This window comes from Cenococcum geophilum (assembly GCF_001692895.1).
Source record: "Cenococcum geophilum 1.58 unplaced genomic scaffold K441scaffold_49, whole genome shotgun sequence".
In the NCBI taxonomy this organism is placed as follows: Eukaryota; Fungi; Ascomycota; class Dothideomycetes; order Gloniales; family Gloniaceae; genus Cenococcum; species Cenococcum geophilum.
Window position 1 is genome coordinate 788,583 of NW_027137607.1, and position 69,096 is coordinate 857,678.

Here is a 69,096-nt window from a genome sequence, read left to right on the forward strand (position 1 = left end):
AATAGTAGTATTTAGTCATTCCCTTAATAGGGAGATCTTTACGTTAGTAGGATTTGCTTACTCTCTAAAGAAGTAAAGAAGGGCAGCGTTAGCTATCAATTTTAACACAGGCCTGCTTGGCCTAGGCTAGATTTACTTACTTCTTATAGCAGTAAAGGAGGGCAGTGTTAGCTATTAATTTTAATATAGACCTACTCGGCCTAGGCTAGATTCACTTACTCTCTATAATAGTAAAGGAGGGTAGTATTAGCTATTAATTTTAACACGGACCTGCTCGGCCTAGGCTAGATTTACTTACTAACTATAGCAGTAAAGGAGGGCGGCGTCAGCTATTAATTTCAACACGGACCTGCTTAGCCTAGGCTGGATTTACTTACTCCCTATAGTAGTAAAGGAGGGTAGCGTTAGCTATTAATTTTAATACGGACCTACTTGGCCTAGGCTAGATTCACTTACAAACTATAGCAGTAAAGGAGGGCAGCGTTAGCTATTAATTTTAACACGGACCTGCTTAGCCTAGGCTAGATTCACTTACAAACTATAACAGTAAAGGAGGGTAGCGTCAGCTATTAATTTTAACACGGACTTGCTCGGCCTAGGCTAAATTCACTTACAAACTATAGCAGTAAAGGAGGGTAGTATTAGCTATTAATTTTAACACGGACCTGCCTAGCCTAGGCTAGATTCACTTACTCTCTATACCAGTAAAGGAGGGTAGCGTTAGCCATTAATTTTAATACAGACCTGCTTGGCCTAGGCTAGATTCACTTATAAACTATAATAGTAAAGGAGGGCAGCGTTAGCTATTAATTTTAATATAAACCTGCTCGGCCTAGGCTAGATTCACTTACAAACTATAGTAGTAAAGGAGGGTAGTATTAGCCATTAATTTTAACACAGACCTGCTCGGCCTAGGCTAGATTTACTTATAAACTATAGTAGTGAAGAAGGGCAGCATTAGCTATTAATTTCAATAAAGACCTACTCGGCCTAGGCTAAATTTACTTATAAGCCTATACCAGTATTCTACCTTAACATAGTTATAAAGTAACAGCTATATCACCTCCACGTTCCCTCCCTCTATAGCCTACGTTAGCGGCGTCTAACTATTATTATCCTTAGAGTCTAGCTAAGAGCTATTCTTAAGAAGCAGCTTAATAGCTCTTTTATTTCCTTTCTCTGCAGCCCTTAATAGTAGTATCTAGTCATTCCCTTAATAGGGAGATCTTTACGTTGGTGGGATTTGCTTACTCTCTAGAGAAGTAAAAAAGGGCAGTATTAGCCATCAATTTCAATATAGGCCTGCTCGGCCTAGGCTAGATTTACTTACAAACTATAGCAGTAAAGGAGAGCAGCGTTAGCTATTAATTTTAACACGGACCTACTCAGCCTAGGCTAAATTTACTTACAAACTATAGCAGTGAAGGAGGGCAGCGTTAGCTATTAATTTTAACACAGACCTGCTTAGCCTAGGCTAGATTTACTTACTCTCTATAGTAGTAAAGGAGGGCGGCGTTAGCTATTAATTTTAATACGGACCTACTCGGCCTAGGCTAGATTTACTTACTCTCTATAGTAGTAAAGGAGGGTAGTGTTAGCTATTAATTTTAACACGGACCTACTCGGCCTAGACTAGATTCACTTATTCTCTATAGTAGTAAAGGAGGGTAGCGTTAGCTATTAATTTTAATACGGACCTGCTCGGCCTAGGCTAGATTCACTTACAAGCTTATACTAGTATTCCACCTTAATATAGTTATAAAGTAACAGCTATATTACCTCCACGTTCCCTCCCTCTATAGCCCATATTAGCGGCGTCTAACCTTTATTATCCTTAGAGTCTGGCTAAGAGCTATTCTTAAGAAGCAGCTTAACAGCTCTCTTATTTCCTTTCTCTATAGCCCTTAATAGTAGTGTCTAGTTATTCCCTTAATAGGGAGATCTTTACGTTAATAGGATTTGCTTACTCTCTAGAGAAGTAAAGAAAGGTAGCGTTAGCTATTAATTTCAATATAGGCCTGCTCAGCCTAAGCTAGATTTACTTACTCTCTATAGCAGTGAAGGAGGGCAGCGTTAGCTATTAATTTTAACACGGACCTGCTCGGCCTAGGCTAGATTTACTTACTCTCTATAACAGTAAAGGAGGGCAGCGTCAGCTATTAATTTCAACACGGACCTACTTAGCTTAGGCTAGATTCACTTACTTCCTATAGCAGTAAAGGAGGGCAGCGTTAGCTATTAATTTCAATACAGACCTGCTCGGCCTAGGCTGGATTTACTTACTTCCTATAGTAGTGAAGGAGGGCAGTGTTAGCTATCATTTTAACACGGACCTGCTCGGCCTAGCTGGATTTACTTACTCTCTATAGCAGTAAAGAGGGCAGCGTTAGCTATTAATTTTAACATAAACCTGCTTGGCCTAGGCTAGATTTACTTATAAACTATAGCAGTAAAGGAGGGCAGCGTTAGCTATTAATTTTAATACGGACCTGCTCGGCCTAGGCTAGATTCACTTACTCTCTATAGCAGTAAAGGAGGGCAGCATTAGCTATTAATTTTAACACGGACCTACTTAGCCTAGGCTAGATTCACTTATAAACTATAGTAGTAAAGGAGGGCAGCGTTAGCTATCAATTTTAACACGGACCTACTCGGCCTAGGCTAGATTTACTTACTAACTATAGTAGTGAAGGAGGGCAGTGTTAGCTATTAATTTCAACACGGACCTGCTTGGCCTAGGCTAGATTTACTTACTCTCTATAGCAGTGAAGGAGGGCAGCGTTAGCTATTAATTTCAATATAAACCTACTCGGCTTAGGCTAGATTTACTTACAAACTATAGTAGTAAAGGAGAGCAGCGTTAGCTATTAATTTTAATATAGACCTACTCAGCCTAGGCTAGATTTACTTACTTCCTATAGCAGTAAAGGAAAGCAGTATTAGTTATTAATTTCAACATAGACCTACTCGGCCTAGGCTGGATTTACTTACTTCCTATAGTAGTAAAGGAGGGCAGCGTTAGCTATTAACTTTAACACGGACCTGCTCGGCCTAGGCTAGATTTACTTACTAACTATAGCAGTAAAGGAGGGCAGTATTAGCTATTAATTTTAACACAGACCTGCTTAGCCTAGGCTAGATTCACTTACTTTCTATAACAGTGAAGGAGGGCAGCGTTAGCTATTAATTTTAACACGGACCTACTTGGCCTAGGCTAGATTTACTTACTCCCTATAGCAGTAAAGGAGGGTAGTATTAGCTATCAATTTTAATACAGACCTACTCGGCCTAGGCTAGATTTACTTACTCCCTATAGTAGTAAAGGAGGGCAGTATTAGCTATTAATTTTAATACAGACCTACTTAGCCTAGGCTGGATTTACTTACAAACTATAGCAGTAAAGAAGGGCAGCGTTAGCTATTAATTTTAATATAGGCCTACTTAGCCTAGGCTGGATTTACTTACTCTCTATAGTAGTAAAGGAGGGCAGTATTAGCTATTAATTTTAATACGGACCTGCTTAGCCTAGGCTAGATTTACTTACTCTCTATAGCAGTAAAGGAGGGCAGCGTTAGCTATTAATTTTAACACAGACCTATTTGGCCTAGGCTAGATTTACCTATAACACTATACTAGTATTCTACTTTAACATAGTTATAAAGTAACAGCTATATTACCTTTGTATTCTCTCTCTCTATTGCCCAAATTAGCGGCGTCTATCTATTTACATCTTTGGAATTTAGTTCTATAGCCTCTAATTATATCCTTAATAGTACTAAATTAATTCCAAAATATGCCGCGATATATAACTTGGAGAAGGACATATTAAATAATCTTAAAGACCTATATCCGCAGATATGCCTGTAAAGGCTCCATTAACTTTAATAACGTTTCTGCGGGTCTATAGAAAGATAGGTCTATACTAATTCAACTATAAACTCTTCTCCCTTGCCAGAATTTTAAAGGTAGTGGCCCTATCTACTAGCTATATAGTCTAACAAAAGATACCGTGATATTATTTATACTTTGCTAGCTAAAGAGTCTTATCCAGTTTATGGTAGTAAGTTAACTATAAGGGGCTAAAACATAATGTATCTAAGGTAGGTACAAGTAATATAGGCCTGTCCTTATTCGAGCGTCTACTCAAAGATTCGGCAGCGCTCCTTAAAATACTTATATAGAAGTAAATAGACTAGACGGACGGTTAAAGTCTCTATATTAATTATTACTAGGCCTAGGCAACAGTCAAAAAAGGTGCCCCGGTTATTAAGGTTTTCTTTATCTAGATTGTCCTCTTCTTCCTCTACGGCGAGCGTATAAAAAAGCTCGTCTACTATAAGAGGTCGTTTAGCCAAATGTATCTACGTTATAATGTTAGTTACACAAATCTTAGATTATTTTAAATCCTCAATTCTCTTCATCGTTTTATAAAACGTCCCCTTAAGACTTGATAGCAGTGAATTTAATTCCTTTCGGCGTTCCTTTTTCGTGCGATTCCTAAGGATAATACCGATATAAAGTATAGGTAGAAGAAATCTGCAACTAAGTTAATATTTAAACACCCTTAGCGTATAAAGCATCAACGAACATTCTATAAAACGTCTCTAGAAGTTTCTTAATGATTTTCTTTTTTAAATCCTCGTTCATACCCATAGGATTATCTCTTCAATTATCTTCGATTCTCTATTTAGTAAAGGCTCGAATATCGGATTTATAAGCCTTAATAGGGATTATAAATGACTTTGGCATACGGCTATTAATAATAGACTAAATGGGCGGACGCCTAGTACAGATTAAGCGAATAGAGGCTACTTTTAAATAAGCTTCAGTAAAGCACTTTAAAAGCCCCCCTTAATCCTAGTACTTGTTAAGCGCATCAATATAAATATACGTGTCGGTAAAAGCATTATAAGCCTTATAAAGCATCTTAGTTACTTGCTCTATTGAAGCTGTTTTATATTAACACTCACGTCAAATCTTTTTAATCCGTTTAGGGATAGGTAAAGGCTAGAGAAGTTGTTTTATAATTACGCCAATAAGATTTTTAGTAGTTTGCTAGCTCTGATCCTTAAAGTCTAGATATACATAGGCGACTCCTATTTTTAGCGGATCCGTATAGTACTTTCCCGACTTAAAGTGCTTAATAAGAACGGATCTATGCACGTTAATTAAAGCTCCTTTTAGAAATTATCTTATATACGTTGCTACTGTTTTTTTAGCGCCCGGATCTCTAAGTGCGTAAAGCGCAAAGCCTCTTAACGGGTTTAAACGCCATGTTAAGAACTTATCTAGCAGTACTGTGCTAGTATAAGGTACCTTATAAGCCTTATAAATGTCTTTATACCTTTTCCAAGGCTCTAAAGGGGAAAGCCACTTAAAAAGGGCTTTTTTGTCCTAGACTAGCGCATCTTTAGGGTTTAGTAAATTAAACTAAAGGGTTAAATACCTTCTTGGTAGTGTTTTAACGCATCTAGCCTTTCTCTAATTAAGTTAATTTTATTTCCCACTACTAAAATATATCTTAGCATACAGAAGGGTAAGAAAAGTTTGGTTAAAGATGTAAACTAACTTTTCCCCAGTTATACGCGAATAATTGGGGTATTTTCTACCTCTATGGAGGAGAGTTTAAGAAGTAGTTCCTTTACATACGCTAAAGCTGTGAGGGAAGCGTAATATTGCCATTTATTATTCTTGCGCCCATTAGTATAGTTAGAGATCCCCCGGATTATAAGGCAAGAAAAGTTGTTTATTAACCTAAATGCCTCCATTTTAACACAGTATGCCCCTAATTGCTTATAAAGTTTGTCTTTCTGTTCCTTATTCTTTATAATATAATTACCAGACGCAATAATGCCGTAGTAAATTTCTGGATCCGGGAAACGTGAATTTGGTATTGCTTCGTATTTAGGACATAGTCCATCCTCTTAAGGCTTAGGATCTATCTTGTATATAGGGTCGTTCTCACGGCCTTAGTAAACCCAATCTTTTAGTTTTTAGAAAGTCTGCTTAGGAAAGTGTCTTATAAAGGTATAGATCCTACTTTTATTAAAAAACTAAAGTCTTTTTAAGGCTCCGATAACCCAAATAAGTCCTTTAGCTAGTTAATCTAAGGAACCCTTAATTTTAAATCCGTCCGTTTCCTATTTACCAAAGTTGCTTTGCACTACGCCGCCTAACTAGCCTTTAGGCTTACTAACGACAATATTACTAAGTTAAATCTAATAATTGTCACTTGGAATGCCGCTGCTGATTCCAACCATTAGCATATATCGCACTTTTTGGAAGCTTTCTATAAGATTTCTAGTAACGATATAAGCGGGGAGTCCACCGGCTTTATTAATACACGCTATAACAATATTATATTCTCTAATTATTCTAAGAATATAAGTATTGGTGTCTCCGGGGGCGATTGGCAGGGCTTTATACTTTATATTAAGCATTATAGTAACTATAGTAGATTTAACAGCGAGTGCAGAGATTTATCCAATGGTATAATTATTGCGGGTAAGTAAGGCTGGCTGCGGAGCAGTTGCCACTACTATATTTAGTACTTTGCGCTATACTACATAAACACAATTAACACTCGAACGGGCTAATTTTAATAGTATTTTTGGATCTAAATATAAAGTAAAACGAATATATAGGATAAGACGGCCCCAAAAATAGAAGAAAAAAAAAATAAGGAAGTTGTGTGCTTTGTAAGGGAAGAATGGAACACTTTGCGGTACAGGATAGCAGAGTTTGGGGCGATCCACTGTACAATTTTTAGTTCGTGTTTTACTTAGTCTTAAGACGGGATGTTGGCCCAAGTAGGTCTAACCTTAAGGGGGCATGATTTCGACTATTTTAGCTCTGGCCCTTAAGGCGGCGCTACAAGCCTCTACTTCGACCGGTCAAGAAAGCAACGATATATTAGCAATAGGCGCGCTTATAGCGTTCGATCTAGATTAAAGGGTTTAACCTTTAGAGCAAAATCACAGCTAATTGGACTATATAGAAAAGCCTATATATGCATTATCTATGCTTATATTACTATAAGCCTACAGGATCAGCCTAATAGCTAAGGGGTTGTTTAGTTATACCTCCGTTACAAATATAGAGGCTCTATATTATAACGGAACCGGAGCTCAAATATGAATATAAGGGTGTCGTTTGGTAAATCTAGCGACTTTTAAATATAGAGCTCCTCCATATCAGTAAGCGCGTCAAATTTGCAAGCTATACTGTATACAGTAGTTAAAATGGAGTTCTTGGCACCGTTTTAATATGTAGCTTCGAGCTCCTATTCCATATTCCATTTTAATATAAAGCTCTCACATACGCGCTAAAGTGACGACTCTACACACCTTAATCGCGATATTACTATCGCATTTATAAGCCTTATATAATATTATTATTTTAACCTTTATAATTGTAATAAACTTATTTTTAGGGCGTCGCAGGCGTCGTAGGCGTTACTGTAACTCTCCTTTAGCTTCTATAGGAGGTAGGCAAAGGTATAAAAAGCGTTAATCATAGAAAGAGCGTTAGCCAAAGAGGAGACTCTATTACTAGACTAAAGTAAGGAGTCGTAATAAAGGCCTAGTGGCAAAGAGGGGCTCATTTAAATCGCTTATTAACGTTACGCATTATGCGAAGTCAAATCTGGAGCCTTATTATGGAGCCTCTAACTAAACAATTAACTTAATTACATATTCAAATAAGCCACAATAGTAGCCGCCACTAATTACAAAACGGGCGATATTAAAAGGCGCACGGATTAAACAGATATAAAATGGAGGCGATTTGTAACCGAATATTCCCTAAAATCAGGGCTCTGCCTAATCACGACATTTTGTCGGTTAGTGCGATTTCAGCCTACCGGAATTCCTACGTCTGTGAGCTTTGCAAGCTGCCCCTTCTATTTATCCAAATCAGTAATGTTCTAAATTCAATACAGCTATACGCTAGGGCAAGGCTTTGTTGTAGCAGCGAAACGCACCTTGGATCCTCATTGGAGTAAGCTACAGGCTCGGTACTATAAGATGGGGTTTACCAAAACCTAGTATTAGCGAGCTGAACACGTGTCATTCTAGATTAACGCTTTACCTACTAGGTGTATAGAGTGGGGCGCAAAGGCCTACAGCATCTCTTCAATTCCGGTGGTTAGCGTAGCCACTTCTACACAGCCTTTTTATAGGGGAAATCTTGGTATTTTTGCTGTTTAGGGGGAAGTTGGCAAAACACGCTAACTACGGGATGCGCCAGGGTGCTGTACAAGGGGGTACCACGAACGGGTCAGACGGCCCTCCCTGCTAGTATGCTAGTAAAATAAGCGAGCCCTCGCACAATGGTTGGGCTGTATTATTTTGCTAGCATACTAGCAGGGAGGGCCGTCTGACCCGCTCGTGGTCCCTTGTAGGTTCGCAGAGCGGGGTAAAGTTTTGTTAGAGCTGCATTCGAGGGAAGCCGGTTTCGCTAGCGACTGTATACAATAGAACCTTATGGGGGGGCAGGGGCATGGGCAGAGAGATGGCTCCAAGGACGCGCTCGAATACTGCAGCGGGGAAGAAAGGGACCTCTTTTAAAGGCGACCCGAATCCTTTCTCTTTCTCTCTGCTATCACAGCCTTCTTCGCACTCTCGTTCTCCAACCCCAACACGATTCCCCATATCACCGCGATCTCCTGAATCACCGTTCCCGCCATACCCGGCTGCATCTCCGCCAATACCTTCGCCATCAGCCCCAGCCTCCAGCTTTAAACATCTCTCCCCAATGAAACTCGCCGCTGCCGGCTTCTACCATCTGATCTCAGGCGACTACGAAGACAACGTAGAATGCGCTTTCTGTGGCGTGCAGATTTACAACTGGGACGACATAGACCACCCCATCGAAGACGCCACAGGCCTTAACGAGGCAAAAACTTCGTGTATGTAATGGTTTACAATCACAATACTGTAGATAAAGGATAGATCCCAGTAGTTGTAGCCTGCATATCCCACGGGAGAGGTTAGGGTAAATGAAATACAACAACAACAACAACGACGACTGTATACAATAAGATGTACTCGGTACTCGCCCTATAGTACCACAGACTGTGAGTCACTGATCTCAGTTCGGCATGCGCGGCGTATTTCTGGCACTAGCAGGGAGGGCGGCCGACCCGCTCTGGCCATACCCTTGTGAAGCGAGAGAGTTCTGTACATGTTTGTGGGGGAGTTCGTTGCCTAGGCGCATTAAGGTCGAGGTGAAAATGGAGCCATGTCAAGCCACATGCCCAACCTTGCAGCTGACCCGTGCGATAATCGTCGGATATCGGTGAAATACTTTCCCCGAATGCCTGCCCTGAACAATTCTGGGCTGGCTCCGCAGAAATTCCGGCTTGGCACTGTCGCCATGCGGCTGGCACGCGGTCCGCGTCCCAACCTCATTATTCACAAACTCTTTCCCATCTTCGCTTAAATACTCCTGAATTCACACTTTAATCATCCTGCAGCCTCTCTATATTACCGTGTTTATATGGGAATCTGCTCCTCATAGAGTGGCCTTTTGCGTCGGCCACCTGTGCGCAGTGTTTGCCACGCTCTGTCGTCATGGTCGATCGGTCCAAGTCAGAGATAATCAAGGCAAAACCCATCGGTAAAGGACTGAAAGCCTTTCGCGGTTCTTTCAACTCGTTGTGTAGGGATTCGAGCATTCCTTGCTGCGTAGACTCGTTGAATCAAGTGGGCAATGAAGGTAAAAACTTTTGTTTTATTGAAGAGCGTATCTAACTGACACAGGTCTCCAAAACCTCGGGCTTAGTCTTGTATCCGCGTTGCAAACCCTCCCAGCGGCTCGTCTGTTACATTCCACGAGTGGCAGCAAAAACCTTTTTAGCGATCTATTGAGATTCCCCACAACAATAGGCTCCGATGATTTCGACATCGAACGGATCATACCCCTCCTAAAGGCAGTCCTTAACAATGAGGCCGACGAACTTGTCTGGGATAAGGTGTATGGACTTGTTACAGAGTCCACGCCTCTCTCCACCGTCACCAAACCATCGACGCCTCCCCAGTCCGGCCCTCTACTCACCACCTCCTTTCAGCAGACACCTTGGACGTTCAATACAGGCAGTTTCGCAGACACGTCCGACCTACGGAAAGATGTTGACCCTATACTGAAAAGTGAAGTGGAGGACAATCTCAGAATAGACCACCCGGACGTTTTTAGCACGTTCTTTGGGCAAATTTCACAGCTTCATGATATAGCGATGGCTGTGTTCCAGAGCTGCAAAGATGCAGAGCCACCGCTGTTCAAAGAGGATGTCGGCTGGCTGGAATGGCCAGAGGGGTGCGAAGAAGCAAGGGTGTTGCAATTCCTTCGCCGCCACATCGACCAATTTCTGCGGTTTGCAGACGAACACGGCTTCCGCCCCTCGAAGCGTCGTCGCTGTATTACCACCCCAAACAAGCCTATTCCTGGATCGGTCAGCAAGCGAAAGGTGGACGTAGGCCTGGTTTATAACCCTAACAATGAGCTGGAAGACGGTGACCGGCAAAGCTGTGACTGGTCCCACATCCTTGTCCCGGGTGAACTAAAGAGCAACCCGCGAGAGGACAATCACAGCAGCACTTGGCTTGATCTAGTGAGATATGCCCGAGAGGTGTTCGGCGCACAAGACACCCGCCGGTTCGTTCTGGGCTTTACCCTCTGTGGGTCGATCATGCGGTTATGGGAGTTTGACCGACTCGGAGGGGTGGGATCTCAGCCGTTCGAGGTTAATAAGGATGGTCAGATGTTTGTTTCAGCGGTCTTGGGATACCTGTGGATGAACGAGGAAGAATTAGGTTTCGATCCTACTATAGTGGAGGACGGCGCAAGGTACATACATATTCACCAGAACGGCCGGACAAGGCAGCTCCGCTTGGAAGATCTTATGAAGCGACAGCGTTCCGTCGCTGGTCGGGCAACCACTTGCTGGAGAGGTTCCCTGGGAGATAAATTGGACGGCGGACTCGTGATTAAGGATTCATGGGAATTTGAAGAACGACCTGAAGAAGGCCTTCTGCTCAAGGAAGCGACAGAAGCCGGTGTCAAGAACGTGGCGCGATACTACCACCATGAGACTGTACGTATTGGGGGTGAGATCGACGATGTCCGCCACAATGTGCGGAAGGGACTAAGCGATGCCGACGGGAGGAATCCGTTTCAGCAACGACGGCCCATGCTCCCTGAGTCCGTCACTAGCTCAACCATGCCTAGTAGTTCACGCTCAGGCAGGGGTAGGAGCATAAGCACAAGCGGAACCATTACGCGAAAGAGATCGTCCAGCCGTATACAGACATCGATGCCACCTCCGAAACGGTCATGTTCGGACTCACCGGTCAAACAAGATACTCGACGACGCAATCGTGTCCATCGTCGGCTAATCATGCGGGATATTGGGAAGAGTATTTACGAGGCGAGTTCTCTACAAGCCGTGCTGACGGGATTGCTTGGAGGCTTAAAAGGTGAGTAACAAGCGAGGCATTCTGGGATATGGCTAATTTATTAGGACATGAGTCGCTGGTGGGTGCGAAGATCCTCCACCGCGATATATCTATCGGAAATATCATGCTAGAGATGGCAGAGGACGATGGTTTCTTGATTGACCTCGATCTGGCCATTAGATTAGACCGGCAAACGGCTTCCGGAGCACCAAGCAAGACCGGCACCAAAGTATTCATGGCGATTGGTACACTTTATGGCGACGAAGATCACAGTTTTATGCACGATTTGGAGTCGTTTTTCTGGGTGCTGTTCTGGATTTGCGTTCATTGGAATGGACCTGGCCTACAGAAGAGCAAAACAGAATATGAATCTTGGAATTACGAGCCAACACAAAAACTTGCAGAAATTAAAAAGGGTAAGATAGACGAGGATGATAAGTTTACTAAGGAAGTTAATCGGAATTTTACGGCCTACTGCAAAGCTTTAATCCCTTGTATACAGGAACTGCGAAAGGTCGTCTTTCCGGGGGGAAGGCGGTGGCTGAGAGAGCACCGACAGCTGTATACCCAGATGAAGTCTGTCTTGAAGCGGGCAAAGAAGGACTTGGTTACTTTAGGGTAGCTAGATGTATAATGTCAAGCTTGCGGCTCCCCCTACTTTTCCCAGATGCTGTCGGTGCGGAAGTCTTCCGATGAACGCGGGTTGTTTCAATACATTTATGGCAACAGATGCCTTACAGCCATAGGAATAGCTGCGCAACAACTAGACGAGGGGTTTGTTTACCTAGCCATCACTTGTTCTTCTCAAGCATAAGGCGCGAAAGAGGTTAGCCCAGCCTGTATCCATTATGGTGATAGCGTAAGCACTTAACAGTTTGCGCGACGCCACCGCTCCACCGCAAGCAATTTTGTTGAAAACGTCTCCCTCAAGAGTATATTTTGAGAAAATTGCGTGAATTTAGATATCGTAAAGCAAAACATGCATATACTCTTGTGCTGGTTCTAAGCTTCATGTGTCCATTTTAGGTCCCAGGGGTCGCTATTTTTTGTCGAGGTTTGCCGCCAGAGCTGGCCAATCAAGCCAACAACGCCCTGTTAGGGCACGAAAACGGGGCTCAGGAGGTTTTCGGTTGCGGATGCCGAGATACTGTTGGGTATGAGCCACCAATAGGGACATAGGGAGCATCCCTTCTTGGTACGGGATGCCGGCATTTGGCAGATTCCTCGGGCTCAGGAGAGCAGGCGTTTAATTCCGGTGATTACGGGAGGTGGGTTCGTCTGGGATTTTAAATGTGCGACCTAGAGTGATGGTTATTAATAGAGCTGTTGCCCTGCAAGGCTGGATCTGCCTTTTAATCGTATTCCGTTACTTAAAATATTCGGGCAATTAATAAGCCGAGACCCATGCTCCACAAGGTAACTTTATTCTACCACCTTCCGCTTGCGCGCGCAAGCGCAGTGTCCGCCTTTAAACTACAATCCCCTCACTTGCAACAAACCGACTCAAGGCATGCCGATAGATACTATCAGTACCGAGATAGAAAATGTATACCTTTTTTACTTCCCCTTCACGTTCAATTTTCATAATTAATGTAGCTATTATAGGAACTTACGATCCTTTAACATAATGTCTACTTTAAGCTTTGCTGGGTTCAACAGATTACAGCTTTAATCACTTTTATCCACTCCAAACAGGTGCTGCATGGGGATATTTCTTGCAATAACGTCTTCCTCAATAAAGAGCTTAATGCGAAGCTTGGCGACTTTGCTAGGTCATCAATTGATAGTCAAGCCCCTCTCATCTGTTATAAGATTAGTCATGAGCACCCTAAGATCAAAGGAATCACCATAATTCGTAACCATCTTGTTAGACATCTTAGCATTAGAATAGGCACTTTAGCACCGATTCCTACTTCCTTATCATAATATTAAATCATTTGGCAATAACGTTCCGGACCCCCTACGGAGAGTAATTTCTCGGCTGCAGAGCCGGGAGTCAATCCGCCACACGTGGCCAGGATTTGACCGCCGCTCAGCTCAGTCAGCATTCACCAAAACCTTCCATCTGCACTTTATTCGCACTCCCTCCATCTCACCATCTCGACGTATATATATATATATGTATATATATTCTATTATAGCCATATACTATCTAGGGTATAGGCCGTTACAGAGCGCTAACTAAATACTTCTTACTATTAACATGCATGCTCTAGTTTAGAAGCTAACTATAAGAACTATATATCTATTACCTAACACCCTACTTAACTAAGGAAAAAATAAAGGAAAGTAATATATTACTATTAGAAGAAAGTCGGAGTTTAGAGGCGAGCCTAAGTAAGTAATTTTCGACGCCTTATATCCGCAGGGCTATTCCAGCGTTGTGCGCTTCTTGATCGGCGACGCACCAGTAGAGGCACGTATAGAGGAGGCTCGCGGTATATTCGGTTAGATAATTAGAGGGGGAATTCTTAAGAGTCTTTGCTTATTAATGTCGGCTTCTATACTCTCTATATCTTATACACTTAGGTATAAACATCCGGTCTCCTTTGCAAATTTAATTATAGCTTTAATTACGCTAATGTCTAGCTTCTAGCGCTTAATTAGGCCGTCAATATTCCTACCTCTTTCTTATCTGCGTAAGTAGCCTCCTAGTATATATAATAGATCCCCAAATCGATCTCTATACTACTCTCTTAGTTTAAACCTCTACTGTGTCCACCTCCTATAAGAAAAGAGGAAGTGCTGTATTAATTTTATAAGCCCGCAGTCGTATAACACCGTCTCTAATACATTAATTTTATAGAGATATTCCTTTAGAAATGACTTACCGGTCCATAGCTGCGTAAGGATGGTAGCTTTAGAGCTAATTAGCTACTAGTATAATCCTACAGCCTTTCTAAGGTAGAGTACTGCATTAATCTTCCTTATAAACTTGCCCGTATTAGATCTTCCCAATAAAAGCGGTCCTATTATTATCTTAGCTCTTTTTAAGGCTTGCGTTACAAGGTACCATAGGAGGCCATCTCTCTATAGTGGCTCCTCGCCCTCTAGTCTCGTCGCTGCTTTAGCAAGCTTATCGGCCTTCTTATTTCCTATAAATCCCAAGTGGCCTAGAATCCAGTATAGCGTGACGTTGTTTAGCCAGAGCTTCTTTAAGATCTCTATAACTATTTCCTAGCAGGCTCTAACCCTCCAGCTCTATACTAATAGTAACGCTAATTACGAATTAGAGAATATTCTTATACTAGAAGCAGGTATTAGAAAACCTACTTAGTCAATAGCCGTGCACGTAGGGTCCCACGGCCAGTTAGCTGCCTCGCTAATTGCTAGAAGCTATTAGGTGGACGTCGGCCTACTCAGAGCCTACTACCGTTTTTAAAAGCGTTGCTTTAGATAGTATAGTATACACGCTAACTCCTGCCCTACTATTGCGCACTAATGTATTAACGTATATATCGACCTGCCCTGGCTTATAGTCTTTAATAATAGCTCGAGCATGCTCTTCGTCCTTGCATATTACTACGTTGGGCTTAGCCACCTACGGCGGGTATATATACGGTTTGACCTCTAGCACCCCTTTTACCTAAACATCCTCACACATCTCTACTATCCTCTAGAGCGGCGACCGGTGCCGTCTATAGAGCCTCTGCCTTCGAATCATCCAATAAGGATGTGATTTGCCTAGTTTATAGATTGATACCCAGAACGTAATGGCCTAGTTATATAGCCTTTGCTTAAGAGGGAGCAAGCCTACTTCTACCTCCGCTATTAGCAGAGCGACAGTGCGGAACCCCCTAATAATAGCTTATACCGTAATCCTCTACGCCTACTAGAGGAGCTACTTTAACTCTTATATCGCAAGCGGGTACTATATCAGCGACACGTAGTCTACTACTAGTAGGACCAAGCTCTTAGCTAGCTACTTAACGCTCTTAAACTACAGTCCCTTTAATCTACGCAACGCTAGCGCTACCTTAGTGGCCTTGCCTACCTTATCCACTAGGTATGCCTTAAACCGTAGCTCCTTATTGAGAATCACCCTAAGGATTTTGACTTCCTGTATTGGGGGGATTCCTTTTCCTTTAAATTGGAGCGGCGTGGTGGCATCCCTACCTGCTTCTTTATATCTAGTAAGGTAGATAAATGACATTTTCTTCGCTTTAAATTGGGCTCCACTAGTCCTCTCCCATTTCTCAAGCATCGGTATAATCTTGTCCTAAATAATCTACGTGTTTTCCTCCGCCGTAGGGCCTATAACCCATGCCGAGTAGTTATCGACGAAGGCCATAGAGCTGCCATTTCTGGGTACGCTTTATATAAGATCCGCGTTAAAGAACAGAAAGAGTATTAGGGCTAGTGCTAATCCCTATCGCTATCTCGACAAGGGTATAGCTAGAGCGGGTCGGCCGCCTTCCCTGCTAGCGTAGTAAAGGGGCAAGAATCTTTGCCACGTGTATTGTCACGTTTTATAAAAATCTCTAAAGGCTAGCTATAAGACTAGGACGGAACTAATAGAACCTACTAGAAAAGGCCTTATTATAATATAAATTTATACTATCCCCTAGACCCCTCTATAAAATAGAGATTATAGAAAAATATATATATATTATTACTGTTACTAAAGTAGGTTTTCTAAATAAACTTTAAAAAAGGCAATATGGCTAGATAAACACCTAAAGTATATTATATCCCTATAAACAGCTATATAGGTTAGTTGATATTTAGGAGGGAGCTAAAGTAAATATTATTCTTTAAGAAATACCCAATATTCTATTACAAATATAGTAGGGTATTCTTTTCTCTAATAGGAAGGAGTATTAGAAAGAGAGATAGAAAGAGGGATTTGTCCTCTATTTATCTCTAGATATTGGCCGTCTGGTAAAAAGGCGACCGCGTAGACGGTGCTTAAATAGCCTTTAAGCGTGCCGCGGCAAGACCCCGTCGCCGCCTCCTATAGCCGGATGGTGTTGTTCTATAACGCTAACGCTACCAGCTAGCCGTTTGGCGAGAAGGCGACCGCGTAGACGGAGCTTAAATGGCCTTTAAGCGTGCTATGGCAAGACCCCGTCGCCGCCTTCCATAGCCGGACGGTCTAGTTTCTACGACGCTGACGCTACCAGCTAGCCGTCCGGCGAGAAGGCGACCGCGTAGACGGAGCTCGAATAGCCTTTGAGCGTGCTGCGGCAAGACCCCGTCGCTGCCTCCCCACAACCAGACGGTGGTCGTTATTTGACGCTGACGCTACTAGCTGGCCGTCCGGCGAGAAGGCGACCGCGTGGATGGTGCTTAAATGGCCTTTGAGCGTGCTGCGGCAAGACCCGTCACCGCCTCCCATAGCCAGACGGTGTCGTCCCACGACGCTAACGCTACTAGCTGGCCGTCCGGCGAGAAGGCGACCGCGTTAACGGAGCCTAAATGGCCTTTGAGCGTGCTGCGGCAAGACCCTATTCGCCGCCTCCCCATAACCAGACAGTGTTATTATACGACGCTGACGCTACTAGCTAGCCGTCCGGCGAGAAGGCGACCGCGTAGACGGAGGTCGAATGACCTTTAAGCGTACTGCGGTAGACCCGTCGCCGCCTCCTACAGCCAGACGGTGTTATTATTTGACGCTAACGCTACCAGCTGGCCGTCCGGCGAAAAGGCGACCGCGCTAACATAGCTCGAATAGCCTTCAAGCGTACTACAGTAAGACCCCGTCGCCGCCTCCCACAGCCAGATAGTCCTGTCATTTGACGCTAACGCTACTAGCTAGGCCGTCCGGCGAGAAGGCGACCGCGTAGACGGTGCTTAAATGGCCTTTAAGCGTACTGCGGCAAGACCCCGTCACCGCCTCCTATAGCCGGACGGTGTTGTTATTTAACGCTGACACTACTAGCTAGCCGTCCGGCGAGAAGGCGACCGCGCTAACGTAGCTTAAATGGCCTTCAAGCGTGCTGCAGCAAGACCCCATCGCCGCCTCCTATAACTAGACGGTTCTGTTATCCGACGCTAACGCTACTAGCTAGCCGTCCGGCGAGAAGGCGATCGCGCTGACGTAGCTCGAATGGCCTTTAAGCGTGCTGCGGTAAGACCCTATCGCCGCCTCCTATAACCGGACGGTCCTATTATTTAACGCTAACGCTACCAGCTAGCCGTTTAGCAAGAAGGCGACCGCGTTAACGGAGCCCAAATGGCCTTCGAGCATGCTGCGGCAAGACCCCGTCGCCGCCTCCCACAGCCAGACGGTATTGTTATTTGACGCTAATACTACCAGCTAGCCGTCCGGCGAGAAGGTGACTGCGTAGACGGAGGTTAAATGACCTTTAAGCGTGCTGCGGCAAGACTCCGTCGCCGCCTCCCATAGCCGGACGGTCCTATTATCTGACGCTAACGCTACTAACCGGCCGTCCGGCAAGAAGGCGACCGCGCTAATAGATCCCGAATGGCCTTCGAGCGTGCTGCGGCAAGACCCCGTCGCCGCCTCCTATAGCTAGGCGGTGTCGTCCCACGACGCTAACGCTACCAGCCGGCCGTCCGGCGAGAAGGCGACTGCGCTAACAGATCTTAAATGGCCTTTAAGTGTGCTGCGGCAAGCGTTCTAATCCCTTTCCACTTTTAATAGCCTATTAATCCAACCTGGAATATAGTTATTAAATTTTTTCTATATTACGCTTATCTCTAGAGTAAAGATAAGAGCTAAAGAGTATAGTTATAGAGATGCGTTTTCGAGTATCGTTTAATTTCTTAGAATAAAGCGCTTTGTATTGTAAAGAAAGCCAAATATTTTAGCGCTTTACTCTAACTATATAATAAGTAAGTATAAAGTATCGTAACTAATAGAGTAACTAAGAGATATCTTATATGTATAAGTGATTATAAGCTATTAATTATATAAATGCCTTTTAATACTTCTCTAATAAGGCTTATAGCTTCTAGCCAGTAAAGAAAGAGCTTCTATAGAAACTCGTATACTGTATCGTCATCACAGATATGGCTTTAACTCTGCTCTAAGTGGTATACCCAATATCGGTAGGTATATTGGACTTCGGGTAGTAAACAGTCCGCTATACTCTATTTATTAATCTCGCTTCTTAGAGTTTTAGGCATTAGGAGGTTGTATATGTTTTACTTTAGACCCTTTAAGCTAGATATTAGTTAAAGACACTTGCCGGCTAGCGTCTTATACGTTCCTTTTCTATTTACCCAATATAGGCTCTTTCCACGCTTTCTAGGATCGATGAGGAAGTTATAAAAAGAAAGGTATAGGAGCCTTACGGGCACATTCTTGTTAATAGGGATGTTAAGAATAGAATATAGTAAGTCTAGCCTGCACGTAATATCCTCTTTAGACATCTGGAGGAGGTGTGCAAGTAAAGTTATAGAGAGAGGACTCTTTAAAATAACGATACTCCCAACTATTTCTCTAAATTTAATAATCCGCCTTTACTTATCTACTTTGTCTTTATTATTAAATAACTGGTTTAGGATAGGGAGGTACGTCCTATTAAGCTTCGAAATATAGTGTGCTATTTAATATTGAAGTATAGTAGCTAAGCGCTCTTTAGGATTATCTCGCTGATCTCTAATATATCAACAGGCCATAGTAGTAAAGATAAACAATGGAACAGCTAGCTTAACTAGCGCCTAGATTTAGTCCTTACTAGGCCAGCCTAGGGACAGTAAGCGCTGCTCTTGTACCACCTTAAGCTTATACTCTAAGAAGAGAGCTATATTGTATTCAATCGTTTCCTTTAGTATATTATAAAGAATCAGGTTCTGGTATATTCCGTCTAATATCTTCTTAAAGCCAAGATAAATAGGGAGCTCCGGTCTGCTTGTTATAAAGACCTATAACAATACTGGCTTAAGACCCTTAGTTCGTAAAAGAAGTTCGAGAATTACTCATATATCTTTATCTCGCTCACACTTGTTCAACGCGTCTATTACGATAACCAATTCCAAAGCTTAAAGAGGTTCCACTTCTAAGAGCGGCTAAAAGATTAACTTCTTAAACTGGTCTTTTAGGGCCTTCTCGAAAATAGCTAGGTCGGTATCAATTATTTTCCTAATGCCTGATCTTATTCCCGGTGCATAACCCATTAGATCTATAGTAATAGTAGTGAAGAATTGTATAGCATTGCCGCGCTCTCCCTCGCCTCTTTTAAAAAAGAAGCTGGCTCCTAATTAACATTGGTCGGTAAATAACTAGGTAATAGTCCGTACAATTATAGACTTTCCGGTGCCCGCTATACCGTTTAGCCAGAATATAGGTTTGCCGTTTCTGTCCTTCGCCTATTCCGTTATTTAACTTAGTAGCTCAACTCGTATATTGCTAAGATATCTTAAATTATATTCTTCCATATAAGAGTTAAAGGACGCTTCTTTTACAATCAGTAGGTTAATCGAGTTATTATCTTTAATCTCTTTATAGAGTCGATCCAACGCCTTCTACCGCCCTTCGCCGTAGATAAGCGGTATATAAATGTTAAAAATGCCTAGTAGAGAGTATGCTGCGTCTTCTTCGCGTTTTGTCTAGCGTTTTGCTGCCCACGACATACGCTCATTTACACTAAAATAAGACAAAGGCCTTTCTTAAAGGGCCTAGATGGCAATTCCTGTTATCTTATAGAGAGTTTATTCTAGTAATTGCTTATTACCAAGCCGCGTTTCCTCCTTAGAGAAAAATTCAACTAATGCCGGTACAATAAGCTCTTAAAGCGTCCAACTATAAGTAAACCATCTGCTTTTCCGGAATGCCGGTTTCCATCTTTAGAAGAACTGGTCCTCTCCAACGGAACCATTATCTAAAACGTTAGATAAATACATATAGCACCTAGCCGCGTCCTAGTACAAGCAAAATATAGAGTTAATAGCTTCTATAAGCTCAGCGCTGCTTAATTTGTTAATACAGCAAGTATCAACCTAGAAGTATGGGAGACCGTTCTTAGCAGCTTGCTTTCCGCAAAATCGGATCTTTGTATAGCCAGCTTTGCTCTTACCTATACCTTTAATTATATCTTTAAAAGTGACCTCCTCGTTATCCGCTCCCCAAGTATGCAAAAGGATAGCATATTACAGTATCTCATTGTCAACAAACTCAATTAGGCTAAAGTTGCCATCATCTTCAGATTTTAAAAGACGCATTATACTAATAAGTCTATTAGAGAGTATCGGAAAATATAAAGATAAGTTAAGCAAGCGCAACGATATTAGCTGTTAGATATTAGGAAATGGTTTAGGGGGCTACTAGGGATAAGCGAAATAATACGGGGCAGTGCAACTAGGCTGCCCCGAGTTTTCTTCTCTTGGCGTTTGGGGCCACCAATAGCGTCGCTAGTGCGCCATGGACTTAAAGGCCTCCACAGTTTGCCTACGCTAGCAGGGAGGGTAGCCGACCCGCTCTAGCTATAGGGTTGTGAGGTGGCGATTCTATAGGTATTATTAGGGAGTTCAGTTAGTTAACCGGAGGCATAGCCATGTTATAGGCTGTGGGGCCGAGGATGGCCCGCTTCCTAAGGTCCCGCACAGCCATAGGCTGAGCTTACTTATTGATATAATTAAATTACGATATAATAAATTACATACGGGGTTGTTTTGTACTAGCCGAGATTAGTCGTCGCCTTGGCCGGAAGTACCGATTAAAGTAGCGACCTAACATAAATTTAAGCGCCACATCAGCCGTATAGCTAGTGATGAGGCTTAGATAAGACCCTTTTATAAGTACTAAGAGCGGTAAGAGCTTGACGGTGGCGCTATAGCGAAGGAATACCTTTATGCTATAAAAGAAGGCTCTTTATAAAGTATGCGCGATAGCGACGTTACAAACGTATTTTATTAGGTAGGAGAAGTCTAAGAAGCTTAGGAGTAGCTATATTATATAACTTATATAGAATTATAATAGATATTAGCGCGTACAGAGAGTTTGAGTTGCTTAAAGTCAAAGTACCCCTTATATTTTCCGGTACGGTGGGTTTTCCGCCACAGAGGGAGGGTGTTAGCGACTTAGTTAATCGAGGCACGAGCACGGCAAGAGGGTCGCGTAAGCCTGTATAATTGGTAGTCTATAAACGAGGATCCAAAGCTAGAGAAAGGAAAGGGGAAGAATGGAAGCACCGCTTAAAGTTATATACAGTTCTCTAGTCACGTAACGGCAATTTGCGGCAACCTACGGCAATATACTAGCGCCGTAACAAAGCGACGTTAGTATTACCTAGCTAAAGCTCTAGGACTAGTACAAATAATAGACTAATACACTACTATATATAGATTAAACTAGTGCGGAGAGTCTACTAGTATAAAGTATATACTAGTATAGGTAGGCAAGAATAAGGGACTAGTATAGTAAATATACTAGTAAACGAGGTGTACTAGTACATAAGGCCTATTACTGCGTACTAGTCCGCCAATCAAACCATTCCACTTTTTCCCTACCTATGTATTAATACATCTTATATACTAGTCCATCTTCCTTATATACCCCTATACTAGTCTAACAATGCTATAAGTACCCACTCTAACATTACGCGTGGCTCGCACTGTCTAGATAAACCGCCTTACCTTAGTCGCATAATCACCTAGCTTGTACAATCGCCTAGCTCGCAAGATCAAAGCCGCGAAGTTATTAAACCCATTAATATCCTATTTACACGCTAGGCGTTAATAAGGGGCGCTAGGTCAGATCGCCTTGCTTACACGATTACCTTACTCGCACAATTACCTAGCTCGCACGATCACCTTGCTCGCACGATCACCTAGCTCGCACGATCACCTAGCTCGCACGATCACCTAGCTCGCACAATCACCCTGTTCGCATAATCACCCTACTCGCACGATCACCTAGCTCGCACGATCACCCTATTCGCACGATCACCCTACTCGCACAATCACCCTACTCGCACGATTACCCTGTTCGCACGATCACCCTACTTACACGATCACCTAGCTCGCATAATCACCTAGCTCGCACGATTACCTAGCTCATAGGATCGCCTAGCTCGTAGGATCAAAGCCACGAAGTTGTTAAACCCATTAATATCCTATTTACACGCTAGGCGTTAATTAGAGAGCGCTAGGTCAGACCACCCTACTCACACGATCATCTAGCTCGTAGGATCCCCCAGCTCCTACGAGCGCCCAGCTCTTACGACCTCCTAGCTCGTAGGACCGAAGCCACAGCCGTTAAAATCCGTTAAGATCCTGGCTGCACGTTTGGAGGGCGCTACGCCTAATTTTCTAGCTCGCATAATCGTCTAGCTTATAGGATTCCTAAGCTCACACAATCACCTAGCCCGCAGCATTAAAGTCGCATGGTCTATGCAGAATACTTATTTATACTAGTGCGCAATTGACATTGCAGCTCTGCGTGGTTTGGCCCAGCACCTACAGTATTTACGCCTAGTACGCAATTAGTAAGAAGCAAACCGTATTCAATCGTCGCCCATATAGCCTTGTCGCCCAACATCTCTTTATTGCTGTTTACTCCTATTTCTTAATCCTTAGTGCTGAAGTCATTTTCTCCGCCAGACAATCCTTACAAAAACAACGAAAATACGAAAGGAGACATATAAGAGGATACGGTTTAGGGAGGTGTATAAAAAATATACCTCAATTACTTTAGGGGCTTAGAGGGCCACAGTAAAGCTAAGACAGGTTTACCTAAGCCAATAAAGGACCATAACAAGGCCAAGATAGACTTGCCTTAACCGGCGGATACAGTCGCGGTTTCTAAACACGTTTCGCCGATCTTAGGAAGCTTTTATAAATTAGTTCTTAGTTTATAAGTTAATAGTTTTCCTATAAGATAGGTTGTAAGAGTATAAATATTTACGTACCTAAAGCTAGGGTGCCTACAGTATGCTAATCCAGGTAGGAGCGCCTAAAGCGCCTAATATAAAAAGTCTCTTCTACCACATAAAGGGATCATCCTTAGAACCCAATTCTGGGACCCTCTATTTTTAGCTAACCGTAGTTAGGGGATCCTGGTCACGTCTAGAGAATAGCTACGTCTAGAGAATTATCGGATGCCTAATTGGCCCAAAATGACCAGTCCTCTTAGCAGCGCCAAATAGGAGAACCACGTCTGGAGAATAGCCACATTTGGAGAATAGCCACGTCTAAAGAACAGCCACGTCTGGAGAACAGCCACGTAGAGGGCAGCCACGTCTAGAGAACAGCCACTGGAGAACAGCCACGTCTGGAGAATAGCCACGTCTGGAGAACAGTCACGTCTAGGGGGCAAGAACGCCACGTCTAACAGCCACATCTGGAATAGCCACGTCTGGAGAGCAAGAACGCCACGTCTAACAGCTATATCTGGAATAGCCACGTCTAGAGCAGTCACGTCTAAAGAACAACTAGTCTGACGAACGGTCATATCCAGAGAATAATAGTCTGCAGAAAGTCACAACTAGTCTAAATCTTACCTGTTTTGCCTTCTTTCCACCACGCCTAATATATCTTATTACCATAGATTCGAACGCGGTACTTTTGTTAACACAGCCTTAAGAAGAAGTTTGTAAAGCGCCTCTAAAGGCAAGTATGATATAAAATCTATAATCTAATATAATTAAGATAGCAGAGGTTTCGTATAGAACATAATTAGCAATTTAAAACGCCTATAGATAAAACCTTTACCTTATAGCATCTAGAGCTGCTTTAGCACTCTCTTTTATAGTTAAGCTCTATTAAGAAGTAAGTATAAGGATACTTTACATGCGAGATATAAGGGCGTTACTTACGAGACATAATCTATAGTTTAGCGCCAGACTTCTAGAGGAAGGACTTCTGCGGCTGCTAGGACTTAGTGTTTTCCATTCCAAACAAAAATCGGCCGGAAAATCTAGCTCTAAATAGCTATTACATGGATCTAACAGCTTACCTCAACAAGCTCAGACCGTAGAATCAATTAGTGGATATACGTATATCCGCAAGCGGATATCGCTAACCTTTTTGGTCAAAAAGTTAATTCTATAGTGTGGGAACTGTGAAGCTTATTGACCCGAGTTTACAAGTGGTCTGTTACTTTCGGGTCCCAAATTTTCAAACTCTAATCACAATTAACTACTCCATTATATTTTAAGCAGAGGGCTCTACATTGAAGCTCTGCAGTCTAAGTATACACTATATTCGTGACTAATATAATCTTAATTGCGAACTATAAAAGCTATATTAAAAGTCTTTAACCCAAAAGCCTCTATATTAAAAGCCTCTAAATAAGGGCCTATTAAGTATAAACTCGGGTCAAAATTTTCGTTAGCGGACCCCCGACAATCCATATAGTTTACCCCACGTACAAGGGCAGATCTAAGCGAGCCAAGGGGAGACGAAGCCCTAGGGGAACGAAGCCCTAGGGGAATAAAGCCCTAGGGGAATGAAGCCCTAGGGGAATAAAGCCCCAGGGAAATGATCCCCTAGGGGAATAGAGCCCTGGGGGAATGATCCCCTAGGGGAGTAGAGCCCTAGGGGAATGGAACCGCAAGGGAGTGGAACCGTAAGGGCTTCCATAAATGGGCGAATCGCCGGGATTTATTTTTGTCCTCAGCTTCTCAACTTTTAATTAGTTAGCACGCTTCGCTAAGCCTTACTAGCTTACGCCTTAATAAGTTGCCCTACGCCGTTTTATATGAGTTATATCTAAGGCTGCTGCTAGACTTGGAGAGAAAGAAAGAGGGGATTAAGTAGGCTCTGAAAATCGAGTATTTAGTTTTAGGTGTAAACGAAGGGCTATTTTTAGCTTCTAAGATGGTCCTAATTTTGGATATTTCAAGTGCCTAAAATTAGGTCCTCCATTTTCAGGGTCTACTCGATCCCCCAAACCTCCTCGCTCCTATCTTTAACCTTCACTTTTCCTTTTAAGCAAATGGCGTAAAAAATCCCAATCAAGTGATAAAATTTCCGTACAGCTTTCCTATCCCACTAGCAAAGTCATTAAGAAAACGCCAAGCATCCACGTAATGCAAATGTTATGAAAATACCAAAACTAGAAACCAAAGGAATACACGAGGCCAGATCTAAAAACATTGAAGAAATTCCCACATAAAGACCCCTATAAACTTTACAACGACCTAAAGCCCCCTCACACATACTTAAAGAAGTTCCCACATAAACAGCCCTATCCCTTGCATTGATAAAATGTGTACTTAGAGCTGTGCTCCATGCGCACTAATTAGGAAGCTGCATACACAGGCGGTCAATCGTTTTGCCAGAAAATCAAGGCCTTAAAGGAAGGTAGTGATTCGGGGGCTGGCGGTGGCTTTTTCGCGACCTGACTTTTAGAAGTGGGATACCGAGTAGGCTGTACAAGATCTATATCACTAGAAATGCAATTACAAACCATTGTGGTGGTGTAATTAATTAATGAAGTACTTGACCTGAGAAAGTTGATGTTCTTTAATCGCGTGCACGGGCCACACCTCTAAGTACACTATCAATGCAAGGGATAAGCGTAGCCACAAGTCCAAGCCCCCTCATATAACCGAACCACCCCTCCCTACCACACTGGAATAGATGAACAACCGCTATATACAATGAGCAGAGAAATGATTTAAACAAAGAGAAAACAGCATGGAATAACATATTTATATCCTTAAGATATAAATCCATAAGCACCATGGTCTTAAATACAACTAGTAGTCGCTAAGGTGGCATACATTCCAGGCCCGCAAGAAATTCAAAAAACCCTAGGTCGTCGGCATGGATTTGCGTTTTATTATCACTTTTAAGGTAGTGAATAAATTCATTCAAGGGAAGACACATATTGCCGCGAATGCTTCATATCTCGCTATAAGTCAAGCGGGCAGAGACTTTAGTAGGAGTGGTGAAATATTGTTTTATTTCGCGATAGGCTAAGCGAAGAGAGACTAAGATAGGTATGGTAGAACGTAAAAGCCTAATTCTTTTGCTAGCTTTTATTAGAACTCTTCTTTACATTTATATCCTGCACTTACAGATTTAAGGCTATAGAGTCAAGGGCACCGTATTCGATCGTCGCCCCTATTTGGTTGATAGCGTTGGCCTCGTTATCGATCAACATCTCTTCATTAACATCCGCCCCTATTTCTCGATCCTTAATGCTGAAGCCGTTTTCTCCGCTAGATAGTGTCTTTGCGTCCCAGTCTTCATCCTCATTACTACCCTTTATGGCGAGTGTTTGCCGGCAATAAGTCAGCAGATCTAACTAAGCTTGGCGTCTAAAGCGAGCAGAACCATGTTCCCCTGTCACGTATTTAAGTCTGGTCGCTCTCTGCTAGCGTCTTCTTTTACTAGTGGAGGATAGAATTAGCCTTCGTCGGCCTACCCTCTTTAACCTGGTTAAAATGTGCTGGCGTCTTCTTAACTGGTGCAGGATAGAACTTTTCCTTCAAAGCAGTTAGTAGTCCGTATAGCAATAGAGAAAAGAGGGCCTACCAGATCTTGTGGGTTTGGAGGCCATGAAGGTTGATCTATGGACGTATAGGTATAAAATCGACCGTTGCGCCGTATTAGGATATAGCAATCTGCGTCATAGTCTCGCTTTAATCTATTAGCCTTTTGTAAAAAGGTCTCCTTTTGCTTTCGAAAGTTCTCATTTGTGGCTCGCTTTGACCTTGGTAGTGACCTTTGCTTTGAACACATCACTGTAGTACTAGATAATTAATGGCCTATTGGCGTTTTGTGGGGTAACTAGGGTGCGAGTTGGCTCTGAATTGCATATTGATGAGGTGGGAATGTTGAGAATAAATATAGGATCTACCCCTTAATATTGGCCCAAGTTTCGACTGAAAACAAGATCTCGTTCTAAGAACTAGATCTGATTCTAAAAACCGTATTCTGATTCTAAAGGCTGTATCCCAATTCTGGGTTCCAGACGTACCAAACGTGACCAAAAAGGTATAGTATTGAGCCAAACGGACTATTTTCAGTTCTGGCTCAAATTGCGATCCCGAAAACCAGATCCGGTTCTGGAGACCAGATCTGATTCCGGTTTTGGGACACGGGCCAATTAACCACTGTAAAAAGGGCACAATTCTGAAAACCGGATCCAGTTCTGGGAGCTGGATTCTGTTTTCGGGAAACAGGTCGATTAACCGCTGCGAAAAGAGGTTGACTGTATCTGTATTTGCATGTTAGGTTTGGCTCGTTTCAGGACCAGCCACGTAATCGTTCGTGGGCGCCCCTTCAGCCTCGCTGCATGAGCCCCGCGAAGCCTCAGTCTGAGCCACGTCGGATCGGCTTGACTTTTCCGCGCCCAATCCTTCTTGCGTTCCGCTCGCACCTTGCTTCCTTCCTCACACTTTTCTTCCTCGTCATTTCCTTATTTCAAGACGCGCCTAACGTGCCCTCGACCTCCCTGCACTTATCTACTTCTCTGCCATTATACCGTCCGTTATGTCCTAGCCTCTTTGATATCCCCTTCTCGCCTGCCTACCTGCTTGCCACGTCGGCCCTCCCGACGTAGCTCTCGGCGCGTTCGCCCGCGATGGCGAATCTCTCCAGATTAGAGATAATCAAAACGAAACCCATCGGAGAGGGACTGAACGGTTTTCGCGATTCATTTAACTCGACTTGTAAGGATCTAGGTGTCTCTGACTCATTGGACGCGTTGCATCAGATAGGCAATGAAGGTAACCGTCAATTCACCTGGTGCAAGCTCCATCTAATGCTCGTAGAACTGAAGGATACCTTGCTTGATCTAATACTAGCTCTGCAGAGCCTTCCCGCTTCTCGTTCATTGTCATCTAACGGCGGCAACAAAAGCCTCTTTGGTGATCTGTCGAGACTCAATTCAGCGGTTGATTCCGACGGCTTCGACATCGAACAATTCATACCTCTTCTAAATGCGATCCTTCGGATTGAACCTGACGAGGTCATCTGGGAAAAGGTGTACGCTACTGTCACAGAGTCCACGCCTCCCCCCCGACCGCTACCATTCCACGTTCAAACCCCACATCGACGCAATACAAGCAGCTTCGCCAACTCGTCCGAACACAGGAAATACGTGGATGATGTTCTAAAGGAGGAGCTAGGCCCTCTTTACGTGGGGATTCCTGGCTTGTATGAAGCATTCTTTAGGGGAGTGGAAGGTCTTGAAGAGGCAAGCGCCGCCGTTTTCAAGAAATGCAAGGAAGGGGACAATCCACTGTACGCCGAGGGCGGCTGGCGTGACTGGCCTGAAGGCGCGAAAGAACGTGGAGTCCTAAAGTGGTTTGACAAGCTAATTATATCATTTCTGGACTTCGCAAAGGAGCACGGGTTCGTTCCAAAGGCACGACGAAGACTAGTGGAGCATACTCAGCAGCCCTTGCAAGGATCTACGGCCGACCGAAAGCTAGATATCGGCTTCGTGGATGATCTAATAGCCGGCGAAAGCTCCCAATGCCATTGGTCGCACATACTTGTACCAGGAGAGCTGAAGAGTAATCCAAATACTGATATAGCCTCGAAAGCATGGTTTGATTTGGGGAAATACGTAAGGGAAGTATTCGCCGCTCAGGACAGTCGTCGCTTTGTCCTAGGCTTTACCCTCTGTGGATCTATTATGCGGTTATGGGAGTATGACCGGGTAGGAGGCATCGCATCATTACCATTTGATATTAACAAAGACGGACTACAATTTACCTCGGCGATGTTGGGATTTCTCTGGATGAATGAGGAGCAGCTCGGGTTCGACCCTACCATTCTGACATCGGACGGCAAACGGTACATCGAAATTGTACGCAACGACCAGACCGAGCGTCTCATCCTTGACGAACTCATAAAGCGGGCACGCTGTATCGCTGGTCGAGCGACTACTTGCTGGAAAGCACACCGTGAGGGGACACCTAAGATACCCCTCGTCATCAAAGACTCGTGGCAGTACCCAGAGCGCGAGGAAGAAGGCAAACTGCTGCATGAGATATCGGAGAAGGGAGTGGTCAACGTGGCCAGGTACTATCACCATAAGACTGTTCGCGTAAGTGGACAAGATGATGACATCTTTAATATCCGCAAGGGGCTGGATATTACAAAAGCGACAAACTACAAGCCAGAAGGCTTAATGATGCCTCCGAGACTGGCTGGAGTGCAAGGAAGTACGAGAAAAGGTCGAAGTTCTAGCAGAAAGAGGTCTTCCAGCTGCAGCGCCCCATTACCGCCCGGTAAGCGCCCGTGTTCGACCTCTCCGACTAAGCGCCCTATCATACAGAATCGCGTGCACCGACGCGTTATCACTAGTGACTACGGGAAGCCTCTTTACAAGGCAAGCTCTCGGGCTGCAATACTTGCTGCACTGGAGGGTGGCATCGAAGGATACGAGTCTTCATACACGCAGGCCGGCATCATCCAATGTGACATTTCAATAGGCAACCTTATGATGAACGAGGAAGACAACAATCCTTCTTGGCCGGCATTCTTAATTGACTTCGATCTCGCGATTAAAGAGAAGCGAGAAGGACCTTCAGGAGCACGGGGCAAGACCGGCACGAGAGCGTTCATGGCTATAGGAGTGCTTCTGGGCGAGAAACACTCCTTTAGGCATGATCTGGAATCGTTCTTCTGGGTGCTTTTCTGGATATGCGTACATTATGATGGGTCGGGTAAAGATATCGGTCCAACTGAGTTTGAGTGTTGGAACTATGAGAATACTACAAAGCTGGCTGAGTTAAAATCGGGGCTAGTAGGCAGAGAAGGCCATTTTCTTAACCGTATAGCTGAGGCATTCACACCCTACTACCAACCGCTAAAGCCGTGGGTTAATAGGCTGCGGAAGGTGGTTTTCCCGACAGACGGGAAGTGGGAGAAGGAAGATAGGGCGCTTTATTCCCAGATGAAAGAGATTCTTCAGCAAGCACAGAAGGATCCAGAGGTGTTAGCAGAGTAGATAGAATAACATTTCATTGCCCTGTGCTCTTTCACCGCACGAGTTAAAGGTTTGCAGAGATTTGAGCGGCTAAGGCCAGGCAGCAGCCTTGGTCGAAACGCATGTGAAACAGCGTAGGGTGGGCTGAATAAACCCGGGAAAGCGGATAACCCAATCTTCCGCCAGATCATCAGGTCCCCACACCCCACCATCCCGTATGGGCTTCATATTTCCACAAAACATGCAATCTACTCCCTAGCCTATCAGAAGCCGCCTTGTGCCGCCTGAATGGAGGCCGTAGGAGAATTAATTCCTTCCTCTAACTAATCCCCTACTCGAACAAGTCCCCTACTCGAACAAATCCCCTGCGGGAGCTAATGCCCACGTGTTTTGCCGCCCTATGGGAACCAGTCCCCTACTCTAATAAATCCCCTACGGGATCTAGTCCCCTACTCCAATAAATCCCCTGCGCCGATAAATCCCCTGCGCCAACGAATCCCCTGCTCCAACAAATCCCCTACTCTAACGAATCCCTTACTCCAACGAATCCCCTCTGGGCGCCAACGCCCACGTGTTCTACCGCCCTATGGGAACTAATCCCCTGCGGCTTGCATTCCCATACGGCTTTTACTCCCTTACAGAAACTATTAGCCACCTCTTCCACTCCCCTACGGAAACAAATCCCCTATAAATTCCGTTCCTGTATATAGTAACCATATCTTCTACTACCCTGTAAGAACCGTACCCTATAGCTTCTATTCTCGTACGGCTTTTACTCCTCTACAGGAATTAGTGGCGATAACTTCCACTCCCTTACGGAAACTAATCTCTTACAGCTTTCAGTTCTCTACGGGAACCGATACCGGCGTCCTCCGTCCCTTTACAGCTTTCAGTTCCTTACGGGAACCAACACCCACGTCTTCCACTCCTCTACGGGAACCAATACCCTGCGGCTCCCGTTCTCCCGTTCCCAAATTCGCCCGCGTCACAGCCTACCGCATGGGCCTTGTTGTCACAGGAGCAAGGAAGTATATGGGCTCATGTCCCGTATGGGAATGGGAGCCATTCACGCACTAGCTACCCGCAATTGAGGTTTCAGGAGGGCAGTAGGTACTTTAAGTCATCTAGTTGTATTCGTTGGAACCCGGGCCCGCAACTAGGGATTCAATATATAACCACCCGACTGTATCTACATCCAAAATCGCAGCCGCCTAGAAGTCTTGAAAAGTGGGAAACACTTAGCAGTAAGCGTCTAAATTGCCAACTTGGCCTGGACCCTTATAGTCACAGTCAAACTCATCACCCAGTTGCAGAACTGTTTCCAGATACCGATAGGACAACGATTTTTTTTCCTCGTGCGCTAAGGCAAGGGCTGCTCCTACAGCATTTTTGATCTGCAAAATATGAATAATTTAGCACAAAAATTCTCTGCTAGGACTTTAGTATTCCTACCTGTCGGCCGTTGAGCTCCCGTCGTGCTAATTCCTCAAGCTCTTTGTAACTGAATCTTGCCCCACTGGTAACTGCCTTCGCCAGGAAACTGGCCCAAAGGCCCCGTCTCGTATCAGCGCCTAAGGGAGGGTATTTTATGGCTATACGTATTCTGCTTCGCATTGCGTCGTCAAAGTCTTTCACACGATTAGTAGTGAGGATCATAATTCCTTCATAGTATTCAAGTTTCCGCAGAAAAATTGAAGTTAGGTTGTTGCCCACATGATCCAATGATCGTTGCTTCATAAATACGTCAGCTTCATCTAATAAAAGTATAGCATTCCAACAGCTGGCCAGCCGGAAAGCGCAAGAAAGCTGAATTTCAACCTCCTTTGCGTTGGTGGCTAGGTCCCCACTAGATAACTAGAAGAGTTAGGCAAATAGTAGCAGTTTAAATAAGCAGGGCATACCGTGTAAAGCGGCTTTTGCAACTCTTCTGAAAGTCCTTCTGCGGTCAAGGTCTTTCCAACTCCAGGAGGACCACTGATGCTCTGCGTTAGTTTTCTCTAAGTATGAAGCAGAACGGAGCTCGTACTGTAGCAGCATAATTAGACCACGTCCTTTGCCTGGCACAAAATCATCGAACTGAGCCCCATTTGCGTGAGAAGCTGCAAGAGCCCGAACAAGCTTCTTCCGGTCCTCCGGGATGGCAAGGTTCCGAAAGGAGAGAGCATTCCACTTAATGTCGCTAATATTGTCAACAGCAAACTCCACTGCGGGATATTAAATTAGCTTTGCAGTCTTCTCAGCTCGCGAATCTAGGAACTTACACCAGAGCTTATTGTCGAGACTGAACCCCAATACAGTCGGGCTGCAAATAAGCAAGTCCTCATGTTTCAACTCGGTAGGCTCCTTGCCATTGCTCTTAACTTTATTAAGTTTTTTCTCAGCCGGTTCGCCAAAACAAATCGTCCAAATGTCGTTGGTTCGGTATTTTCGCTGCTCATCGATGCTAGGTTTGGCGTAGTTTGGATTATTCTCTCGGAAAAGTACCGGGTCGACTATAATCCGACCATCAACGGACAATCTGGAGGGCTTTCCTTTCTCCATATAAAAGGCTTCACCTTTATGCTGTCGGTGGTGCGTCCCCATCAATGAAATGAATTTACGACCGCTATTAGCAAGTTCTCGCTTCTCCTCCTCTGCGTTAGGGTGGTATTTAAGGGGAAAACATGCAAGGCTGTGTATCGGCTTCGATCCCTGGAACTTCCAAATAGCAGCTGCAGTTACAGCCTCACCAAATTTTTTGCCATCAAAATCCAGATACCGACCTTGAATGCGGAAATATTCATCTCCTTCATCGTCCTCTTTCACCTCGCCCGAGTCAAATCTCGTGCATCTGTGCTTCTTGGTGCCATAGCATTTCCCATACACCAATTCATTCGACTTGAAGAGAGTCCAGAGCAGATCGAATGTAATTTCTCCGCTATCTCGCAGCGATACGAGGCGCTGTTTTGTTAAGGCATATGCATCCCTAATATAGTTCACCAAGAGGTCGAGGTGGGTACTGTTCTCCGGGGCTCCCTTGTAAGCTTCCAGCTCGGGAAGGAAGTGGTACAACATATTCCGCTCCACCTGGTCTCAAGTTAGCAGCCGATCTGGGGCCCAATGGATAGGGTTTCATACCGTAGGTTTGTCTTCCTTAAGGAAAGTTCCATCCACACCTTGCAGAACGGACCTGAGTATGTCCCGCAGGCCTTTAGACTTGACGTCAACAAGGTGCGTCGTGCGTTTAGTCTTCTTGTCTGTTGTTTCGCCGTTAGTAACGTAAATCCGGTAGCTATTTTCGTGCTTACCAATGCGTATACGAACAACAAATATGTATTCGTCATATGCGTCCACCTCAGAAGGTGCTGTAGAGGATTCAACTATCTTGTACTTTGAGGTTGCATCATCCCAGCTACGTACGGCAAATCAGCTAGGGTTACACTTTCGGTTTGGCAGGGACATACATTTCATCAACTGTCTTGTACTCTACCTTCGAAGCTCGGGCTCTCGGTTCTTGAGGTTGGGAACTGTCTGCAGCTTGAGGCTCGGTAGCCTTGGGAGTGTCTGTAGCGCTGGGTGTTGCTTTCGCTGCCTTTAATACGTCCTTGAGCAGCTCCGCGAGGTGAAGGACAGTAACTGGGTCTGAGGGCGGTATGACTGGGCTAGAAAGAGGCGTTTGCGGACTTCCGCAGCTAGGAGGGGTGTCTGGAGACACCTTATATGGCTTCATGGTCTTGGGCTGGTTCGACATTGTTGCTTTACGAAGCTTCGGTAACGTAGTGCTGAGTTGAAGTATAAAACTGGTAATGAGTTGAGTGTATAGAGTGAGGAGCTGAGTGTAGAGAAGGTCGATGGTATCAGTTCTCGAATGAGATCCGCCCTCTTTATACCCAGCGATGCGACATGCCACGCGAATGCTTTCCCCTATTCATCCTAGGAGACGCCATGTCATACATATCGACATTAGTTCCGATATGGCAGAGGACCGAGTGAATGTTGCACGATCTTGCCGTAACTGCAGAAACAGAGCTGAGACCTGCATTTGGGATCTCGATTCCGGCGCTAGAGCGGCGCGAAAAGGACATTTAACTGCTCTGATTGATGCGTAGAAGCCTGACGGATATCGAGGATCCATTTTCGTTGTCGAAGCCAACATGCATGTGTTGGTTTTCAAATACTAGCGTGTGAGTTCATTTTCAAATACTAGCGCGTGAGTTCGCTTTCAAATACTAGCGTGTGAGTTCGCTTCCAAATACTAGCGTACGAGTTCGCTTCTGCATCAGACTATACAAGGGGGTAACACGAATTGCTCAGACGCCCCCCCTGCTAGTATGGAGAGGAAAATAAGCGAGCCCTAAGTAATATAGTAGGGCTAGGTTATTTTGTGTACCATACTAGTAGGGGGGGCGTCTGAGCAATTCGTGTTACCCCCTTGTATGTTCGTCAGGTAGGCCTGGAAATTGAAGTCATGCCCTCAGGACAAAATAACTCATTGGGTTGTATACAAAAACCTATTATAAATTTGAGACTTCATTGACTTCTCGCTCTTCTCTGTACGCGTGCCAGCATGTAATGAGATCTATACACGTGACGTCCATTTTTGGTTAGTGTAAACATCGGTGAGAGTCAGCATGCAATACTTGCCCCGCGGTGGTACAGATACTGCGTACAATTTAAGGCCCCACCAGGCTGAGGACAAACAACCTTGAAATGTCTAGACATCGTCGTTGGGCACCAACACCACCATCCATTCCTCCCAGTCCTATAACTACGACACTCCTCCACATCTCACCATATCGAACTCTGCATATGCGTTGGAGAATATAGAGTACGACACCCATTTATAAGATTTGCGCATGTACCCTACCATTATACCATTGGATCCCATTTAGTAGCGGTGTAATCACAGTAAGTACCAATTTTACCATCTTCTAGCGGTGCTAACGTCTTACGTAAAATTAGCTGCTCTCGCAATTCACACACTGCCTTCTCATCGTACGGACCTAAGACAACCACTTGCGCGCGCTTGCCATAGACATTCCATCCTCATACACTACCTTCGAAAAGCTCAAGTTTTATAACTCTACCGTTATGAGCGAGACTGGAAGGACGGTTGATGTCACCGATGAGGTAGCAGAGGACAATCAAAAGTTAAAAGGAATATTTAAAGACAAAGTACGCTTTTAACTTCTCAGCATGAAGATTATGCTGTTGCTAAGTCCCATCTAGACCAAACAAGACGGGGAGGTCGAAGGTGACTGGACAGGCCCTCACAAGTTGACAGTACGAGGACCATTTCAGCGCACTACAGCGGTTGTCATAAAACATGGCAGCAGCGGGTATGTCACGGTCTTCAAAGTTTACACTGAAACGGATCATCGACCTGTTGCAACTTATAATGCATCGGACGGAACGACCATGATCATCTTAGAATCTACTGAATATTGCTGGGTCATGAATAGCGCCAAAGTCAAGTACATCTCATAACGTTTATTGGACATTCACGTCTCAGTCGTGTATTTTTCCATGAGTTTTGTGCACATGTTGTAAGGGACAGTAACAAATGGGAAATGCACCTGTGGTTGTGGAAATGATATGGTCAATCCATCACTCAGGCCCTCCCTAATGTATGCAAGAATGACTTCAGCGGCTTCAGCGGTGAGTGGTAAGGTTAGGGTTTGGAGACAGGAAGAATGGTCTGCTCTGATTAGTCCTATCGACTATATAGTCAGGGAATTACGCACCTCCGATATGCCCCTGTTTTGAAGATGCTTCCTCCAAAATAGAGGGTTTGTTGGGATTGCATAGTTGTATCTCAAGCTTGTGGTAGTCTAGACGTTGATTAACGATATTCATGTGGATAATATTAAAGAAACATACTTTCTAAAAACGCCCTTGTATTTTCTTGCCTTGGCGTATTTGTTATCACCTTTCGTATCTGATCTGTTGCAATCCACGTGGGAGGGAGGTCTCGCGCCTCCAAATAGCACTGCGCATTGTCTAAGAGCCAATTGAATTGTTCATGTGGTAGCGTAGATAGACCGGAGAAAGACAAGGTGCAGAAGATTAAGGTTGTGAAGTCTAGCTTCTGCAGTTCCAACCATCGTGATTGGCTTTTTTCAGTACCGTCAGATAATTTTTTGATATTAAACCCTATCCTTCGGACTGGTAAAGGCTTTTCCTCTCGCACGAGTTTAACTATCTCGTCTAGGCCTCTCTGGACCGCAATCTGCGCTGAAAGGTTGGATGCTCTGACGCTTAGTTCCTTAGAAAGAACATGATCGATGTCATTGAGTTCGAATACGCGCTTGCTGATCTCGTCTAATTTTAGGGAGATCTCGTGCGGCATAGTGAATGAATGATAAGGGATATAGAAGAAGCGAACAGTTGTTCTCCGAGTTCAGAAGCGAACAGCTACCATCTACGTTCGGGTGCGAACTTGCCGTTTTATGTTAGAAGTTGCCGAGGTGCCCCACTTTTGCTGATTCAGGCAGCAGCACATCTGGAACTGACCTCGTACGGCTTGTCGAAAACTAAAAGCGTGACGTGGCACCTTTTGGCAATCGGGCGTTTCAGTTATCGATGCACCACGCCTGAGTGGTTCCCCTACATGAGCTCAACTATTGCTTATACGACAGCTGCTATAAGCATTGGCACAGCCCAGAACATATAATCTAACCGCGAAGTGAGGCGCAGCAGCATAGAGAGTTGCGGCTCGCGCCACAAATCTACATATAGGTGCGAAAACATGGTATGACAATGCAAATCTTTTACTACGCTATTTAGGGACTTAGAGTGGGTGGTCACTAAGATGTAGTTTCGCGTTTATTGGTTATGCAGGGGGTGAGCGGTGTAAAGAAGTCCTCAAAGCTATCAGGGGTCATGTGCTGATAGATGGGATATTCGTACTGATCTAGCTATGCAATGCATATTCGTTTCCCCGTAGTGGACTTTCTTCAATAACCAGATGCTCGAACGAAACTTCGCCGCTCTAGACGAAATTGGACAACAAAGAGAAGGAGAGATTCCGGAGACTAACTCCTTTGGGGAGATTGGAATTATTTCTCGATGTTGGCGCGGTGTGTATGATTCTGCAGACGAAATAGTAAGGGAATCCAGCAGCGAATAGGATGAAGTGCCATGGTTGCAATGAACCTCACTCCGTAAGAACGGTTTGGGAGATCCCGAGGATATCGCAGCGGCCTTGACGAATCACTTCCCTTGTAATATGTGCCAGTGCGCCCGTACTGCACCCGGCGTCCGATCTGGGAAGCGACCAAATATATCGTCCCACTTCATACCCATCTTGTTCTTGTACGCGAGTAAGCGCTGATCGTCCGACTTCAGCCACGGCCGACGTGTTCGGACTTGTACGCGCCTATGCTCTCTGTGGAGCCGCCCGTCGTCGTCGGCGGCAGCGCTAGCATCAGAATCACTACCGCCTGAGCTTTCACTGCCTGGGCTTTGGCTGCCATTCTCAAAATCGTCGTCTCTGTCGTTGTCGTCCTCGTCGTCGTCTGGACCAACAGCATCATTGTTGGCACCTTTGCCGTGCGGACTACGTTTACCAGTTTTGCTGGCGGCATAGTCACTGCTTTGCGGCGTCGAGCTCGGGCTGGCGTATACGTTCAGCGCATCGTTATACCGACAGCCCACTAATAGCCATGNATCCGACGTCAACTGCGTCATGCGGATGAGTTGCCCTGCGTTACCGAGCAAGTCGCGTACAATTGTTAACGGTTTCAAAGACAGCTTCGACGTTATCTCATTCCAATGGACAATCGCCGTCACCAACGTCGTGCATTCTGGTACCTGGCAAAGGGTAATATCGGTTGGCCGATAGTCCGCATGGTCGCTCTGTCCATAGTTAACGGTGCAGTCATGTACTACCTTCGCTCCTGGAGAGGATGTTCGAAGGGAGGCAGACCGAGTCGCGATGTCTGCTTTAGATCCAGAGTGGCGGCGTGCTGGTGATGACTTCAGATGTCGCAATGTTCTTGTGGGCCTCGTGCTCCCGTCAAGCCGTTCAAGACTCGTTCCTGTTGGACCGCGCCGCTTATCCTGGAACGGACGATTGCTACGTTTATGTCGCTGTAAAGTTGCTGCACCAGCCCTACGGGACACCTCCTGGTCGCCATTAGGGTCGTCCTCGCCGCTCTCCCCAACCTCACCATCGCTGCCATTGCTTTTATCTTCGCCCGCATACATATCCTCATTAACGTGTCGATCGCCCTCCGTTCGTCTACATGGAGAGACTGATTGTCTTAAGGGCTCCAGCGGCCCCGTGTCTGGCCCGTGCCCTTGGTGTTCACTATCCCCGCCATTTACTGAATCAAGGATGTCGCTTCGAGGTAATTCCGGGATATTGGCGTCATTGTCTTTGTTGCCACCGTCTAGGTTACTAGCATTTGGATCGTTGCTGGTTCTGAGAGGCAAAATCGGGCTGCCGCGGCCCGGCGGCGGCGTTGACTTTGGTGTGCACACAGGACTAGATACAAGGCTCTCTGCCTGTGGCTGGGCCGACCTCCGCCGCTTTGCTGAATGAGAGTCTTCTAGAGCCGGTTCCGAGGTCAAGTCCGGCACTTCTACGGAGGAGATAACCGTATCGGCGGATAAAGTGCGCTTCCGCTTGCGTGTTATAGACGGCCGACTCGTCATACCCAGATCCTCATGGAGAGGTTCGTCCCGCTCTAGCAGACTGTCTTCGAACACGTTAAAATGGGGACTCTGTAAGTCTGCAGGAAGATTACTCACCGTTATACACGCCTCCGGTATTCTCTACGGAGGGGGCGCGCATGCCAGCTGCGTCTAGACCGTCGTCCTGATATTCTGGCGACCCGCCACCGGATTGGATATCCCCTATGCTATGGCTTGCTCCAGCTGCGTCGTCCTCTAGAACTAAAGGAAATTCTGTCATTAATTAGTAAATGGGAGCCGCAACGCCATCAACATGCCTACCTAGACTGCTTCCATCGAACAACCAATCTATGGCCAAGTTCATCCCCTCAACGCCTGTAGCCTGGCCAGCCCCTTCCTGGCCGGGCCGGTGACTCTGTGGTATCTGCGGAGGAACGGGGCCAGGACCACCTTCGCCGTCTACACGCACGTATTAGCCGACGTCTATTATCTTGTACCGTTCGAGACGCAGATAATACCTTGATGTGGTAAACCTGAAGGATTAATAGCTCTTACCGGAGCCAGTAGTCCCAGATCTGGAGAATGCGACGCTTTAGAGTCTGGTAGATTGGTTGAGAAGTCGTTGATATCGGCCCACTCTCTATCATATTCGGGGGAGCCAGCTTCGCCGAGGTTGGGCTCCGTCATTTTAGGCTTCGCCTTGGGCTTGGCCTTAGATTTCGTCTTGGACTTGAGTGTTGGAGGAACGTAAGGAACATATTTCATAGGAGGAAGTGAAGGGGTGAGTGAAAGAGTACTGAAAGAGGAGGCCATTTTGGTGCCGAGATCTGCTGGCTTCTCCGGTCGTGAGGATGGGAGCTGGTCTGGAGGTTGAAATACATGGCTACCTCTCCGAGCTGAGGAGTGTCACTTTATATACCGCTGCCGGCAACGCCGCCTGAGGTAGGATCGTGAGGAACCCGCATAAATGCCGCATCCTAGCGCAGAAGCTCAGTCGTAGGGGGCAGTGCAAGGGAGCTGCCTGCATTAGGGGGAGTGAGGATCGGCTTGAAGTCCCGTCGCCCTCGGCGTCTCCGAGACGATCGCATATCGTACTCACAGGCGCCGCGGAGGCTCCATCGTAACAAGAGTATGCACGGCTCCCTGGGCGATTGGCTAGCAAATGTTGCAAGAAACCCTCCAGACCGTTCTCCGCATCTCAGCATGCCCATCTGCGTCATAACCTGTCGTCCGCATCTTCAGCTGATTAAGGATCCATATCGCTTCGAACGAAACCGCCGATCGCTAGCCAATTCTTCGATCATCGGCCAACCCCTTACGTAGGACGAGGCTATGTTGGATAACGCATTGATGACCAATTCTCGCCGGCATTGCCCCACGCCGGTCAGACGGTTGGCTTAGAGGGCTCCGTTCACGTCTCGCAGCGCGCCCAACGCCATCGCCGAGCTGTCATCGGCTAACTTCCAGGCACTAGCTCCCTGCTGGTTGCATTGCGACGTTACAACCATGCCAGACACTTCATACGAGGCGTAGCATCCTGTGGGGGCCATGATGGCAACGTAAAGGTCATGCGAACGAAATTAATGCCTCATGCCAGTGACTTGCCGCGTCATCACCGAGGGATCCAGCCCCAGCGGGACACGGATAACGGAGCGCGGATTGGCCAGCGTATTCTACTGAAGGGCCGAAGTTGGAGAGTGCGATGCAAGGTGATTAGAGCTGAGACAATGGCATGAGTGCCATGCATTCTTCAGCTAAAACATGCATCAGGCAGTACGCCGCGAATGCCATCGGCAACCCCGGGGTGGAGAACAAGTTCCTAAACGCACAGGCCAGCGTTAACTGTGCGACCGGTAGGAGGTATCGCCACCTCGACCGCAGCCGTGGCTCGCCCGAGAGGAGAGAGTGAAAGTTAATGAGAGAAGGATAGGGAGAGTGTGTGAGAGAGAAGGAGAGGTGTCCACGAACTGCTCATGGGGACGAGTCCAGAAGCGGCTTCTCCAGCAGCGGCTTAGGGTGCCTAGAAGCAGACGGCACAGTGTGCATGGAAACAAGACGACAGGGAGGAATGGATCAACGGAAGCAGAGTCAGGGACAGTGCATGTGCTGCGGCAGAGTTTGAAAAAAAAAAAAAAAGCCTCACAATAGATGATTGGGGCGCAATGGAGGGGGCGGCTGGGACGGGCGGAAGAAGAGCGAGGGGAAAAAGGGAGAGAGTAGAGAGAAAAAGTTGAGAAGGATGGAGGATAAAAGACGGCGAAGGGAGGGCCTTTTATGGTTGGTCGTCGAGGAAGATTGCCAGTTGAGGTGTAGCGCCAAAGTCGTAAGCGAGGCGCGGATTACCCAAACGGGGAGCCTCCATTTCCTGATGCACACTTGCCGTCTGATTGTTTACTATTATATAAAATTAAATTAAATAGTATAATATAGGGTTATATATATTAGGTTAATATATATTATAGTAATAAAATTAATAGTATATATAAACTAAACTAGCTTATTAATTAATATTTATTAAATTTAGCTAATTAAGGTAAAATTTAATTATTATGTATACTAATTTATTTAAAGGTCTAATTTATTCAAATAAAAATAGCTTTAATTTATTAGCTAATAAAAATGATTTTTCTGGTTATTTTATATATAGAGATTTAGCTCTAGGTAAATAAGTTAGGGATAAAATATAGTTAAATATATTACTATATATCTTTGCCTACTATTATTATTATTCATTGCTTAACGTCCGGATGCGGACCCTTGTTGGGCCCACGCGGACTACTCCTTATGTACATGTGGGGAGAAAACTCCGTGATCCATCTCCCCGCCTTTTCGGACTCGCCTGCTTGACGCCTGTGAGTCACCTGTAGTGCTCTACTACCTTACTTTTCGACCTACTTGGGAACCATTGCTGCCGTAACAAGCCTACGGACGCGCTAGTATCATTTGCCTACTATTATATCCCTTGTACTAATAACTACGTCTAATAAATTGTGGCCCGTGCGCACCAATTAAAAGACTTGCCTAAAGGGAAATATTGGGGAAGTATTAAACGTGCTCGGGCGTGATGCAGAGTACCTAGAATTTCTCGCAAGGGCCACTTATTATTGGCAGTCATTAGGGTTACGCGCGTTAGACTGACACCATTACAATAACAAGACCGGCGGTGTATATGGGGGCCGAAATAGCTCATTAGTTGGTACCCATCAGATTTACCTGACCAGGGTAGGACCTAGTTATTCTATGCGCTAATTGGCTCATTTGGCGGTCTGACTCATCAGAATAGAAATAGCTCTAATCCGGCGCTCCTAATAAATAGTACGGACCGTTTACACTATTAGTGCTGACTGCTCCGTCACCCGGGGCAACTTATTCCCACCAGTTAGAGTGTGGTATTAATTACTTTTACCTTGAATAAATTAAATTAATATATCATTGCGAGTGTAGTCTGGACTAATAGTCTAAACGGTCTGCACTATTAGGAGCGCTCCAATCCTTCAGCTGAAGAGAAAGATCTTCGCTGCTTGTTGTGCTCTCCCGCCTTTGTCCTCCCGGAAGTAGCATGCGAGCTTCAGCAGTCATTGCCCGACTTTCTAGGCGGTCGGCCGTATGCAGGCCGGTGGCACGGATTGCAGCGCTGAGCACAGTATCAATTACTCGAACCCGCACTCTTGCGCTTCGTCGCGACGTAGCTGCAATCACTCGCAATCACAGCACTGCTGCGTCGCGTCAGGATGTAATGGAGAAGGCGTGAGCATACACTCAGTCCTGTTCACGCGTGATTAACTAACAACCTCTGCTGCAGTCTTGCGCGGTTGTATGAAGACAACGAGCTTCTCCTCTGTAGCCAGTGCGGTACACAACACGGTGCGAAGGCAGCTGACGGACTCGATGAATGCCATATTTGCAATGTGAGTTGAATATGAGGTACACGCCCATCACATCCTAATGCATGTACTAGGATCCTCGGGAGTCCGTCCCCGCCACAGGCCAGGCATGGACGACGCTCGGTCAGGCTCAAACAAGCGGCAAGTTCAAGAACATCATTCGCCAGCAATACCCGAACGAACCGCACATCTACACTATCCAAACCCAGTCGATCCTTGGCATTGGCCAGCGGTGCTTCTTGATCAGGACACCGAAGGGCAACATCCTCTGGGACTGTCTTGCCTATATCGATGACGCCACAGTGAAGGAGGTGAGCTAGCCTTTTTTTGCGGAGATGTGCCAGGTAAACAACTTCGAATAGATCAATGCGCTGGGTGGCGTGGATGCCATCTCCATCTCGCACCCGCACTTCTGGACGACTCACCTTACCTGGTCCCGAGCCTTCAACAATGCACCTGTCTTCCTCTCTGCTGAGGAGTCGGAGCTCGTGTCTCGACCGGACGTGCACGGGGTAAGGCGGTTCGTTAGGGAGAAGGAGTTTGAGTTTCTACCTGGCTCGGGCGCGATGCGCATCAAGACTGGTGGCCACTTCCCGGGTAGCTCCGTCTTGCATTACAAGAAGAGCATCTTCGTGTCCGATAGCTTGCATGTGACGCGCGTAAGTGTCTTCGGTGGCTGATCAAGTTGACTATTTGACTCATCAAATCCAGTCGGCGCTCTGGGATATCAACCGCAAGCCTGGAACGGCATATTACGCCTTCCTGTGGTCGCACGTCAACACAGTGCGTACTAGGGCATCACCAAAGAAAGCATGTCGTTGACAACCTTCATAGATTCCTCTTACTCCTGGTGCCATTGCCGGTATCATCTCCGCAATCAAGCCTTACGACTTTGACGTCGCGCACGGTATGTTCCCCGACCGTGACCTTCGCAATGCGAAGCAGCGCGCGTTCGACTCCGCACGCGTGGTCATTAATGCGATGGGGCATGACGCGGAGCAGTATCTGAAGGATATTAGTTTAGTACCTCTCTAGGTCTCTCTAGGTAGTCGTTTGCTGCATAGGAATGAGACACTTCGAAGGCATATTTCACAGAGAATGATGATCATGTCTCCTCGAACTGGCAAAAGCTCAAGTGCATGCCATGGCCAGTCAGGACATCATGCTCGGTCGTCCAAGCGTAGTCATTCACGGCTAAGCGACTCGCTGCCCACCGCCGTGGCCATGGAGAGCGATCTCATTGTCTACTGCGGGTCGGCTATGGGCATAGCCCGACCGTTGTCATGATCGTTGACAGTCGACCAGGTGCATGACGAAGGGACAACGTCGGCACGGGCCTCGGGCCACCTCACCGGGGTGGGGTGAGTACAGGGGGTTAGATTTGGGTAGAATTTAGTATATTATTATTATTCTTTGCTTAACGTCCGATTCGGATCCCTGCTGGGCCCACGCGGACTACTCCTTAACGTCTTAGCCACCGCCAGCCACCCAGCCGAGCCACCCCAAAATCCACCAAAATCCACCAACCCCAGCCTTTTATAATTCTACCCCTATTAAAGATATTTACATAAAAATGTAAATATAGCTACTTATGTACAAGGGGATTTTATTTATAATGTTTTTAAATATATATTTTTAAGCTAATATAATAATTTTATTAATAAATATTAAAATTATATATTTTTTTTTGGAAAATTATTATATTAGCTTAAATATATATAATATATTTTTAAAAATATTATAAATAAAATCCTTTTATATATAAGTAGCTATACTTAAATTTTTATTTAAATATCTTTAATAGGGGCAGAGTTATAAAAGGCTAAAGCTGGTAGATTTTNGTGTGTTTTGGGGTGGCTCGGCCGGGTGGCTGGCTCGACCGGGTGGCTAAGACGTTATATACATGTGGGGAGAAAACTCTGTTAGAGAAAACCCCGTGATCCATCTCCCCGCCTTTAGGACCCGCCTGCTTGGCGCCTGCTTGGCGCCTGCGGGTCACCTATGGTGTTCTATATCCTTACTTTTTGGCTACCTTAGGAACCACTACTACTATAATAAGCCTATAGATGCACTAATATTATAAGCTTTACTTTACTACTATAGAGTTATTATAGGGTGCCTATTGCTTACCCCTCTGCCTTCTACTGCTATTTCCTTTATAATTTAAAATTAGTTTAATATATTTTAGTTAATAAACCACTAGGTAACTACTTTAAGGCCTTTTTATATTAAAAGTAGTATATTACAATTCTCTATACTAGCTACTAAAATTATTACTTTTTAGTTAGTATATAAGGGGTATAATAATATTATATATTTTAGCCAGTTATATTTATATTTTAGGTTATTTATTAAAACCCCTATTTAATAAAGGTAGTCTTTTAGTCCTATTATGCCTATCTTTAAAAGTATTATTATTATATATTTTACTTTTATTAGGCCTTTTTAAGGCCTTTAGGCTTTAGGTCTTTACCCTTTATAGTATTAACTATGCTATAACTTGGGTTCCTCTTATTTATGTCAGCCTCTATATCTTTAACTCCTATATATCTCTTTAGTATTAATCTAGCCGGTATTATATTATAGTAAATAGTTTCTTAGTATTCTTTTATACTCTACTTTAACCCCTTTCTCTCCCTTACTATTATCTTTATTAGGCTTTTATATATCTCCCTTACCGCTCAACACTATCAGCACTTACGCTACTCGCTGCCACCATTAAATCTGCATGGGCGATGCGAAGGGACTTCGTAGTATCAATGCTCAGCCTAGATATCAGTGGCGCCTACGACAATGTACCCCACGAGCGTCTCCTATACATCCTTAGGGCAAAAGGCTTCCCAGAATGGATTATATAATTTGTTCAAGGGTTTACGGGTTAAAAAGAAATATTACTAGTCTTTAGCGGATACCAAAGCCCCCCTATTGCAGTTGTAATAGGAATACCATAAGGATCACCCCTCTTGCCTATACTCTTCCTTTTCTTTATAAGCAACCTGCTTAACTCCTTTAAGGAAGGGGCGACCCAGGGGATAGGCTTCGTTAATGACATAAACCTAATTATATACGGGCCAACAGCCGCAGAGAATTGCAAAACACTAGAGAAAGCATATAACACCTATATAGAATAGGTAAGACGATATGGAGTCTAATTCTCACCAGAGAAATACTAGCTAATCCATTTTATAAGAAAACGCAACTAATCTGCAGATCTCTAGCATATAATTTACATCTAAGGCTTTAGGGGTTAACCAGTTTAGGGCCTAAGAGTATTAGGAGTATAGGTAGACAGTAAGCTCCGGTAGAGCGTATATGCGGCGTAAGTAGCCTATAAGGGCTAAGTATAGTACATTGTATTATCTAGGATTGTTAATTCTATATAGGGTCCATACTTCTAGAGGTTACGCCTACTACTAGTATATATAGCAGTTGTCCGGCTAACTATAACGTATAGGTCTAGTATCTGGGCCATTAGAGAATCTAAGAAAGGCCCCCCTAAATTGCTCCTTAAACCACTCTAAAAGGTCTAAATAGCCTGCCTCTGGAGTATAATAGGCGGATATAAGCGAACGGCCACAGCTCTACTTAAGAAGGAAGCTAATATTCCCCCCCTACAACTATATATTAAAGCCGCTGTAATATAAAGGGCGCAAAAGGAACGTAACTTTAATGTTATAAAGTATATTAAGACACGCCTAAATAAACTATAGAGGGACCCTAGGGCGCCTTATAGGAGAATAAACCAATAACCCTAAAGTAGGGAAGATATATTAAAGAAATAGGTAAAGAAAGTAGAAGAAAAATAGTGCTGCTTTAGGGCCCAGGCCTATATAAAGGAGGAAGGGAAACGCGTAAGAGGCCAGTAAGGATAATAGTAAGAGAGAGAAAGGAGCTAAAGTAGAGCATAAAAGAACGCTAGGAAACTATCTACTGTAATATAATACTGGCTAGACTAACGCTGGAGAGGTGTATAGGAGTTAAAGGTATAGAGGCTAACTAAGGTAAGAGGAACCTAAGCTGTAGCATGGTTAATGCTATAGGGGGTAAATACCCTAGGGCTCTAAAAAGGCCTAATAAAGGCAGAAAATATAATAGCAACGCTTTTAAGAACAGGAATAATAGGACTAAAAGACTGGCTCTACTAAGTAGGTGTTTTAGTAGGTAGCCTAAGATATAAATATGGCTAGCTAAGATAGACACTAAAACACGTAATATTATTATGCCCCTTACGCACTAACTAAGAAGTAATACTCTTAGTAGCTGGTATAGAGAACTATAAGACACTGCTTTTAATATAAAAAGGCCTTAAGGCGGTTACCTAATAGCTTATTAGCTAAAATGTACTAAACCAGTTTTAGGTTGTAAAGGAAATAATAATAAAAGGCCGGGGGGTGAGTAATGGGCGCCCCCTAATAACTCTATAGTAGTAAAGTAAAGTATATAATACTAGCGCGTCCATAGGCTAGTTACGGCAGTAGTGGTTCCTAAGGAGGTTAAAAAGTAAGGTAGTAAAAGCACTATAGGTAACTCGCAGGCGCCTTATAGGCGCCTTATAGGCGAGTTCTAAGAGGCAGGGAGATGGATTATAGGGTTTTCTCAAGTTAAGTCTTTCTTAAGTTGAGTTTTCTCCCTATATATAAATAAGGAGTAGTCCGCGTGGGCCCAATAGGGATCTAAATCGGACGTTAAGCAATGAATTATTATTATTATATCTCCCTTCCTCCTCTATATAGGCTTTAATCTTTTACTTTTTTTTATATTACTTATTTTATTAAAATATCTTCCCTACTTTAGGGTTGTTAGTTTATTCTCCTATAGAGCGTCTTAAGGTCTCTTTATAATTTATTTAGGCATATTTTAATATACATTATAATATTAAAGTTGCATTCCTTTTACGCCCTTTATATTATAGAAACTTTAATATATAGTTATAGGGTAGGTATATTGGCTTCCTTTTTAAGCAGTACTGTGGCCGTTTATTTATACCTATTTATTATACTTTAGAGACAAGCTGTCTAAACTTTTATAATAGTTTAAAGAAAGACTTAAAGGGGCCTTTTTTAATTTCTCTATTGGCCTAAATACTAGACCTATATATTATAGTTAGCTAAACAACTACTATATATAGTACGTATAACCTCTAGAAATATAAACCCTATATAGAATTAATAATTTTAAATATTATAATATATTATACTTAGCCCTTACAGGCCGCTTATACTATATTTTTGCTCTACTAAAGCTTACTATTTACTTATACTCCTAATACTTTTAGGCCTTAAACTAGTTATCCTCTAAAGCCTTAAATATAAATTATATATTAAAATAGATTAGTTAGTATTTTTTTAATAAAAATTAAACTCTATACTATCTTACCTATTTTATATAGGTGCTATAGGCTTTCTTTTGTGTCCTGCAGTTTTTTATAGCTATTGGCCTATATATAATTAGGTTTATATTATTAATAAATCCTATCCCCTAGGTCACTCTTTCCTTAAAGGTATTAAATAGGTTATTTATAAAAAAGAGGTAATCCTTATAGAATTCCTGTTATAACTATAAAACGGGGCTTTAGTATTTACTAAAAACTAATAAGGTTTCTTTCTAACCTATAAACCTTTATATAAATTATATAATCTATTTTAAAAGCCCTTTATCCTAAATATATATAGGAGGCATTTATAGAGTATATTATTATAAGTGCCGCTAATATCTAAGTTAAGCATTAATACTATAAAGTCTCTTTATATAGCCTATGCGGTTTTAATAGTATTAGTAAGTAGGGTAAATACTAATAGTATTAAGCAGTTCTTTCTTGCCCCTATTTAACTTTATAGTTGTAAGGTATATTCTTTAGCCATATTTACTATATAGTCTACTAATACCTTTTTTAAGATCTTACTAAGGGTATTTTTTAAAAGTAATAAGGTACTAGTTTCCTAAGATTAAGTAGTCTACTTTACCTTTTTTATATAAAATAACTATTATTATAGCTTTATTAAGTCTTAGGTAATAGCCTATTACAAAGTATACTTTAGTTATATTTATAAGCCAAAGTGCTATTAGTAGTCTATAGGTCTTTAGGGCTTTATTTAAAATCCTATTCAGTCTTAATGCTATATTATTTAAAGAGCAGCTAATAGTTTTAGTTATTTTTTTAGTTATTATATCACTGTTAACCTTTAGGCAAGTTATTAATATTTCGCCTATAATATTATTAAGGTCTACTAAAGCAGTTAAGGGAAAAATCTTTACCTTATTATTATTATTATTTATAGCCTGTACTTTAGTTATTCTTTATAGGGGTAATAAGTGTGGGTTTTCTACTAGGCGTCTGTCAGGTGACGAAGTCACCTCACCTATATGTGTTGTTCCGCACAGCCGTGTCTGGCATCAAGCCAGTCACTCGCTTACCTTTTGCAGGTTTGTGCTGTGGCTGAGTGGTGCGGAGCTTGTCACCTCACAGCGTCCTGCCTTTTTTTTTTTAAAAAAAAATCTATTTTACTATTATTTAAAGGCCTTTATTATAGGGGAGGGTTTATCTTCCTATAAATTACAAGTTTCCCCGCTGTAACGGAGTAGTCTGCGTGGGCCAAGTAGGATCCGTATCAGACGTTAATCAAAGAATCATTATTAAATAAACCAACACTACAAATACAGCAGGTTGTGTTACGCGCTCCGTTACGCTTTTGTTTAAACTGACCTACAGGCCGATTCTGCCTACAGCCGCTGTAAAAGGCTATAGGATGTGGCATAATAAAGCTATACCCTATAGAGCAGTAGAGACGGGTGTAATAATTAACTAATATTATAAGCAGGGGTTGAAGTGTTTATCCAGGTGTTTACAGATGCGTGCATAGGGGCGAGAAGTTTAGTGTTCCTGCACGTGACCAGGTAATTTGAAACCACCAATCAAAGCGACTCGCTTAACTATTCCAACACTTAGGAGAGGGATAAGTAAGGTGACGAATCAGAGGCGCAGCACGCCGGATCAGGAAAGAGAAAGGTAGTCCCCCCGAAGGAGCTGACTTTTTTGCTTCTTAAGTCTCCAGTGTCTGCGTATCGTTGATCACCCGCTCCTTTGGATTTCGCCCTAGCTACGACGCCCGCCTTAGCCCTTGCGCTCGTTGCTGGCAAGCCCTCCAATCTCCCACGACCGATTCCTTTTCCCCGATATCACAATCATGTCGCCCTCGATACCTGTTCCCAAGACTTCGGTCGGCGGCTCCGCCAAACTCGAGCAGCGCGAGTCGACTGCTGCGCGCTTCGTCGGCGCTAGTAAGCTCTTCTCGACACTCCCCCTCCCGTGCCCCTCGATCTGACCCGTGTGCGCTGAGTCAGGTACCGCTGGCATTGCTGAGGTCATCGTCTTCCACCCCGTCGACACCATCGCCAAGCGATTGATGTCCAACCAGAGTCGCATCACCTCCGCCTCGCAACTGGACTCCGTCATCTTTAAGAACCACGCCGCCGATAATTTTGGTCGCCGCTTCTTCACTCTGTTTCCCGGTCTTGGGTACGCTGCCGCCTACAAGGTTTTGCAGCGAGTCCACAAGTACGGTGGTCAGCCTTTCGTACGTGACTATCTGAGCAAGCACTATAGAGACTCATTCGACCAGACGTTTGGTCGCGGCAACGGCAAGGCTATGATTCATGCCACGGCCGGCAGCTTGATTGGCATTAGTGAAATCGTACTGCTCCCTCTTGACGTTCTCAAGATCAAGCGTCAGACGAACCCTGAGGCTTTCTGTAGCCGTAGTGTTTTAAGTATTGTCCGTGACGAAGGATTCGGCCTCTACCGCGGCTGGGCCTGGACCGCCGCTCGCAACGCTCCAGGCTCTTTTGCCCTCTTCGGTGGTTTTGCCGCAGCCAAGCAGTACCTGTTCGCCCTCGAAGACTACAACTCGGCCACCTGGTTCCAGAACTTTGTCGCTTCTAGTGCCGGCTCCTCTGCCTCTCTTATCGTCTCGGCGCCCTTGGACGTCGTCAAGACTCGTATTCAGAGCCGGAACTTCGGGGTCAAAGAGTCGGGTACTCGCATTATCGGCAGCATGCTCCGACACGAGGGTCCCACTGCTTTCTTCAAGGCTTTGGTGCCTAAGCTTCTGACGACGGGGCCGAAGCTCACCTTTTCCTTCTGGCTGGCTCAGACGCTGACTCCAGCATTCAACAAGGCCATGTAAAAGGGGGGGAGCTCTTTAGTGTAGGCTTAGGCGGTTTTTAGGGTTAGAGGCTCAACGACTTGGTATACAGTAGTCTCTGTTTACACCTGATCCAACATGCAGCAAAGTACGGGCTCTTGTTTCGATGTCATCCATCTCTTCCCAGGGTTGGAAAAAAACGTTTCAGTTTCAATGATGTTTCAATGAAACTGAAACTGACCGTCCGATGTCTCAGTTGAAACTACCTGGATGTTTGTTTCAATGTTTCAAAAGGTTTCAATTCGACGCCACCACGGCGGTGCTGTTTAATTAAGCCGTGTTGGTCTCGCCGTTGCACCTCATTTCTGCGCTCTCTACCTAAAATTAGCCATCCAGCTGTTATAAAAGCTCTCGTATCGCCATTTCGTAAGCATTGATAACTGAGCTCTTATCTGCTAATTCCGCCCCGCTATGCATCTTCCTAACAACCATCAGCTAATTCGGCTCTGCGGTGGGACACACTGCAGCGTCAGACGATGAGTTGAGTGCCTCTGAGCTCACTGAGTGCACTGAAAGTCTCGACCCACCCTCAATGCATCTGGCGGAATACAAGAGATCAACTATAACTGAGGAGGAAGAGCCATCAAAGTGGAAGCGCGGCAACAACAACTTGTGGCCCACGCGATGCCACCTAAGGATGGAGAGCCTCTAAGGAATAAGCATAAGCATGAGATATACTACTGTGGCTTGCCGAATTGAATGTATAGGGGCACCCCGAACTCGAATCGTTTCCGCGCCCATCTTAGCTGCAAGCATAATATTGGCATGAAAGGCTCTCCAGTAGGGGCGCTGAAGTTTGCCAACTAAGTGACTATTAACGACATCCTGGAGAGAAGGGCTGAAATACAAGAAGATTGGCTATGTTAAATTCTGGTGTCCTTTCGATGTCGTCACCTTAAATGACGACCGCAACATGTATATGGTGCGTGCTATCTCTCGTTTCTCTCCACGGTCCACATGCTGCTCCGCCTGGAGCCATGGCTCTCACCTCGTCAGGAGATGAGGCATTTTCGTGATTGGAACCGGCGGATAGGTCCAGGGGCAGGGCAGGCTTAGCTCTGGTCCGGTTGCGGCAGTGGCTGTTGGAGCAGGAAGAAGAAAGATAGCGAATCAGCATCCTGGCCGGATTGGGTTACCTCGCCGGAAGATCGTAACAAGGAAGCTAGAGAGGCGTAAAGGCAGGATCGTAAATAGCGAAAGCAATTGCGAAAGGCCCCGGAAAAGCGCACTGGAAAAGAACCCAAACGAAGTAGAGGGAAGATATTCTAAAAATGAGAGTCAAAAGCCGTCTGAATTTCGTCGAACCTAACTGAAGCTGTCGGATCGTCAGGTCCGCGCGGAAGTCCTCTTAGCAGCATTACAGCCTGCCGCGGTAAAAAAAGAACAATAAGGTGGAAACTGGGAAAGCCGGGTAGCATGTTGGCTGGTTGGAGAGCGAATTTTTGATTGGTGGCCGTAGATGAGATGGGGGAGCAGGCAGGCGAGGCGTAGAAAGGGCATGGACCGCTTGGCAGCAGAGGCGCCGGGGTAGGGTTAGAGAATTAAGGGAAAGAGATGAGGAGGAAGCCTGGCGACGGGAGGGCGAGCATTTTATAGACGTCAAAAGCGGCGGGTTGATGGGGTGAGGAGCGATGCCCGATATAGATAAGCGAGGGACTGCACTAAACCTAAAGAGGGAGTCCCTGGATAGAGATTACGGAGGACCACGCAAAATTGAATTTCCCCTTCCTATTTGGGAAAAGCGTCGTTTCGATACCAAGACCCTTTTTAACTTTGTATAAGGCGTATTGCTAGGGTATATAGTAGGGAGTAGGTAAGTCGAGTATAAATTATAGGGAGTTAATGGAAGAGGACAATATGGTAAAGAGTAGGGTATGTAATACCCTGAGTATAGAGAGAGACGAACTGATAGGGGAGGAAGGGCTGTAAGCCTAAGGGATCTTATAAGGAGGTGCTAAGGCTTAGCCGAAGGCTGGCCTTGGCAGCCGCCAAAAGATCCCTTATACTATTTACTTCCTATACTATAGGGTTGTACGGCCAGCTTCACCCCCCCCCCTTTAGCGAGCGCTGTGAGATTTTAAATTCGGTACTCGCATCCAATCTCGCTCAATTGCCACCAGCTGTATATAGTAATTGTAGCGAAGCCGTATGCTTGGCTGCAACAACTTTGCTTCTGGCAATCGGCCTTCTTCCGTAGTGTCGTGATCTTTATTAATATCGTGAGGTTCCCACCCATATAATATTGCTAAATTTCAGCAGCAGTTGCAGAGACAGCGTTGAATTTGCGTTTTGGCGGAGGCGTAGGCAAAAAAGGGAACGTACGTCAGGCAAGTTCTAAATTATTTTAGTTTAATTCTCCTAGCTAATAAGAATAATTCTCCAGGGCAACCAAAAAGGTCCTTGCGTGCAGCCACAGCCGTTCGCTACAATTACTATATACAGCTGGTAGCAATTGAGCGAGATTGGATACGAGTACCGAATTTAAAATCTCACAGCGCTCGCTAAAGGGGGGGGTGAAGCTGGCCGTACACAACCCTGTACAGTGATGTGCACGACCAGCTTCACCCCCTCCTTTAGCGAGCGCTGCGAAATTTTAAATTCGGTACGCGCATCCAGTCTCGCTTGTAATTAAAGCGAACGGTTGTGGCTACGCGCAAGGGCCTTTTTGGTTGCCCTGGAGAATCGCTTTGGTTGGCCAGGAGAACCAAATTGAAGACGTACGCTTCCTCTTCTCCCCCTTCTCCCCGTAACTATGCCTCCCTTGTGGCCGCCAAAACGCGAATACAACGCTGTCTTTGCAGAGTGGTTGATAAAATTTGGCAGTATTATACGGGTGGAAACCTCACAATATTTAATGAAGATTACGACACTGCGGGATCGCGAAGGTTCTTGCAGCCAAGCATACGGCTTCGCTACAATTACTATGTACAGTTGGTAGCAACCAAGCGAGATTGGATGCGCGTAGCGAATTAAAAAATTTGGAGCGCTCGCCAAAGGGGGGGGGGTGAAGCTGGTCATGCACATCACTGTAGTATCCCCCTAAGAACTTAAAGTTTTAGGTATTATAGTTATAGCTACTTTTAGTAGTATTTTGTCGTCTTATTTCCTACTATAACTATTATAAGCTTTACAGTGTGGGAGAATTAAATAAGTAACTTAATTATAAATTTATGGAAATCAAGTAATATAAATATATAAAAGTAGACTCCTAACTCCAAAGCCTATAACTTATTTTAAACATATTTAAGATATACAAGGGTAGTGCTAACGCTAGTAAAATAGGGTAATATACAAGGTCTAGTAGTTAGTTATAACTATAGTAGTAAATATATAATATAGCCTTATAGGGGTACTATAGTAGACTTGTTAATAGGCTAAGTATATAGGTACGAGAATTCTGTTAAATTTTCCAAGAAAAATTTAGGTCCTTGGAGAAATTTAATAGAATTCTCGCGCCTACGGCGGGCTTTTGTCCTTTTAAAGTGCTACCCTACTACTTACCCTACTGCTGCCCTAATATTACCCTATTACCGCCCTAATACTACTTTATTATTATTATTATTTATTATCTAAAATTTCGTAAGGAGCTCTTGCTGCACCCAGCCCAAAAAGACTAAAACTAACCAAAAGAACCCTAAAAAACACCTAGAGAATCCCCCTGAGATACATATATCGCAGGGGAGGCACACGTCGAACGACGGTAGCTCGCACTCGCGCGCGACCGCTAGAACTACGCCTAGCAATAGCCCTCCACAATAAAGATGGGCGAATACCACACCACAAAGCGGAAATACCTTTATTAAGAAGGCATCTAATAAAATATAAAGCCTATTAGACGCGTCTAGTATTTAGAATTGCGGGGGAGTAACCGTTAGCTATAATGAACTAATACAGCTAGCAGAATGGCTCCGCCAGTTTAGTGAACCTTAGGCGCCCCTTTAGTAAACCCTTAATTAAATCCTCTAACGGCTAAGCAAAATTAAAAATAAGCATAACCCCCTTTTACTGGTGAACCGCACCTAGGCCGCCATAGCTATGCTTTTATAGTATAGAGAACCTACCCCCCTTAAGTTAATAACTGGGTATATAATTATAATATGACTAAATATAGAATAAGCAGAGGGGCTTAGGGGATAATTAGAAATAGAAGTCTTTATAAAGATATATAAAGAGGTTTATAACACTGTTATAGTCTAATACCTTAAGAGCGGAGATATTAGAGTTACCTTAAAGGACTAATAGGTAAAGGAACGAGCTATAAAGGTAGGGGATAGGCTAGGAGAACGTATTGGTATAAAAGTACTCCGTAAGGATTACTTAGTTAAAGTCCTAGCGGTTCCTATAAGCCTTAGGGTAGAAAAGGGACGCTAAGTAGATAACATAGCAATTATATAGGAGATAGTAAGATAAACGGAACGCCTTATACTAGGACTTAAAATCACCCAAATCTAATAGCTTTAACAGGAAAATATAAACTAAGTATATAATAAGAATAATGAGAGGATATAAGGGTCGCTAGAGACTTGCCAGGGAGACGCCAGACGAATGTATGGCTCCCTCATTATTAGCATATATACACCAGAAATGCAAAAACTCCTTATCTAAAAAGGAATAATTATAAATGGCCTTATATATAACATAAGGCTCTATAACCACAGACTATGCCTAGAATAATGCTATTGTTATATATAATAGGGACACACCTAATCTATATACGCAGCATAGGTATGCTGCGGCTACTGTATAGGCCCCTACGATATAAGACATTGCTTAAATTAAGACTAAATAAAATGCGTAAACTGCCACCAAAGTATATATAAGGCGTAGGAGAGAGAAGACTGCATTAAATACAGGAGATGAAAGGTAAGGGCTTAACAGCTGCGGGAATAACTATATGCTAGGTTATATAAATGGAAACAATAGGCGATAAGCCAGGGGGACGTAGGCGCCTTTCTAGCGTTTCCTACCTTTAATACTAAAGGGCTAGGCTAGCCATCCCAAGCCTTAATAGGCTAGAAGCGACACCGCGCGATATTACTAGACTAATTAGGGACATAAGGGCTATAGGGGATATAAGGGAGAGGACGCCCCGTAGGAAGACCTCTATGGATAGCGATAGTAGGCTTAAGACTAGGATAATTAAGAATTAGACTTAATACGGCAAATATAACATTCGCAGCCGACCTATAAAGGGTATATAGCCGACTAGTAAGAATAGGGGAAGAACCGGTAATAATAATAGATTTAGATATAGAAGTGCTAATAGGAACACAAGACACGGGAATAGAAAGCTCTATATAAAATAAGTAGTAACTAGGGTATAGATATAAGAGACAGAAGCTCTAAATATCCTAGAGAAAGTGGAAATAGAAGAAGTGAGGAATAAAGGAGAGTTAAAGAACCCTTACCGGGGGTCCGCTACCTATCTATTATATAGTATAACTGCGGCAACACAAACTACCGCCTTATAAGGCCCCTACTAGACAGTTTAAACCTAGAGAAATACTATATCCTTACTATACAAGAACCGTATTATAATACCTTTATATAATTGATATACTGCCCCTAAGAATTCCAGCTTCTATACGAACTAAAAGCAGCTATATACGTATGCTTTATAATTAATAAGGCTATTAGCCTATCCTTATAGTTATAGCAGGCAGTTAACCTAGATATTATAGTTATAATAATCCAAATATATAGGGGACTGGTATAAATTATTAATGTATATAACCCTAGGGTTAAAGGGGTCCTATAAATAGAGAATATTATATTGGTAATAAGCTTACTAGAAACCGAAGGTATAGAGTCTATCCTATTAGGAGATATAAACCTCTACTACCTGTAATAGGGGGGTATCTATATTGCTGTAGATTAATAGTTAGAGTGCCTACTAAGAGCTATAGATATCTGGGGCCTTAAGCTAGCTACCCCCCTAAAAGCAATTATATAGCAATAAGGCACCGCTAGAAGTATAATTAACCTTATATTTATAGACGAAGGCCTATACTAGAGACTTAAAAGGTATAACCCTAAAGAAGAATAGGTACTTACCCTAGACTATATCCCTATTTAGATATAGCTAGACCTAGATACTAAAGTATAACTAAATAGAAAAAGATATGTAATAAGGAAGCTTAAGATAAACAGTTTCCTTAATATAGTTAAATAATAACTCTAAGACCTAGAAGAAATCCACCCAATACTAAATAAGCGAGGCTTATTGGCTACCCCTAAGGAAATTAACCGAAGACTAGAAAGGATCTAGGCAGTGATTAAAAATGGGCTAGAAGAGCACTGCCCGATCTTAAAACTAAGCCCCTACGCGCGATATGTATAGTCTATACAATGCGTAGTTCTAGTTGCTAGCTAATAACGAGCAAAAAGGAAATATATAAGCAGCTATAACCCTAAAGACGAGAGACAATATAAAGATATAAGAAACCAGCTAAAGAATACCCTAAAAAAAGAAGTAAGGAATAACTAGAGACGGTTTATAAATGAGTATACTTTTAACCTAAGCCTCCCCCATAATAAGGGCCTTTAGGCTATAGCGAAATAGGTAAAAAAAAAGGTAGGGCGCCTAGTAGAAGACCTATACCTACTACCCTTATAAAGAGTAGGAGAATTACAGGCCATAAACAACAATGATAAGAAGGTAAAGATCCTTATAGAAAGGTTCTTCCCCTAACCGGCTCTAGTAGACCTTAATAATATCACGGGCGAAATACCGGTGACTTACCTATAGGTTAACAGCGATATAATAATAGAGGAAATAGCTAGAACTATTAGCCGCCTTTTAAATAATACAGCACTAGGACTAGATGGGATTCTAAATAAGGCCCTAAAAACCTATGGGCTACTTATAGCACCTTAGCTTATAGATATAGCCAGAGTATGCTTTGCTATAGGCTACTACCCGCGACTTAGAAGATCTATAACGACGGTTATCCTATGAAAAGAAGGTAAAGTAGATTACTTAATCCTAGGAAGCTACCGCCCTATTGCCTTAGAAAACACCCTTAGTAAGATCTTAGAAAGGGTAATAGCGGAACGNATAGNAGANANNGTAGANNAATANGCCCTACTACTATAAAGCTAAATAGGGGTAAGAAAGAACCGCTTAACACTATTAGTACTTACGCTACTTGCTACCACTATTAAATCTACATAGGTGATGCGAAAGGACTTTATAGTATTAATACTTAGCCTAGATATTAGTAGTGCCTATAATAATATACCCTATAAGCATCTCCTGTATATCCTTAGGGCAAAGGGCTTCCTAGAATAGATTATACAATTTATCTAAGGGTTTATAGGCCAGAAAGAAACATCATTGGTCTTTAGCGGATACCAGAGCCCCCCTATTGTAGTTGCAATAGGAATACTATAAGGATTACCCCTCTTGCCTATACTCTTCCTTTTCTTTATAAGCAACCTACTTAACTCCTTTAAGGAAGGGGCGACCTAGGGGATAGGCTTTGTTAATAATATAAACCTAATTATATATGGGCTAATAGCCGCAGAGAATTGCAGAATACTAGAGAAAGCCTATAATACTTATATAGAATGGGCAAAACGTTATAGAGTCTAATTCTTACCAGAGAAATACCAGCTAATCCATTTTATAAGAAAACGTAACTAATCTGCAGATCTCTAGTATATAATTTATATTTAAGGCTTTGGGGGTTAACTAGTTTAGGGCCTAAGGGTATTAGGAGTATGGGTAGACAGTAAGCTCCGGTGGAGCGCATATATGGCGTAAGCGGCCCATAAAGGCCAAATATAGTTTATCGCTTTATTTAGGATTGTTAATTCTATATAGGGTCTATACTTCTAGAGGTCACGCCTACTATATATAGCAGTTGTCTGGCTAACTATAACATATAGATCTAGTATTTGGGCTATTAGAGAAACTAAGAAGGGCCCCCCTAAATTACTCCTTAAACTACTTTAAAAGGTCTAAACAGCCTACCTTTAAAGTATTATAGGCAGGTATAAGCGAACGGCTACAGCACTGCTTAAGAAGGAATCTAATATTCCCCCCCTACAGTTATATATTAAAGCCGCTGTAATATAAAGGACGTAAAATAAATATAACTCTAATATTATAAAGTATATTAAAACACGCCTAAGTAAACTATAGAGGGATTCTAGGGTGCCCCGTAGGAGAATAAACTAATAACCCTAAAGTAGGGAAGAGATATTAGAGAAATAGGTAAAGAAAGCAGAAGAAGAATGGTGCCGCTTTAGGGCCTAGGCCTATATAGAGGAGGAAGGGAGACATATAAGAGGTTAGTAAAGATAATAGTAAGATAGAGAAAGGAGCTAAAGTAGAATACGTAAGAACGCTGGGAAACTATCTACCGTAATATAATACTGGTTAGACTAACGCTAGAGAGGTAAATAGGAGTTAAAGGTACAGAGGCTGACTTAGGCAAGATAAACCTAAGCCATAGTATGGTTAATGCTATAGGGGGTAAATACCTAAGGGCTCCGAGAAGGCCTAATAAAGGTAGAAAATATAATAGTAATACTCTTAAGAATAGGAATAATAGGACTAAAAGATTGGCTTTACTGGGTGGGTGTCCTAGTAGGTAGCCTAAGATGTAAATATAGCTGGCTAAGACAGACACCAAAACACGTAATACTGCTATGCCCCCTACGCACTAATTAAGAAATAATACTCTTAGCAGCTGGCACAGAGAACTATAATACACTGCTCTTAACACAAAAAGGCCTTAAGGCGGTCACCCAGTGGCTTATTAGTTAAAATGTGCTAAATTAGTTCCGGGTTATAAGGGAAATAGTAATAGAAGGCAAGGGGGCGAGCAGTAGGTGCCCCCTAGTAACTCTACAGTAGTAGAGTAATAGTTTATAATACTAGCGCGTCCGTAGGCTTATTACGGCAGCAGTGGTTCCCAAAGAGGTTAAATAGTAAGGTAGTAGAGCACTATAGGCGACTTGTAGGCGCTAAGTAGGCGAGTTCTAAAAGGCGGGGAGATGGATCACAGGGTTTTCTNATTTTTCTTAAATAGAGTTTTCTCCCNANATGTAAATAAGGAGTAGTCCGCNTGGGCCCANTAGGGATCCAAATCGGACGTTAAGCAATGAATTATTATTATTATTATTATTATTTATTATTTTTACTACTTTTATTAATTCTCTTCTAGCTACTATTTTAACTTCTTTTTTATTACCTTTTTTATATTACCTTTTCTATAACTTTATTTACTAACTTATAGCTAACTTTATTACTACTTATATACTATTCTTTAACTATTACTTTATCTACTAATTTACTATTACTTTAGTTACTTATTTATTATTATTACTTTTATTATTATTTTTTATCTTTATTATTACTACTATTTCCACCTTTATTATTGCTATTTTAATACTATTTTTATCTTTTACATTAATTATTACTACTTCTATTACTCTTTTTATCTTTACTACTATTCCTATTTTTAGCACTATTACTATTACTATTTTTATTATCTTTTATTTACTAACTTTATTACTTTAGCTTTTACTTTTACTTTTACCTTTATTTTTATTTTTATAACTTTTAGTAATTAGATAAAACTGTTAGTTATATAAGGGGATATCATATAGCTACGGTTCGTAGATAGTATAATAATTGTTATTCTTATATATGTTAGGGAGGGCAAGGAGCTTAAGGCTCCTTACCACGCTACTGTCGCGGCGACACGTGACGGCAACTTGCCGCACGTAACGGCAACTTGCTACCTATAATGGCAATTTACCTTATATAGTAACTACTTGCCTTTATTCCCAACACTAGCGACTCTTTTTTTATAGTTGCTATTTATATATATATATACCGCTTAACTAGCGTAGTAAATATTAATCCTCCTTACTTACTATTGCCATTATAATATAAGTCTCGCTATCCTAAAATTTGCCTCTTAGCACGTAGTGCTTTCTTACTTAGGAGTTTTAGGTAGATATCTTATTTAGAGGGCCGCTAAGGCGCTAGTAGTAAGCGAGCTAATAGGAATTTTCTATCCTGGGGATAAAAAATCCTAATTGGCTGGGTTAAGTTAGGGTCTATAAAATGTTATACTCTAAAAAGTCTTAATAAGAGAATCTAACTAATTAAACAACTTTAACCGCTAGTTAAAGTTCCTAGATATCTTAAGACCTTACGTAACTAAGAAATTTCTAGGGACTCCCTTTTAACTTAACCTTTAACTCGTATACATAGAGTATTTATATTAATAAACGTCTTTAGTGCCTTATTTAGGTTCGCCTTTATTATTACATCTACTAGGTTATCTTGGCCATTAATCTATTAAATCTTAAAGAGTTCTTAACGCTTATAGGATTGCTAAAGTACTATAATATTAATTATAAGGCGCTTTTCCTTTATAGTACCAAGCTTAACTAAATACTTATAAAGGGAATATAAGTCGGTGTATACGATTATAGGGATAACAGGAAGTTTAAGTTAATCTATAATTATCTTTAGGGTAGTTCTAATTGCAATTGCTATATTAACTCCGCTAACTATTCTATATATCTCTAATGCTAAAATACTTTAGGTAACGCGCTTACTCTTAATTAAGCTCTAATAGATAAAATTGCTATAGATTATAAAGTTATTCTCTCTAGTAAATTTATTCGCGATAATAATCTTATATCCCAACTAGAAGCTAAAATCTTTATTATTTATAAATAATCTATTAATAAATATAAAGAGCTTAGCGGTAGGAAGATTAATAGGCATATAGAGTAGTCCCCAATTAAGATAGTTTATTTGCTAAAAAAGACGCTTATTTACATCGGCAAAATATAGTACCCTACCAATGGCCTCAATAGTTGGTGGTTAACGCAATTGGCGCGCAGTTGAGGGCATTTGGCAACTCGACCGACTAGCCTATGTCGTGTTTTTTTGACACGCAGCCTGCAACCACAATTGTATTTAGAGCCATCCACCTCTTTTATACCAATAGTATATTTTAGATAATAAACAAAGGCTACTTTAAAGCTATTTATAAGGCTAGTAAGGCAAATTGTATATACTTCTTTATATAATCCATTATATTATTTTAAACAATTTAATATAATATCCTAACTATTTTATAATATATTCTAAAAGCATAAGACCTTTCCTGCTCTCCCTGCGACAATAATATACTATAAGTATTTAGCTTTGCTAGCATAGCATATACATATAGCTAAAAAGTAGCTACTAAGAGTAGCAGATATAGGCCGAAAGAAAGGTAGATTAAGAGCTAGTATATATAATAAAGAAGCCGCAGTCATCCTATAGGAGAGTATAGAAAGTCCTACACCTAATCTCCTACTAAAAACTCTACTAGCTCCTCTATACTAAAGTCCAGAGTATATATTATAAACTTTATATACTACTCCTCATTCTCAATTAAATTTAATATTGCTTTTCCGTTACTATACTAGCCATAGCTGTCCTCTACAAAACTATAGTATTACTTAAATTGTGCAAATAACTTATTAGATTTAAACCTTTTCAGCCTAGGCTTATTAGTTCCTATATTTAGGACAAAGTAGTATACTAGGGCGGAGGATGTATATTCTGCTAAATCTAACAAACTTAGCTAGTTCTAAAAGTTGAATTAGCAAATATTGTAGTAGTAGTAGGGCCCTAGATTTTCTAGCTTACTCTAGGGCTCTCCCTTTAAAACAGACTTAATAAACTAGTCTAGCCTACTCTAGAGCTCTCTATTTAGGACAGACTTAATAAACTAGTCTAGCCTACTCTAAAGCTCTCCCTTTAAGACAGACTTAGTAGATTAGATAGTATAGCCTAGCTCACTAATAAATAGCCTAAGTTAATAATCGCGTTAGTTTCGTTGTCGCTAAGGCTTACGAAGAACCTTTCTCTTATATCATCGCTTAGATCCGCTATAAGGTCGTTAAGGTCATCTTTATACGGGTCCTTAATAATTTCTATAGTTAATTAATCCGGCATTAGGCCTATAGTATGTTTAATAACTACGGGCTAAAGCCGCAGCTAGATTCTAGATTGCTATTTTCTAAACATCTAGTTCTAGCTGCCTAAAAGGTTAGCATAGGCTTCTATAACGGGTTAGAAAATAATAATAGGTAGTAAAACACCAGATATGCACTAACCGCTAACAATAGTGCCATAAAAGTTATCTATTCCCTTAGACCTAGTTCTATACTCCCTAATTATATAATATATTGCTGTTAAAACGAAAGCAATAGTGTTGCTAGTAAGCTTTTTAAATATATTACAAGAGCAGGGTAATTAGGTAAGGCCGTTTCTTCCTTTACCATAAAATATACTAGCTATGCTAGCAACTATTACGTTAGAACGGAAGCGGTTATTACTTAGCTATTAACTTTTATTAGTATTTTACTAAATAGTACAGGCAAAATACCTTTATATAATCTAGCGCAATAAAATTATAATTAGTTAGTAGTTCCACGATCAGTTTAGGCGCGTTATTAAACCCTAGCCTATATACCTCCCTTATAACTATACAAGCCTTTATAATCGCGTAGTTCCTAAAGTTCCCTATTACATTAAATAGCTATATATAATATTAAGATTGTTAATAAACAATTTAATATAATATTTCTAGTATATAGATACCTTATAAGCGGACACCGGGTCAGGAATACGATTAGCTTTTTTTTATACTGCTTTTAGCTGCTTTAAAATAGCTTCTAACTATGCCTTTTTTATTATATCCTTAATAAGGCCTAGAAAGCGGTCAAACTATAAATTAATAAGATGCCTGTTATAAGTCCCAGAGTTAGTTACTAGCCTTACTAGTAAAATGGACCTATAAAGCGCAAATATAGGCTTATGTCTCTTAGGTAGGTTTTCTTTTATGCGTCGCCGTTATAATGTCTAGAGGTACTCTTCTCTTGCCCGTATCGCGGCAGTTAGGTTAAAATCGTCGTGGTCTAACTTATCCTTACTTTCCCTAGTGCTATCTAGGTCCCCTTCAGATCAAACACTAAATTAGTGTACTCTATATTAGAGGGAGGTTACTTATTTTGTAGACAAAGCTATATTAAAGTTTAGGCGAACATGGCTTACTAGGGAAAATATAAAGCTAAATGTTAGTTGTTTACGCGATAAGGTTCGGATTAGGCGCGTAAGAGAGTATTTTAAACTAGCACGCAATTGTTTACGCGGTGAGGTACGGATTAGGCGCATAGGAGAGTATTTTAAACTAACACGCAATTATTAAGAGCCGGAGGTATATTGCGAAGATGCTGCTTTTTATAGCGGTAGGCGGTTAGATAGTAAAGAGAGTGTTTTGTTTACTAGGGCTCGCTAAGTGCTAAATAGTAGAGGAGACTATTAAGTATTATAGTTAGACTCCGGTTATATATAAAGGTATAACCTACCTTAACTAAAAGATTAGGACTTCGCGTCTTTAACTAAGCTAGTTCTACTACCAAATTATTAACAGATTTAGTAAATTCATTAATATTTAGTTACTATTATTTCGTAAAAAAAGCAGGTATAGACTCGTAGTCACTATCCTCATCATTAGAAATTACCCTTTTTAGCTAGAGGCGGCCATATATATTCTATATATTATTAGCCAGCTTAATATATTATATACGACGTTAATAAAGTCTATTACATACCTACTTCTCTCTACGCCTAGATACAACTAGACTAGAGTTGCTATTCTTATTATTAAATATTACCCTTTTAAGCCGGAGGCGGCCATATATATTCTATATATTATTAGCCAGCTTAATATATTATATTCGACGTTAACAAGGTCTATTACGTGCCTACTTCTCTTTACGCCCAAATATAACTAGACTAGAGTTATAATATTGCTCGTTCTAGCTGGGTTCCACGTACTCGTTCTAGCTAGGTTCTATATACTCGTCCTAGCTAGGTTTTATGTGCTTATTCTCCGTTAGCGCGTTCTTCCTTCCGTTAGCTAAGACGTAAGTAACTCCTAATAGTAAGCTAAGTAAAGACATAAGGTTAATTATACCAGTTGTCCTCATTTCCTTATTCTATGTTAACTTAAAGTAGGGTTCTTGCTACTAGTTTAAGTGTTTAATAACGCGTTTTTACGTTTACCTGCTATAATAATACTCCTGTATTTACCTAGTTAGCAAAAGGTATAGCTTATAGCTAGAATAGGTTACCTTATAGCTGTTTCTATAATGTCTAAGGCGTATATAAATTAATAACTTAAAAAAATATATACTGGTATAGTATATATTAGACTAATAGCAGTATTAATAGGAGTATCATTACTATAGTGCTTGTAAATGACTTAAATAGGGGTGTATTTGTTATGATTAGCTACTAGTTCTAACCGGTTACGGTTAAGCCGCGACCGCGACCTATTAACTTGCGTTAAGTTAGTAGTTAAGAAAACATTATCGCATAGTTAAAGATTGTCTAATACTATTTGCTATTATACGCGAAACTATTTTATTCTATTAATATATCCCTTAGCAGATATAGTATATATATACAAAAGGTTAAACGTTAATCCCGGCAACAAAAGCAGCAGGCTAGTAAGGCTCGTGTCTAAATTTAATAGGGAGGTACCTTATTAAACCACTTTACCCACCTAGGGCGCTAGCTTTTAGATCCTATACCTTATTCCAGTCCACCTACACTAGGTTTAATACCCATCTCGCGCTTAAAGCGAAGCTTATCTACCTTATCCGTATAGCTCGCCAGTATAGATAATACTAGGGTAAACATAGGTAGTATATAGGACAGCAATTACACTTCTACATAGTTATATCGCTATATTCCACACCCTTATATAACACCTAGTATTTCTACCACAAATATCCAACGTTATTCTTCCACGTCGTTAACCCTACTAGCCTATAGTAAGCCCAACCTATCCCCTACACATATATCGCAACAGCAATCAAATTTAGCAGAATGGTAAGGAAAGCGCAAGCATAGACATAAGGATTAGGTATTAGATACTAAGAGCGAGCCAGGGACGGTGTTAACATATATTACCCCAACAAGTTTACTAAAAAAAACGGGTATAAACCTTAGGCTTTATTATCTAATCCCCTTAGGCGTTTTAAAAATGCCGGATAAGTTATAAGAATATCTTAGGTTATATTATTTTAAGACTCCCTCGCCTAATAGTATACCGAGGGGCTCTATTAAGCCGTCTACCTTTATATATAGTGATCTATTAAACTAGCAAGCATTCTAGATAAAGCAGTGGCTTTAAGGCGCATAATCTATACTACAGTTATAGTTGCCTTTACCTTTTCTATTGCGGGTTAAGGCGTAGAGTAAGGGCTCTTTTTTAACTAAAAGAGGTTTTTTAGGATAGCTATAGGTTAAGTATTGCCTTAGTATTAACCCGTTTACCAATTCTACCTATTCTTATACGTATAGAGTGCGAGTTATTTAGTAAAGATAAGGGTGCGGAAATAGAGGGTAAGTAATTATATCGTTCTTAGCTAGTAGCGCAGACTATAAATATAAGTTAGTGACGCTAGCTTAACTTTAAGCAGTAACCTACTTATTCTTCTTTATTCTATTATAAATAAAAACCTATCCATTTTTTATAGAAACATATCCTTAACCACACTGCGCCATTTCTCTTCGTTTATAAGCTAAATTCGTCCTCTAGCTATTTTATCGCCAATATAGTAGCAAAGCGTTTCGCTCTTAGGGTTAAAGTTAATATCCTAGCCTAGCATATCTACAAATGTATTAAAGCTTAGATTATTAACGTGTATATCTAAAGTGTTATTCTTACCAGTCGCTAGCTTTTAGGTTAGAATAATTATTAGCTCTTTATCAGCTACCCGCCGGATTAGTATTATTATTATTTTATATAACCTTAATATTCCCTCCTACCTTATTGCCTTTAGTATACCGGCTAGTAAATAATACGCAATAGCGGAGTGTAGGAGTACTAGGTTGCCTATTATAATTTGCCTAGTAAGAGCCGTTTTATTTATTTAACGCGTCGCATTATAGCTATAACGCTAGGTAAGCTGTTTAATATATTTAGTATATAGGTTCTTAGGTAAACCTAAAAACACGGATAGGAATTCGTTAGAGATTTTATTTAATATTTGCCGTATTTATACCTTACTTATAAGGAAGCGTAGTGGCTGTCTAAGGAGCCTACGCGTTAACATTTTGATTTTAACATTATAGTAAATTGTATTGTATTGTTCGTTTATAAGCCCTAAATCTCGCTTAAGAGTGTCTTTGGTATTATGGCTTAGGTCTATTATTAGTGCTATAATTCCAGAAGCGTTAAGGGAGGTGCGATAGGAAAGACGTTTTAATTACGCGCCAAGACCAATATATAGAATTGTATAGACAGGTATATTGTTTAGTTATTATATAAAATAATTAGTTAAATGTCTTATAAGAAATAAATAAGCGTATTAGCGAACGCTTCTTTACCCGCCACACTACCTAGACTTATAACCTCTTATCCCTTTTACGTCTCCGTCTATAAGCTTAATTTAGCACCCAAATTCGTTAATACTTTTTTTTTATATATTTTTTATATATTTATTATATTATACTATGTATAATAATGCGCATACAGCCTCTAGGCTATAGTGCTATAGTTCTATATATATAAATCCTTTCTAGGCAGCTTAATATATACTAGTAACTATATTTGCCAATACTTTAAGACGCCCAGTCAGCCTATAACTAGTAGAGCCTAGTTAGCACAATTGAAGGTCCTAACCTCCACCGAAATACTTAATATCCCTAATAAGGGCTAGAATATCATTAGCGAAAACGAAGATATTCTACTACAAGTCAATAAGATCTTAGGTCTATATAGCTCGACGAAAAAGTATCTAAGCTCTTAATATAATTTTTTAAAAAAAGACACGATTAAACCATTAAAAGAGGCAGTAGGTTAAATTAAAGCAGACCCTTTTTAGTTTGCCGGAATCTAGATATAGTAATAGAGTCGGTATATATAAACAGGTAAGCATGCTATAATTCTAAAGTAGTTATCCCCTAATATCTATAAGGTCTATACTAGCTCAGTAATATTTTTACCTTAAGGGCTAGTAATCTATATAGCGTTCTTACTTAGGAGAATAGGGAAGATAATCCGTTAGGATTAGTTAAAAAGACTAGTCGCCAAGTCTCTAGTTGCTTTAACTCCCGAGATTAACAATTTTTAAATAAAATGTATACTCGTAATAGTGGCGGCGAGACTATTGGCCGTATTAGAATAGAATCCCCCAAAGGTTAACTTATTCTTTAAGACCTAAAGATATTGAGATTAACTTATCCGTATTATAGATAATAGTTAAGGAACAAACTAGATTTTACGAAGTTAGTTACTACACTATATTAGCATTACAAAAGCTAATAAGAGAGCCGTAAGTGTGTAATATTTTCTAAATAAGAAGATATCTAACTACTAATAGATTCCCATTATTAGAACACTTTATTTAAGTTTAATAGAATATTAAAGCACTATAATACGTCATGAATAAGCCTTATACGGATCTTAGTTTAATTGTAGCTATTAAGGATACTTCCTTATTTAAAAATGTTTATATTCTTAAAAACTAGTTAGATATAACTACTATAGGGCTTGACAAATCTTAAGCTATTATACTAAAACGAGTTCTTATAAAGCGTCTTATAATAATCCAAAGACCTTTAGGCACTAGAAAAACGTGGCTTTAAAGGCGTTACTCAGTAATATAATAATGGGAGATCCCCCTATTATTATTATATATTATACAAACCATACGCTAAACTAGTTATTTAGGTATATTACTTAAAGTAATATATACTTTATAAAATTTCCTAGTACTTCTAACCGTCTTAATACTATCGCTTATACAGATAGACGATATTATACTATATTGGGCGCCAGGGCCATAGGAGTAAGAAGAAAAGGAAGTGTTAGGGCTCCCTCTTTTTATATCTTATATTATATTTTTTTATATTATCTTATATTGTCCTACTATTATCCTACTATTATGTTATATTGTCCCATATTGTCCCATATTATCCTGCTATTATATTATATTGTCCTACCATTATATCACATTGTCCTACCATTATGTTATATTGTCCTACCATTATATCACATTATTCTACCATTATATCACATTGTCCTACCATTATATTATATTGT

The 69,096-nt window shown here is 42.3% G+C and overlaps 12 protein-coding genes across 12 annotated transcripts; 7 read left to right on the plus strand and 5 right to left on the minus strand.

The window, feature by feature from the left end:
- Positions 1–5,579: 5,579 nt before the first annotated feature.
- K441DRAFT_580674 (uncharacterized protein) lies at positions 5,580–5,873 on the minus strand (the record flags this gene model as incomplete). The annotated part of the gene is made up of 1 exon (XM_067644392.1): positions 5,580–5,873. A coding segment is annotated over one exon (294 nt), but the record flags the coding sequence as incomplete, so codon positions are not given.
- A 2,647-nt stretch (positions 5,874–8,520) lies between these two features.
- Positions 8,521–9,226, plus strand: K441DRAFT_666609 (uncharacterized protein). Its single transcript, XM_067649683.1, has one exon. The coding sequence runs from the start codon at positions 8,755–8,757 to the stop codon at positions 8,914–8,916; it is 162 nt and encodes a 53-aa protein (XP_067499675.1). The 5' UTR covers positions 8,521–8,754; the 3' UTR covers positions 8,917–9,226.
- Positions 9,227–9,431: 205 nt separating this feature from the next.
- Positions 9,432–12,380, plus strand: K441DRAFT_666610 (uncharacterized protein). The gene is made up of 3 exons (XM_067649684.1): positions 9,432–9,717; positions 9,762–11,474; positions 11,519–12,380. Exons 1-3 carry the CDS (start codon positions 9,573–9,575, stop codon positions 12,073–12,075), a joined length of 2,415 nt encoding a protein of 804 aa, XP_067499676.1. The 5' UTR covers positions 9,432–9,572; the 3' UTR covers positions 12,076–12,380.
- Positions 12,381–17,072: 4,692 nt separating this feature from the next.
- K441DRAFT_580327 (uncharacterized protein) lies at positions 17,073–17,550 on the plus strand (the record flags this gene model as incomplete). The annotated part of the gene is made up of 3 exons (XM_067644375.1): positions 17,073–17,183; positions 17,212–17,235; positions 17,461–17,550. Coding segments are annotated over 3 exons (225 nt in total), but the record flags the coding sequence as incomplete, so codon positions are not given.
- An 8,833-nt stretch (positions 17,551–26,383) lies between these two features.
- On the minus strand, positions 26,384–27,061 carry K441DRAFT_666611 (uncharacterized protein). Its single transcript, XM_067649685.1, has 2 exons — positions 26,844–27,061; positions 26,384–26,794 (listed from the first exon to the last, which is right to left on the minus strand). Exons 1-2 carry the CDS (start codon positions 27,048–27,050, stop codon positions 26,699–26,701), a joined length of 303 nt encoding a protein of 100 aa, XP_067499678.1. The 5' UTR covers positions 27,051–27,061; the 3' UTR covers positions 26,384–26,698.
- Positions 27,062–27,697: 636 nt separating this feature from the next.
- K441DRAFT_249103 (uncharacterized protein) lies at positions 27,698–30,317 on the plus strand. Its single transcript, XM_067640759.1, has 2 exons — positions 27,698–28,039; positions 28,085–30,317. The coding sequence occupies exons 1-2, from the start codon at positions 27,895–27,897 to the stop codon at positions 30,271–30,273; spliced, it is 2,334 nt and encodes a 777-aa protein (XP_067499679.1). The 5' UTR covers positions 27,698–27,894; the 3' UTR covers positions 30,274–30,317.
- A 1,053-nt stretch (positions 30,318–31,370) lies between these two features.
- On the minus strand, positions 31,371–34,328 carry K441DRAFT_666612 (P-loop containing nucleoside triphosphate hydrolase protein). The gene is made up of 8 exons (XM_067649686.1): positions 33,696–34,328; positions 33,540–33,643; positions 33,370–33,488; positions 32,514–33,318; positions 32,279–32,456; positions 32,154–32,226; positions 31,705–32,106; positions 31,371–31,646 (listed from the first exon to the last, which is right to left on the minus strand). The coding sequence occupies exons 1-8, from the start codon at positions 33,980–33,982 to the stop codon at positions 31,491–31,493; spliced, it is 2,124 nt and encodes a 707-aa protein (XP_067499680.1). The 5' UTR covers positions 33,983–34,328; the 3' UTR covers positions 31,371–31,490.
- Positions 34,329–34,902: 574 nt separating this feature from the next.
- K441DRAFT_666614 (uncharacterized protein) lies at positions 34,903–36,055 on the plus strand. The gene is made up of 4 exons (XM_067649687.1): positions 34,903–35,139; positions 35,194–35,406; positions 35,461–35,929; positions 35,976–36,055. The coding sequence occupies exons 2-3, from the start codon at positions 35,323–35,325 to the stop codon at positions 35,716–35,718; spliced, it is 342 nt and encodes a 113-aa protein (XP_067499681.1). The 5' UTR covers positions 34,903–35,139; positions 35,194–35,322; the 3' UTR covers positions 35,719–35,929; positions 35,976–36,055.
- On the minus strand, positions 35,968–36,583 carry K441DRAFT_580497 (uncharacterized protein; the record flags this gene model as incomplete). The annotated part of the gene is made up of 2 exons (XM_067644381.1): positions 35,968–36,062; positions 36,112–36,583. Coding segments are annotated over 2 exons (567 nt in total), but the record flags the coding sequence as incomplete, so codon positions are not given.
- Positions 36,584–37,401: 818 nt separating this feature from the next.
- K441DRAFT_249162 (uncharacterized protein) lies at positions 37,402–39,840 on the minus strand. Its single transcript, XM_067640760.1, has 4 exons — positions 39,387–39,840; positions 39,190–39,327; positions 38,986–39,141; positions 37,402–38,933 (listed from the first exon to the last, which is right to left on the minus strand). Exons 1-4 carry the CDS (start codon positions 39,679–39,681, stop codon positions 37,444–37,446), a joined length of 2,079 nt encoding a protein of 692 aa, XP_067499683.1. The 5' UTR covers positions 39,682–39,840; the 3' UTR covers positions 37,402–37,443.
- A 2,498-nt stretch (positions 39,841–42,338) lies between these two features.
- On the plus strand, positions 42,339–43,976 carry K441DRAFT_666618 (uncharacterized protein). The gene is made up of 6 exons (XM_067649688.1): positions 42,339–42,615; positions 42,671–42,776; positions 42,827–43,063; positions 43,115–43,411; positions 43,464–43,535; positions 43,587–43,976. Exons 1-6 carry the CDS (start codon positions 42,428–42,430, stop codon positions 43,785–43,787), a joined length of 1,101 nt encoding a protein of 366 aa, XP_067499684.1. The 5' UTR covers positions 42,339–42,427; the 3' UTR covers positions 43,788–43,976.
- Positions 43,977–49,531: 5,555 nt separating this feature from the next.
- On the plus strand, positions 49,532–50,935 carry K441DRAFT_618379 (mitochondrial carrier protein; the record flags this gene model as incomplete). Its single annotated transcript, XM_067645833.1, has 2 exons — positions 49,532–50,030; positions 50,094–50,935. The coding sequence occupies exons 1-2, from the start codon at positions 49,937–49,939 to the stop codon at positions 50,933–50,935; spliced, it is 936 nt and encodes a 311-aa protein (XP_067499685.1). The 5' UTR covers positions 49,532–49,936.
- Between the last annotated feature and the right edge of the window lie 18,161 nt (positions 50,936–69,096).

Excerpts from the sequence above, each read along its gene's own strand:
- K441DRAFT_666611 (XM_067649685.1), bottom strand. The coding sequence starts at position 27,050 with ATGTGTTCAAAGCAAAGGTCACTACCAAGGTCAAAGCGAGCCACAAAT. Across the intron at positions 26,795-26,843 it reads CTCCAAACCCACAAGATCTG|GAAAAGTTCTATCCTGCACC; the intron begins GTAGGCCCTCTT and ends ACTGCTTTGAAG.
- K441DRAFT_666618 (XM_067649688.1), top strand. The coding sequence starts at position 42,428 with ATGCGAGCTTCAGCAGTCATTGCCCGACTTTCTAGGCGGTCGGCCGTA. Across the intron at positions 43,412-43,463 it reads ATAGCTTGCATGTGACGCGC|TCGGCGCTCTGGGATATCAA; the intron begins GTAAGTGTCTTC and ends CATCAAATCCAG. Across the intron at positions 43,536-43,586 it reads TGTGGTCGCACGTCAACACA|ATTCCTCTTACTCCTGGTGC; the intron begins GTGCGTACTAGG and ends CAACCTTCATAG.
- K441DRAFT_666614 (XM_067649687.1), top strand. The coding sequence starts at position 35,323 with ATGAGCGAGACTGGAAGGACGGTTGATGTCACCGATGAGGTAGCAGAG. Across the intron at positions 35,407-35,460 it reads AAGGAATATTTAAAGACAAA|ACCAAACAAGACGGGGAGGT; the intron begins GTACGCTTTTAA and ends AGTCCCATCTAG.
- K441DRAFT_249103 (XM_067640759.1), top strand. The coding sequence starts at position 27,895 with ATGGCGAATCTCTCCAGATTAGAGATAATCAAAACGAAACCCATCGGA. Across the intron at positions 28,040-28,084 it reads GCATCAGATAGGCAATGAAG|AACTGAAGGATACCTTGCTT; the intron begins GTAACCGTCAAT and ends TAATGCTCGTAG.
- K441DRAFT_666612 (XM_067649686.1), bottom strand. The coding sequence starts at position 33,982 with ATGTCGAACCAGCCCAAGACCATGAAGCCATATAAGGTGTCTCCAGAC. Across the intron at positions 33,489-33,539 it reads TGTTGTTCGTATACGCATTG|ACAAGAAGACTAAACGCACG; the intron begins GTAAGCACGAAA and ends GCGAAACAACAG. Across the intron at positions 32,107-32,153 it reads TGCAAAAGCCGCTTTACACG|TTATCTAGTGGGGACCTAGC; the intron begins GTATGCCCTGCT and ends TAACTCTTCTAG.
- K441DRAFT_666609 (XM_067649683.1), top strand. The coding sequence starts at position 8,755 with ATGAAACTCGCCGCTGCCGGCTTCTACCATCTGATCTCAGGCGACTAC.
- K441DRAFT_666610 (XM_067649684.1), top strand. The coding sequence starts at position 9,573 with ATGGTCGATCGGTCCAAGTCAGAGATAATCAAGGCAAAACCCATCGGT. Across the intron at positions 9,718-9,761 it reads GAATCAAGTGGGCAATGAAG|GTCTCCAAAACCTCGGGCTT; the intron begins GTAAAAACTTTT and ends TAACTGACACAG. Across the intron at positions 11,475-11,518 it reads ATTGCTTGGAGGCTTAAAAG|GACATGAGTCGCTGGTGGGT; the intron begins GTGAGTAACAAG and ends CTAATTTATTAG.